Here is a 69,755-nt window from a genome sequence, read left to right on the forward strand (position 1 = left end):
TAACCTCATCGAAACTCAATTTGAGAAAAAAATCAAGATTTTTCGTTCAGATTAGGGAGGAGAGTATGTAAACTCGAACCTCACAAGTTTTTTTCAAGAAAAAGGCATTATTCACCAACGTTCTTGACCCTATACACAGGAACAAAATAGTGTGGTGGAACGTAAGACTAGATATGTTGTTGAAACTGCCTTAGCTCTTCTTGATACATCAAATGTTCCAAAAACATTTTGGGTTGAAGCAATCCAAACGTCCATTTATCTTATAAATAGACAATCATCGTTTTTTATCAAACAAAATTGCCCTTATTTTGTCCTTTTTAAAAAATTTCCCGACTATTCGCACCTTAAAGTATTTGGTTGTGTATGCTTCATTCTTCTTTCAGACCATGAACGCCATAAATTATCCTCAAAAGCTGTTAAATGTACTTTTTTGAGGTACAATGATATCCAAAAAGGGTATTTGTGTTATGATTCATCATGTCGCTTATTAAGAATATCTCGACATGTTATCTTCTTTGAAAATTCTTTTACTTATACTAGTAAAGACTCACAATTGTCTACTATATCCTTTTTAAAAGAACTCACGACTCATGATTCTGCTTGCCATAACAACCTAGGCGTTGGTCCATCGCCAAACTTGTCTTCTGTCACAACAGGTACTACTTATGACTTAGATCCTTTTTTTGATAATGATATTACTTCGATGAGCACTAATTCTTTACCTCACCAAGATGACTGTCATAATGTTTCTTTAAATAGTAATAATCAACCTCCATCTCCTCAAAATATCATTGACCCTATTAGACCCTCATCTCGTCATGCTCCTCCTCCAAGCCGATATGGATATTCTACAGGCGAATATGGTCGATCATATGCCTTACTAACAACCTTGAATTCTATAGTTGTGCCAAATACTTATATACAGGCTAGTGGTTAGAAGTGTTGGAAAAATGCAATGAATGAAGAACTAGCAGCCCTTGAGGAGAATGATACATGGGATATGGTGGATAGACCAACAAACACAACAATTATTGGAAGTAGATGGGTGTACTCAGTCAAGATAAAAGCTGATGGATCCCTAGATTGATATAAGGCAAGGTTGGTAGCTCAAGGGTACAAGCAGCAGTATGGAATCGACAACGAAGAAAACTTTGCTCCAGTATCCAAGATGACGACAGTACGTATATTGCTTGTTTTAGCATCAATAATAAGTTAGAAGTTACACCAACTAGATGTCAAGAATGCATTCCTACATGGAGATTTGCAAGAAGTGATCTACATAAATCCACCACCAGGTTACAAACATTCTAGTCCAAATCAGGTATGTCGTCTTAAGAAATCTCTTTATGGATTAAAGCAGGCTCCTCGCTCATGGTTTGAAAAATTCCGAACTACAATCCTTGGTGCTGGTTTTTCTCAGAGTAGCTCAGATTATTAATTATTCCTACGTCAGTCTGGCTCAGGTATTACTATTATTCTTATTTATGTAGATGACATGATTATTATAGGGAACGATGAGGTTGGAATCTCTCATTTGAAAAACCTATTACACTTCTCGTTCAAGATGAAAGACCTTGGAAAGCTAACATATTTTTTAGGTTTGGAGGTAAGTTATGGTGTAGAAGGCATAAAATTGAGTCAGCAAAAATATGCAGAAGATCTTGTTAAGTTAGTTAATCTAACTAATCATAAAAAGGTTCATACTCCAATGAAAGTGAATACTAAATACAAAAAATAGGAAGGAGAGCTTTTTGGAGATCAAATTCTATATAGACGCCTAATTGGATCACTTATATACCTTACTATGATTCATCCTGATATCTCTTATGCAGTACAGGTGTTAAGCCAGTTTGTTACGAAGCCCTACAAGATTCACTACTCAGCTTTGCTCAGGGTTATTCGATATATAAAAGGCACAGTGAATCGAAGCCTTTTATTTCCATCATCTTCATCGCTGGACATAGTGGGATACGCTAATGCGGATTGGGAAGGATGCCCTGATTCAAGATGATCCACAATAGGCTGGTGCATGATACTTGGATCGTGTATGATCTCTTGGAAGTGCAAGAAATAATCTCGAACATCAAAGTCATCTACAGAAGCAGAGTATAGAAGTATGTCAGATGCGTGCTCTGAAATTATTTGGCTACGGAAGCTATTATCAGAACTTGGCATCAAAATGGAAGGATCAACCATAATGTATGGAGACAACACCAGTGCAATCAGAATAGCAACCAACCCCGTGCATCATTAAAATACCAAGCACATAGACGTAGATTGTCACTACATCAGAGAACTAGTTGAAGATCGGAGCATTAATCTTAGATATATATCCTCTAAAGATCAATTGGCTGATTTGTTCACTAAGGCCATGTCAAGAAGTTGACACAGTTATCTTTTGTCGAAACTCATGTTTTGTGATACAGAACATAAGTTTGAGGGAGGGTATTGATGTTACCTTATTTAAATGCTACCTTGTTTGGATGCTACCTTATTTAGTGTCACAAAATCAAATAATGATTATCACAAAATCATAAATCTGATCCCCTTAAATCTGCAATTCTTAAATCAGGGATCTCCCCTGTTATTAGGCTAGTAATTAGGAAACAATTAGGACTCCTTTATCTATATAAATACAGTGTAGGTTCATTGTTATGTACATAATAAGATTGAATAATTCTTTCATCTATATTGTTCCAGTTTCCTTCCTCCTTTTAACTGATCTCAATTATTATGCTAATTAATTACCATAAAATACTTTTAATATTGTATGATATCATTCGCTTTGAACCAAATTGACATTTTTTTCAAGAGACCTTAAATATCCGATATTTTATAAATAATTTTATTTCTTTTTTACTTTTCACGTGGGACATTGTTCTCTCAAACAGTCATTATACCACTCCCTTTCATCTTTTTTAATATATCGTTTAATGTTTTGGCACAATCATATATTAAGATAATTATTTGACAATCAACATTAATCATTGGAGGTAGAATATTTGTCTAAATTACAATTATGCTTTTCTTAAATTACAATTTGATTTAATGATATAGTTACATAAAAATTGGAGAGACGTTATAGTTTTATATCCTTATATAATTAATTTTAAGTGGTCCAATCCTAATTAGAAATTGAATAAAAATAATATATAAGCCATGCATGCAAGTTACAACTCACAAGTATTATGTATGTATAGTCTTTATCATTTCATTATGTACTTAATTAATGAATTGATTAATTCCAAAATTTTATTGTTCCTTTCTCTTTAATGAAAAAAAATATCTAAGAAGAAAGAATAAAATGAAGATGACCTGGAATTTGTATATTATAGTCTAAGGTCAGTCGGCATATATAAAAACAAAAGTAAATCCAATATATTTTTGATAAGTTAGATAACATGGGAGTATATATTGTGTAGGAGTATAAAATAAATTAATGTATATATATATATATATATGTTCATTGATTTCTTCATATATATTTTTATGTTATTTTAAAATCTTTTAATGAAAATTTTGACTCTACTATTAACCTAATCGTCATAGATCAAACTAATTTTTAATGGATCAAAAAGTTGGATGAATTCTTTTTAATGGATAAAAAAAAAATTAAAAATGATGTGGACCTCTAATATGCTGCTACGTGGCAAAGCTGTTTTTTAAAAATCGGTTGTTAAAAGTAATGGCATGGATGGGCCAGTTTTGTTACGGCGATGGCATGAATGAGCCCAACTTTTAACAGATGGCATAAATGAGCCATTTCTGATAGTTCAGTGGCATATTTGAGCCTTTTCCCTTGATAATATTATATTCACAAAAGTTCATCGCGATCAATTCCAAACACTAGGACGTGAAAAGATGTTATAAAAGAGCATGCAACTTAAGAACCATACACCATACAAGAAAAAAAGGCACAACATCAAAGACATGGCTTTATAAAGAAACAAGAAAGAAATTGCTACAAAAACAACTACAACATAGATAGCATATATCCTATACTACAAAGCACTAATATTATACAAGGCAGTAAGCATAAATGACCAAATCGTCGAAGAACACAGATAATGACGAAATCGATTAAGCTAGCTCAACGACAACGAAACTCAGATGTTCCAAACAAACTCCAATGAAGCTCCTTCGGAAATAACTAATAATTTCACAGTCGCAACCAAAAACGGAGGAAACCAGCCACCTATATCCATATCTGAAAAATGTGGGAATTAATGAGTATTTATATGACTATGTTTATAAATGACTCAAAATTATAAAAATGGCTTTGTTTTTTAGGGAGGAGAAGAATGTTGCCTCAGTTGATTAAAATGAACAAAGAAGTTGATGGAATGAGCGTGATAATGGAGGAAATGGAGGAGAGAATTAGTAATACCCCACAAATTCCTATCTAAGTTCCTAACCATTCGTCATATGTTTAAAGTATCCAAAGCGATTATTTTAACCCGTAAATAAGTGTCATGACCATTCACCTTTATTTTCAATGCGATTATGGTCATAAGAAGCACTTAGAGCAAAGTTGAGTTGAAACATTTGAATTGATTGAATTTTAGTATTGGTTCCTATAAGAGTCAACTTTAAATGAGTGTAACTTCTAGAATACATATAGTTTTGTAGGTCATGACCCACTAAATGAAAGATCTTCGAATCTTCTTTCCAATGCATCTGATTTTACCTTAATTTGATATCAGAGTAAAAAGTTATGCTTATTTTACTTGGGAGTGTCTGTCTGCCAAAAAGTGATGACTAAGTTGACGAGTCGTCAACTAGGTGAAGACTAAATTGACAAGATGTCAACTAAAGTCATCAACCTTAATCAGAAAATGGCAAAATCCAACTAGAGATTGACGACTAGGTTGACGAGTTATCAACAATTGTCAACTGAGAAATTCCAGCAAGATTGTCCTATTTCTTTAGGATATTTTGGTCTTTTACTCACCTCAAACTCTATCCCTACTACTTAAATAACCCTATAAAGATTATGTACTCATCATTTATCAATTTTTCAACGCTCATTCTCCTTCCCACTCTCAAAAGAAAGAAGTTAGGGTTTTTTCTCAAAATTCTACTTTCAATGATCCAAATTCATGTTTCTTTCAAGAAATTTAGGTATTTGGGGTTTGAACAAGGATAACCTTTCATCCTTGTACCCAAAAACCTTGATTTTATAATTAAATTTATATGATTTCAATAAGGATTCATACTTAGTTTTCACGTTTTTGAAATGATGATATTATATTAACATGTGATTTAAAGTTCAGTTTGCACAAGAATTTACCTTTACTAATGTTTTCACTTATATGATTGTTATTATGACATGAATTTCTATGAAATGGTGAATATATATGATTTTCAGCTTGATTTAGTCAGTTTACAAAGAAGAGTATATGAATTTATCATGTTTCTCCTAGTTTACAAGAAGTTCAAATTTACAAATTTAGATTACTTCACTATGATTCAAATTTCAGTTTTGATCTTATGATCTGAGACATGATACGAAATTCACACAGGTATTCACGTGTATGATTTATTAACAAAATCATGATTGGTTGTCAAATTTATAAACCCATATGCTTATTTTAAGGTGAATTTCATCAGTATGAGCATATAATATATATATATTGGGAGTTGTATTTAGCACCAAGAGAGAAGTGTGGGTTCAACACATCCTATTTTTCATAAATTGCATGCCATCATAGGTTTAGAGGCCTCGCTAGAGAGCGTCCCCCTTGCCAATATATGCTCAGTTTAGTGATCACTCCAGTTTAGTTCATGTTCTATTTCGATGGCAAGGGTAGAACAATCCTCCTCAACGTGGGTCAAATGTTGGACTCCATGCTAGATCACATGATTTATTTCAATTATGAGAATCTCCCAGAGAAAAAGAGTATTTTAGAAGTTAAGTGTAAAGACTCACATTTTGTTCAGAGATTGTTCTATGAGTTATTCCATCTTGAGAGTTCAGCTTTCAGTTTTACCTATGATAAAGATGAGTCCTTTTACACTTAGCGTGCATGATTTGAAAGAATATCCAACTTCAGTTTTACTTATTCCATAGGAGTAAAGATTTAAGAAACTAAGTGTAGTGACTCACCTAGTTTATCAGATTACGCTTTGTTATTCATATTTTATGATATTTTGGCTTTCAGTTTATTTTAGTCTCTTGGTGAGTCTTTCGAAAATAGTCTTTATACTTCTCTGGAGGTAGTGATATGGATTGCGTATATTTTACCCTCTCCAGAACCCACTGTGTGGGATTACACTGGGTTTGTTGGTGTTGTTGTTGTCTTGGTGAGTCTACTTGCACTTAGCATGCATGTTTTAAGATTATGCATTAATTCAATTTTACTTATTTCATTCATCCTCACTTAGTACATTTCAGAAGTACTGACTATATATACGTCTGCTTGGCGACATTGTTTCATAATACATAGGTCATTATCATGGTCAGGCAGTTAGCAGTTTCCAGTCAGCATATGATGAGTTCTCCTTATTTGAGAAGTCAAGTCAGTACATTCTGAAATTCATATTTTATTCAGTTGTACTGATTAGGGATAGATGGGGGCCATGCCCTCGCTACGTAGAGTCAGTATTAGTAGAGACTTCATTGACAATCAATCAGAGTTGATGTATTCAGTTTCAGCGTTTCTTTGTATATCTAGTGATGTAAACATTCTTAAACAGTTTTGTATCGAACAAGTTCAACGAAAGACATCTCTTCCGCTTATTATTTATAGTTTTATGTAATTTATTTAGTTGCTCATGAGTTATGCCAGAATCATGAGTTAGCTTGTGATCACTAGTGGTTTTAAACACTGTGAGACATCCAGGGGCCAGTCTCAGAGCGTTATAGAATTCTATTGTAATTATGTGTTTGCGCGTGAATTCGGAGTGTTGTGATGTATCCGAATATTTAGAGAGAGAAAATAAAAAATGATATTTTTATAATTATTATATAGGATTGAGATTTTAAGTAATAATGATAAGTTAAGGTGTGAAATTAAATAATTTGTCCATTTTTGTCTTCTGCAAAGTTACATAAGAAGTCCACTGTAAAATAGGTCATGAGCCAAATTTTCCAACATAATACCACACCTTAACTTACCATTATTACCAAAAATCCCAATCACTTAAAGTAATTACAAAAATTTCAGATTTTAATTTATATTGCAATACATTGTCACACCCCTTTTTCGTACTCCAAAAGATTCTATTTTAAGTTTCGAAAGGGTTTTATTATAAAAGTGACAAAAGATGAAAATTGTTTTGAAAAGGATTTATTAGTTTCAAAACTCAGAGTCGCCACTTGACATAAATCGGGTGTGCCAAGTCACTCGTGGATATCTTTTTTCAAAACGGTTTTGACTCTATAAAACTGATCCGCGAATAGAGATTCTGACTAAGGAATTCTGTTGACCGAGGGGAAGATGTTAGGCACTCCTCGATCCTGTGGTTCGACCACGGTCTCTTGGTAGAGTATATCGGCTAATTTGAACACTACAAATGTATAAACCACACCAAACACAAATAAAACAATCAAACAAACAAACAAATCCAAAACAATGTCCAGTCCAATTATTACAACCCAAAATGAAAAAAAGGTAGTTGAAAAGTAAACCTACGCTAACCTACACTAATCCTAAACTACACTCCAATGCATGATCCACTGTCCCGGGCCTTTATCGCGAACATCCTCCGAGTATAAAATACACGGGGCATTCCCCGGCCAATAAACACAAGTACCTCGGGGAGTTCCCCGACTGAATAGTACATTTTAATCCAAATGCGATAAACTAGCAAACATTCAACCAATATTCCATTTTCAAACATTCAACGAAAACAATTATTCATAAGAATTTTGCCTACCCGAACTTATATTCGCCTATTCGTTTCAACGGAGCATGATAATATCGCGTTTCATATCAATAGTGAATCAAAATTAAATCAAATCTATCATTTTTGTCAATTTTTAATTCTCACCCCCCAAATCCCTTTTTAACACTAAATTTCAACAATCCAAAATCATTATTTGAACAATCCACAACCATTTCTTCAACGCAATGAAGCAGAACAAATCAATATCACTCAATATTCAATCGTATCTCACACCAACCAAAAATATATGATAACATGAAGAAGAGATAGAATTGCACCTTTCGATGACAAACTTTCGTTGATAATAATATTTAAGAAAACCTGAATTTGGAACACCGAATAAGATAACCTCAACAGCGATGAATCCCAGACTTGGTATTTGAGAAATTAAAACCCGAACTACTCACAATAATCCAATTGGGACGAACAGACATCAACTTCCAAATCAATACGAGTAACCGAAGAGTCCGAAATAGAAAATGCGATAAAATCTAAATTCTAACCAAATTTCGTATGACACGATTCCAATGGGTCGATTCGACGAGGAAGTCATAGCTGATTCTTTTTATTTCTGAATTTGGAGACTAGTTCAATTAAAAACGAACTAAAACAAACTAGTTCCGACGAAAAAGTTCACCAGACAACAGTCAAAAATGACAACAAATTCAGTGCCAGTCAGATTTTCGCTCAATCTATATCTCGCCTCTTTGTTTTCTCCAATCTCCCTCAATTTTTGATCTCCCTTCACTCTCTCTCAATCTCTCTTCATTTTTCTCCGCTCTTCGGTCGATTTCAGCTTACCATCTCCTTTCTTCATCTCTCTCTGATCTCACATGTCCGGTGTATGTAGAAGACTTCTAAGGGTGGTTTGTAGTTAATGTTGTTGATGTATTACTGGTGGTGGTTAGGCGGTGTAAGTATGATTGTGCAGATCAGACCATAAAAATGGTGGTGAAGGTGTGTATGTCATGAGTATGAGAATGGAGGAGTGTGTATTTCTTGTTAGTATTTTTTGGTATTCGGGTCCGTATTGTGTATGTGTGAATTTGTTAGCGAAATGGTGAGGATATGATGGAGTCCCTCCAACTGTGTGGTCCTCTTCTACCACTGTATTGTATTTGTGTGTATATACTATAAAAATGGGAAAATAGTGAGAGCATCCCCTTTTCCCCTTTTAGAATTTTTTTTTTTATATTTTTTATTTGGTTTTTCTTTTTCTTTATTTATTATCCTATGTGGAAGCAATAATTGGTGGCTTGTCGGAATAAGTGTGTGGCATGTGGAAAAGTTAGTGTGGCATGTGGAAAGATGAGGGTGGCGTGTGAAAAAATGAGTAGGGTGTGTGTCTTTTGCATGTATCCAATGAAAAATGGAAAGTGAGGTGTTGAGGTGGCATAGTGAGGTGGCAAAGATGCTATGTATTTAATTATTTTCAATTCTTTTTTTAGGAGAAATTATCAATTAAACAAAAGTATGGTAAAGTGAATAAAATAAAAATAAAATAAAAATAAAAATAAAATGATTAAAATATTTTTGGAAAAGGATAAAATTACGTGTCTACATCATGCCCCCTTTGGATGTAAACACATGGAAAGCAGTAGACAATGAGACAGAATTTTGTCCTAACCTTTATTCAAAAGCACGGAGCACGAGGAAGGAGGGAAACCAGGTCTTGACTTAGGACATCCTACCTACCCAAGTTTTGAGGGAATCGAGTAACAATTATCTCAAAGGATTGGAAGGATATGGACTATGCCGAGTTAGAGACTCGAGTGAGGTCCCATCGAGGTTCCGATCCGCGGCTCTGTTATTACATCAAAAATAAAAATTACAAGTTAAAAACATAAATTAAATTACAAAATCCTATCTACGCAGCTTTTGTTGGACTCTTGACTTAAGTTTCATCACCCTATTCTTCAGGCGGGCTCTTGATTTGAAATTTCTTCAACTTGTTGCTTGATTTTCAATTTCATCACCCTGTTCTCCAGGCGGGATCCTGACTTTCTATTTTCGATCTGTTGACTTTTATTTTCCTCACTTTGTTACTTGACTTTCAACTTCTTCACCTTGTTGCTTGACTTTAAATTTCTTCACCTTGTTGCTTGACTTTCCATTTATTCGCCTTGTGCTTCGGATGGGCTCCTGAAATCACATCAAAACTAGAAAGAAAATTGTCCCAAACAAAATTATTGTAAAGAGAAAATCGTTTGCCAAAAAAGTAAAGTTCCAAAACAGATATTAATTTTTTTTTTGCCCCAGTTTACCATCAGAAGACTTTTGAGAAAGTCAGATCATACCTATGTGCATGTTGCAATAATGAATCAAGACTCTGACCAAGAAATACATCTCTTGAGAGTAAAATTAAATGACCAAGATTAGGAAGTGCGTCTCCTAAAAATTAAAGTAAGGAATTTTGACTTAAAAATGTGTCTTCTAGAGATAGAAGTTTAAATTAAAAAGTGTGTCACCTGACAAATGAAAACTAACAAGGAAGTGCGTCTCATAAGGATTGTGCAATTACTCGACTAGAAAGTACATTTTTTAGAAATCAAGGAAAATGACTCGACTAAAAGGTACGTCTTATAGGAATCAAAGGGGATGACTGAACTAAAGGTACGTCTTATAGGAATCAAAGGGAATGACTCAACTAAAGGGTACGTCTTATAGGAATCAAAGGGGATGCCTCGACTAAAAGGTACGTCTTCTAGGAATCAAGGGGAATGATTCGACTAAAAGGTACGTCTTCTAGGGGTCAAAGGGTATGACTCGACTAAAAGGTATGTCTTATAGGAATCAAGTAAATGACTCAACTAAAAGGTATGTCTTATAGGAATCAAGGTGGATGACTCAACTAAAAGGTACGTCTTATAGGAATCAAAGGAGCTAACTCGACTAAAAGGTACGTCTTCTAGGAGTGAAGGTTCAATTTAAGAAGAGTATCACCTAGCAAATGATCAAAACTTCAAATCCCTGGACAAGTGTGTCTCCGAGCTATATAGGATGATAAATTTTACCATGATTTTACTATCAAACCTGTGCAGCAACATTGCTTCCTGCATTTGTAAAAGTGAGGCATTGCAGCCCTTGATGTTTATGCTCTAAAGTTCTTGCTTTGAAGGTAGTATGTTTCCTGTTTCATCAAAGAAAACTTATGAGTTTGAAACATGTTGGCTGATTTGTGGCTTTAGCTTTCGCTGAGATAGCCCTTTCCCTCATCACATTAATCTTGCTTCCAACCATTACATATATCATTGACTTGATGCATCATTGACCCAAACTCAAATTATTAAAAATGACTTTGAAACAAACACAATATCTTTGCTTTGCCATGCTCTTCAGATAAATCCTTTGAACTTTGGTATTTCCATGAGCTCCCACACTTGTCTGTTGACAAAACTTCTGCATGCCCTTTTTTCGGCTCACAATCATGTCTCTTTCATATGCTAGCTTTGTCTTGCTTTGTGTAATTAAAGAAGCTGGTAGCTAGTTTTGGAATCTTTTCACTTGTTTCCACATGGACTTGACTCAAATACTAGAGAAAAAATGACAATGACTTTATTTGGATAACTGACTCAATAAAATAAAAATAAAAAAGAAAGAAAAGACAATGAATGTCCCCATTTGAAAAAAAGAAATGAAAAATTTATCTAGAAATGACAGTCAACTCTAATGATTATGCCATGCATTTTGGATTAAGCTGCCTGATCTTTCCATTAAAACTTTCTACCAATTGTTGTTGAGTTAACTGGGCTTGCAACTAAGTTGTTTCCTTATGTCAATTGCCTTTAAGACCTCATTCGGCTAGCAACACCTTGAAGGGTTTTTGCCAACAAGCCTCTCTCATTTTTTTCTCTCTTGATTTCTTATGCTAAGGAAGACAAGTAGTTCCCAAATGCATCATCACATTAATTGCATGTTTAGCCTTAACATTCTCAAAGATTGACCCGAAGGTCTTTCTTTGGTTGTAACTTAGCTTTTCGATATGGTTAGAAAAAAGGATGGCATGAGGCTCAAACGACACTTGAAGTGGGGTGGAACTTACAACTTTTGGAATCGACTCAAAGAATGAGGATCAACTCATTCCCCAGTTCCTTTTGACTGGGCAATTCTAAATAGTTTATTTGGTTGGACCGAGCCTAAAGTAGGGCAGCCTATGTATCTCACCCCCGAGAGAGGAGAATCAGGTCATGTGTAGTTCTGACAATTTGTTCTTTTGCTTGATTTTGATTTTTTTTTCTTTCTTTTCTTTTTTTTATTGACTTTTTTCCTTTGAAACTTTTCTAACTCTATTTTTGACATTCTTTTCCTTTCTTTCTTTTGACACATTTTTCTCTTTTTCCTTTTTTTCTTGAAAATGTTTCTGACTCTATTGTTTTGCTCAACACTTATCTTTTGAGCTTTGCTGAGTCTATCTTGATTCCAAAAGAGGGGCAGGAAAGAAAATAGGACTAAAGCTCAATGGGGTAAACAAAGGATGACACGATGTTTGGATAGCAGAATGAAATGTCTTCGTCATGTCAATCCTTGAAAATGCAAGCAACACATCATGTAATATGAAAGTGAAAGATAAAGATCATTTGACACTTTAACAACAATAATTTTAACTGAGACTGTGCATCGCTACTTCTTCTGCAAACTCCATCTTCGTTGTACATTCCCCATGCTTATGTGGAACTAATTTTTCTATTCCTTTTGATGTAGGATCACACATCCACTATTTGACCTATTTGAGACATGTCTTTCAAATACTGACCAAGTTATTCTCACGATTCTCAAGATAATACCCTTAATTTTTAAAGAAGGCTTCAATTTGATCTCCAAATGTCCCAGCACTCTATCTATTTTCTCATATGCTCTCTTTTCCTAACTTTAACTCTCTGATTCAATGCTTTATGATTAAGCTAGATTTTAAGATCTGACTGAAAATTCCACAGGCATGTTATATAATTAGAATCAACATAAAATGTATTGTATAAAGAAAACAAACAAACAACACATATTTGAAACATAAAAGGAAAGGGACACTTCATTTAGTTGAAACAAAAGATAAAAGGGTTTGAACATAAACGACAAAGGGACAAAACAAGATAGATCCCGAACTACAGCCCTGAAATAATTTGAAAATGGAAAAGAAAACAAAATAAACTACCAGACCTCTCCCTAGTAGGGAGAGAGGTGACTTCTCAATTGCTCAGACTGACATATTAGATACTGATTTGCATATCAGCATGACTAGAGCTTCCACCACTGTCAGACATATTTCCTTCAACAAATAAGTTCTGAATCCCCATGATTAACTCATTGCCTCCCACATATTGTGCAGTACCACGTGCTGGTGAAGAACTTTGTGGGATGGTCGAAGGGCCAATGTTTTGCACCACAATCAATTTATCGTGAATTATCTTTTCTATTTCTCTTTTCAAAGTACGACAATCTTTAGTACTATGACCCTGAACATCAGAATGATATGCACACCGTACATTAGGATCAGAATTTTTTAAATGTAGATCAGGTGTATACCCAAGGAGAGGAGTAATCATGCCCCTCTATCTCCATCTCTGGAACAAACTAGCATAGGACTCCCCAATAGGAGTGAAATTATCCTTTTCCTTCCTCCTCTTTGCGAACTCTGGCCACGGATAAGACTTAGATTTAGAGGTTCCTTGGTAAATTCATGGGGGTCGAGGACGATGTTGAGGGACAGGTGCATGTCATTGTGAATAAGAAGACGAAAATTGACTTTGCAATTTTGGTGAAAGACTCAAGGTATTTGCAGGGTCAAAAGTGGGAAACGGAGGTGGAGGTAGCCCACTGGCCCAAGCTTGGTAAATTTCCATCACTTGTTGTCTCAGTCTCAAATTCTCTTCCTTTAAACTCTCAATTTCCTAACTCTTTGTATCATCCATGATGCCACTCTCTATATCCTTGTTGGACACAACTAACCCTTCCTTGGATTTGGTGTGATATGGAGGACCATCCAGGAAGCCACAAACAAACCACCTTAAACTAACTGAACAAGAGTCAACAAATAAGTTAGAGTTCAACATTTTTTCAAAACCTCTCCCTTTTTTCTTTCTTTTTTTCTCTTGAAAAGATCACCGAACCCAAGAAGGGTGTCTACGTATCTCACTCCCGAGAGAAGAGAATCAGGTGTGCCTAGTTCGTGAAGTCTTGCCAAAATGTCCAATTAAACTCTTTTTCTTTCTTTGTCCTTTTCTTAAAACTTTAAAAAAGAAAAGAAAATAATAAAATGTCAAAAGAATTGACGAAAACCTTTTTGAATTTTTCAGCTTTAACATCCCTATAAAAAATGACATTTGTGATCACCAAAGAAAATCTTTTTGGGTTTTCAATTTTACACTTCATACGAAAATAAAACTTGAACCTAGAAAAGAAAAATCTTTTTGTAGTTTTGTTTTAAAGATGTATATGAAACACCTACTTTAAATGAAGCGTGAAGAAAAATATTTTTTTGACTATTTTGAAAAGAGATCTCCGAACCAACAATAGGCTGCCTACGTATCTCACTCCTGAGAGAGGAGAATCAGGGGTTCGTAGTTTGTCCAGATTGGACAATTAAGGATTAATTAACAAACTACACCAAACTTGAGAGACACGACCAAAGACTAACGATGAAAAATGTCAATAAAATCTTTTTTGGAGTTTTCAACTTGACACTTCAAATAAAAATGACACAAACAATTATGAAAGAAAAAATCTTTTTGGTATTTTCAATACATGAAATGTTCAAATTTCTACCATTTTTTGCATTTTCTTTTATAAAAACTGCTAAAAAATCTTTTTTGAAAATTTCAAATTATGAATGCATGCTAAAGGAGACAAAGTGAGAAATTTTTTTGATCTTTTGGTTTTTGAACAAAAGAGTGCCCTACTTGATCGAATCAGCCAGTCTCTTCCGTTCCGCACAAGCTGGGGCGTCATTTCATTCTCGTAACGGGAATGAGTGCACCGCAAGACCAGAAAAGTTGCTCCCTCGCCTCGCAGCGGCGGCATCTGTCTTTTAAGTTAAATCATTCATTAAGAATTTCATCTTTGGACCAAAAATGAGTGACCTGTGCTTAGACGCTTCGTAAAACCGCACCGATCTATGAGAGGAGCTGATCTTCCCCAATCGGAGAGAAGAGGAGTGACCTAACCACTTAGGAAGCATGCTAAAGGAGACAAAGTGAGAAATTTTTTTGATCTTTTGGTTTTTGAACAAAAGAGTGCAGAAAATAAAGAAATCTTTTTGAATTTTTGAATTGTGAAAAACAAAAGCCATAAAAAACTCTAAAACTACAAAACTCTTTTTTTTTTTTCCTTTTCGACTCAAAAGAAATCTTTTTGAATTTTTGAATTGTGAAAAACAAAAGCCATAAAGAACTCTAAAACTACGAAACTCTCTTTTTTTTTCCTTTTCGACTCACTTTTCATTTCTCCTTTTTTTCCACTTTACTTCTAATACAAGTTTTCCCCAAATCAGTCTGTCAAATGACCACATTACCCTCAGAAATGCAACATTTAGCACGTAGGGATGCTTTTGAGGTGAGTCTCCTACAAAGGACCAAGTGGGCACCGCTAGATCTTCAATATTACGCACATAAGCATGACCTAAAGGCTGACCTACGTTGGGGTTCACTAACAAGGCTGTTCGGGGGAGCGTATGATTGATACTGGCTGCTTTGCTTTCCACCTAATCCATAACACCGATGGCTCCCCCCCTAAAATAAGGGTGACTCAACTAGAGGTCGTATACAACACGTGTACTACGGACTTGTTGTAGAAAGAATGAATCGGGTTATGCAGATGATGCCAGATATAAAGCAGTAACACATAAGATAAAACTGTAAACAAAGAGCACGTAAAAACTCAACAATGATAAACAATAACACAAAACAATACAAACAAAATGTCTATACACCTATAGTGCCAAACTAAATCGATACAGCTCCATAAAATAAGCTTGAATTCTGAAAATTCCCCAGCAGAGTTGCCAGAGCTGTCACACCCCTTTTTCATACTCCAAAAGATTCAATTTTAAGTTTCGAAAGGGCTTTATTATTAAAGTGACAAAGATGAAAATTGTTTTGAAAAGGATTTATTAGTTTCAAAACTCAGAGTAGCCACTTGGCATAAATCAGGTGTGCCAAGTCACCCATGGATATCCTTTTTCAAAATGGTTTTGACTCTATAAAACTGATCCACGAACAGAGATTCTAGCTAAGAATTCTGTTGACCGAGGGGAAGGTGTTAGGCATCCCTCGATTCCGTGGTTCGATCACGGTCGCTTGGTGGAGTATATCTACTAATTTGAATACTATGAATGTATAAACCACACCAAACACAAATAAAACGATCAATCAAACAAACAAATCCAAAACAATGTCCAGTCCAATTATTACGACCCAAAATGAAATAAATGTACTTGAAAAGAAAACCTACGCTAACCTACACTAATCCTAAACTACGCTCCAATACTTGATTCACTGTCCCAAGCCTTAATCGCGAACATCCTCCGAGTACAAAATACACGGGGCATTCCCCGGCCAATAAATACAAGTACCTCGGGGCATTCCCCAATCGAATAGTACATTTTAATCCAAACGCGATAAACTACGAAACATTCAACCAATATTTCATTTTCAAACATTCAACGAAAATAATTATTTATAAGAATTTTGCCTACCCGAACTTATATTCGCCTATTCGTTTCAACGTTGCATGATAATATCGCGTTTCATATCAACAGTAAATCAAAATTAAACCGAATCTATCCTTTTTTTCAATTTTTAATTCTCACCCCCCAAATCCCTTTTTAACACAAAATTTCAACAATCCAAAATCACTATTTCAACAATCCACAACCATTTCTTCAACGTAATGAAACATAACAAATCAATATCACTCAATATTCAACCGTATCTCACACCAATCAAACATATATGACAAGATGAAGAAGAGATAGAATTGGACGTTTCGATGACGAACTTTCGTTGATAGTAATATTTTAGAAAACCCAAATTTGGAACCCCGAATAGCATAATCTCAACCGCGATGAATCCCAGACTTGGTATTTGAGAAATTGAAACCTGAACTACTCACAATAACCCAATTGGGACGAACAGACATCAACTTCCAAATCAATACAAGCAACCAGAGAGTCCGAAACAAAAAACACGATAAAATCCAAACTCTAACCAAATTTCGTAAGACACGATTCCAATGGGTCAATTCGATGAGGAAATGGTTTCTGATTCTTTTTCTTTTGGAATTTGGAGACTAGTTCAATCGAACACGAACTAAAATAAACCAGTTCCGGCGAAAAAGTTCACCAGACAACAGTCAGAAATGACAAAAAATTCAGTGCCAGTCAGATTTTTGCTCAAGCTCTATCTTGCCTCTCTGTTTTCTCCAATCTCCCTCAATTTTCGATCTCCCTTCATTTTCCTCCGCTCTTCGGTCAGTTTCAGCTCACCATCTCCTTTCTCCGTCTCTCTCCGGTCTCACGTGTTCGGTGTATGTAGAAGAGTTCTAGGGGTGGTTTGCAGTTGATGTTGTTGATGTATTGCTGGTGGTGGTTAGGCGGTGTAAGTATGGTTTTGCAGATCAGACCATAAAAATAGTGGTGGAGGCTGGTGGTGGTTAGGCGGTGTAAGTATGGTTTTGCAGATCAGACCATAAAAATAGTGGTGGAGGTGTGTATGTCGTGAGTATGAGAATAGAGGAATGTGTGTTTCTGGTCAGTATTTTTTGGTATCTGGGTCCATATTGTGTATGTGTGAATTTGTTAGTGAAATGGAGAGGATATGATGGAGTCCCTCCAATTGTGTGGTCCTCCTCTACCACTGTATTGTATTTGTGTGTATATACTATAAAAATGGAAAAATAGTGAGTGCATCCCCTTTTCCCCTTTTAGAATTTTTCTTTTATATTTTTTATTTGATTTTTCTTTTTCTTTATTTATTATCCTATGTGGAAGCATATAATTGGTGGCTTGTGGAAATAAGTGTGTGGCATGTGAAAAAGTTAGTGTGGCATATGGAAAGATGAGGGTGGCATGTGGAAAAATGAGTAGGGCGTGTGCCTTTTGCATGTATCCAATGAAAAATGGAAAGTGAGGTGTTGAGGTGGCATAGTGAGGTGGTAAAGATGCTATGTATTTAATTATTTTCAATTCTTTTTTTTTTGGGGGGGGAGAAATTATCAATTAAACAAAAGTATGGTAAGGTGAATAAAATAAAAATTAAAATTAAAAAAAAATGTTTAAAATATTTTTGGGAAAGGACAAAATTATGTGTCTACATACATTACCTAGGATCGCGATACATCACTTAGGGACGTAATACATCACGAGACTGGCGAAGTAATGTATCACGACCCTAAGTAATGTATTTGACCAATTTCAAATTCGATTTTTATATGTAATTTTTTGAAAAGTGTGGAGGATAAGGTATAATCAAGTACTAAACAGTTGAATTTATAAATAGTTGCCCAAAAATGAAACCAGAGCATTTAAATTAGCACATCCAATTATAATTATTAATTAAAAAAAGTATAATATGTTTTCAGATTTCAAAATTCAATTTTTTTCCTCTTCTATTCATGACTTATCTACATTACTTAAGGGAAGAATTTAAATTATATATGTGTGTGTATATATATATATATGTATGTATATATATATATATATATATATCTTATACAACGATTGGTGATATAAATATCTTACTGTAAATCCTAATACAATATTACTTTTGTTCTTGCACCGTTACTTGACCCCAACCACTCTGTGCATTGATATCCAATAATGATGTCAAACGCAAAATCTTGATTTATAGCTTATTCTATATTGTATACTCTACGAGAAGAAATTCTTGGATGAAGAAACCTACTATTCCCATATTACAACAACGTCTCGCGGAATTTGAACTACTACCTAATTCAAGAAGATATGTGTGCAGTCAAGGAATTAGCATAAAAAATCTTGTATATTGGTCTCTGAATAGAAAACTTGACCATCATGTGCGCGAGACTTCTACATTCATATACTTTAGTGCGAATTTAGATGAGTTGAAGGAGTTTCCAGTACAATTGTCTGGCAATGAATATGAGCACTTGTTTCATTTGTGTGCTTTGAAAGGCTGTCTGTGTGCTTATGGTGGCAATACTAATTTTAACGAACTCAACATTTGGAAAATAAAACAAGACGGTTGGCAATGGTGTATGAGAATTCGCAATATACCAGATTATACTTGCGAGCGATTTCTCCACAATTATGATCTTTTGTGCACTACAGAGAATGGTCAACTTATATTTCGTGGACCCGAACAGCACAGCTTTTTCAACTACTGCCCCAATCAACAACAATTTGTTAGGACAACTTACATATCAAATCATCTCCGGTATATATTTCAACCTGCAGATCCTACATGTTTGGATAGCTTATATTTTCCTATATCTAGTGTCAAGCGCAAGAGAAAGCAACGCAATACTCCATCAGAACAAAGGCCATACATTTGAGAAGTCATTCATATGCATTGATGTGTTAATCCTGTTGGTGTCAAGTTAATGGAGAGCATGGCGAAGCGATCAATGGAGCTGGAATCAGAGGGAATTGATTGTTGTTGCATTCCTTTATACAGTTTCTATGGAAAATTGTATGAACTGAATTAAGGTGCATTTGGATATTTATAGAGGACCTCACTTTCTTGCAGCTTACTCTACTCTTTTTTGGGGTTTATGTATTCAATGTTTTTTCCTCCCTTTGTGTCTATTTATTTAGAGTTTAATACTCTCATCATATATAAGGATCAACGTGTTACTCATATCTAAAACAAATTGCAGCAGAATTCACCCTCAGTTTCACAGGTGATGATGAACTATACAGAGGTGGAGAAGCCAAAAACTAACCCAAAATTGCTGCAGCCACTGCAAGTTGATTGCTCATCTGATATACAAACATGAACTCTTCCACAACAGACTACTGATGGTGAGTTTATCTATACGCGGTTGAAGGTTCTGGGGAGAGATTAGTCGTGCCAAAATTACGATGTTTACCATCAGCAACGTTTGTTAGCTGAAAGCCGTAACTAGGAAGTTGGTTTATTAGAAGAGTTTCCAGTTGGCAGGCGATGCTCTTGCCAGGGACTAGGAAATATAGGAAGGAGGCATTTTCCATTCCCTCCTTCAAGCGATGAGCACGGACTCGGCCCTCAAGATCGTCAGTCTGTACATAATAGAGAACGAAGATGTTAATACATGACGTGTACTCACAATAACCTAAAGGAAGATTAGTGTTTGCACTGATTCAAGATAATCAAGTAGTAAAACAATTTGACAATAAAATGAGGCTCAATTCTGCAAGAGATGCAAAATGTGCAGGGTTCTTCCAACTTGTTAAGCATCTCAATACAATTAGATATTATTACATAAAAGAATTGATTAGACAAAATATGGTTGGCACTTTAAGACTCAAACTGGAAGAAGGAAAATATTGTACCTGTCCAACATAGAACTTTTTGTCAGGTCTAACCACTATATAGACACTTGAAGCACCAATTGTTGACGGAGCTGGCTGTTCCCTGGCAGCAATAAGAACACAATTCACTGTTGCCACTTCTGATGGATTTTTCACTTTATATAGCTCGAGCAACTTCTTCTGGCAAATAAGACGGATAGCATCTTCAAGTTTCTTGCTTGAAATTCCCATTTGCTGCATTAGCTTTGTGCTAGAATCCAAAGCTATTTCTCTTGTACCATTTAATTGCTCAGAGCTTTTATCTGTGCTATTGAGGCCAATATCTGAACAACGAGGTCTCATTAAGCCTTTCTTCTTTGGTATCTGATTCCCATACGCTGAATTATACAATTCTTCTGCTCTTTGGATTAATATTTCTGGAATTCCTTCTCTCTGAGCTGTTTCAAATGCTAGACTCTCTTTACAGACCCCATCAATGAGTTTCCAAGTTGGTATTGGTTGACCATCGACATACTCAGCTCCCATTGCTTTATACACAGTCCTCTTGATTTTCAGGGGTAAATCAAAAATTCCATGCAAATGCGTTGATACAATTCCCAAACAGCCAATTGTATCCAAGGTTTCTATGACACTTCCAGCAATACATGTCCCTTTTGCCGTTTCTGTTCCTCGACATATTTCATCTATAAGTACAAGGCTGCTTGAAGTGGCACCAGTAATCAGGGAGCGAATTTCAGACATTTCAATCTGAGGCATGTTCCATGGAACTCGACTATGTCAGCAAGGAAAAGTGAAAACTGACGAATAGGAACACCAACACCAAGAGACAAGATTATACATAAATAAATGAAATAGCATCACTCTCACAAGGAAAATATGCTATAAGTGGAACTAACATCATTATGACCTTCAGATTAATCCAAGAGACAGAGGAAAAGGAAGAAGACTCCAAAATAAGAACCAATAAGATAACCGAAAGAGAAAGATTACTTTTCCAACCGTAATAAACTACAGCAGAACTGCTATGTATAAAGACCTTTTTGTCAAGACGGGCACAAAGTTCTTGTTACACATCCACTATACTCAATCCACTCTTTGGGATGGAGAGGATAAGATCAGTTGGGCCTAAATCACTCACAGAATTGTGCATCCCTCTAGATTATGGATTGCAATCAAATATAAGTAGTCTTAACAAGCAAAAATCGTCAACAGCAAACAAATGCATGCAAAAGTGAAACGCTTATATGCTACAATCGCAGCAAGCATCATGATACATAAGGTCTTGGTTTATTTGCAGATAAATTACTATGTTTCTAGCAAATAGGACAAGAAGAAAACAATATATGTTATAAATTCAAGAATATAGAACATATTACCTGAAATGAACTTTTTCCATCAGCAGGACTATCATATGATTTCATATGCAGCATAATCGAGTCAAAATGAGGAATGACAGCTGATTCAGCTGGAACCATGAACCCACAGATTCCTAACAATGCAGCTGCACACAACGATCGCAACAAGCTTGATTTACCCCCACCATTTGGTCCTGTCAAAAGAAACAATGACTGCATATCTACTGTATTCTGTACACCAGTTCCTCGTGCTGCATCAAACCAATAAGGTGATAGACCAATTATCTTCATTCCAACAGTTCCATTAAGTGCCTCTGTGTGCTGCATTTAATGGAATGTAACTGGATCACAGGAATAACAAATAAAAATATGAAGACTTTCCCTATGAAATGAGACCAGGATAAGGTTTGTATTCCATGCCATATTTTTTTGGTTATGTAGTCTTCCACAAAAAAATACAGCAGAGCACTAATGCACCAGTCATCACAACCAAATTGAAAATGTACTCTCCCTCAAATAGTTGAGAAGGTTTTCAAAGTCATCTGATGGATAGGTGCGAAGGTTTTCAAAGTCATCTGATGGATAGGTGCGAGGTACTAAGTTTATACCAAGCTGTTGAGGTAGAAGTATTTTAAAAAAGTCAAAGAAGTAAAGAGTCTGAATAGTACCTGACAATTGGTAAATTGTGTGATTGTTGGGAAAACCCAATTTCTTCTTCTACCTTCACTGATAAGAAACCAAGATTACGATTATGAGCTCGAATCGGGGGAAAGGTAAACAGGAAAAGGGAAATAGTAATGTGAAGCTCTGAGCACATTCAAATACAACTCTTCAAAATGAAAAGGCTTTAGCTATTGCACATTGATGAGAAAATTTTATGAAATATCGATATAAAGAACGAATAGAAGATAACAGAACACCTAAACAGAATTTAAGAAAGAACAGAACACCTAAACAGAATTTAAAAAAGCCCCACTTGAATCTTACGTTCACTTTATATGCACTGAAATTTTTTTTACAAATCCATGAAATACACCGTATTGGGGAGAGATTGACGAAGATGTCTCCCACCGTATTGGGGCAGGATGGGTGAAGTGGAGGCTCGCCTCGGGAGTGTTGTGTGATAAGAAGGTGCCGTCCAACTGTATGAAGCGGAGTGTTGGCCAGTCAAGAACTCTTACATTCAAAAACTAAAGGTGGCGGAAATGCGGTTGTTGCGTTGGATCAGTGGGCTTACTAGGGGTGATAGGGTTAGGAATGAGACCAAGGAGAAGGTGGGAGTGGCTTCGGTAAAGGACAAGATGCGGGAAGTTAGGCTGAGATAGTTCAGGCATGTGATGAGGAGGGGCACGGATGCCCCAGTTCGTAGGTGTGAGAGGCTAGCTTTGGATGGTTTCAGGTGGGGCAGGGGTAGGCTAAAGAAATATTAGAAAGAGATGATTAGACGCGACATGGAGCAGTTACAGCTTACTGAGGACATGACTCTAGATAGGAAGGTAAAAGGTAAGGAGGACGCGAATTAGGTTAGAAGGCTAGTGCATGTGGGTGAGTCATAGCCAATAGTTAGGAGAGCTTTGGGGTAACCGGGCTGGTAGCCTTAGGGCTATGTCCATAGGTTGGAGCCGCTAGTAGAAGGGTATGGGGGTGGTGGGTGCCTTTGTTCCGTTAGTGTAGGGTATTACTTTGTAGGTGTCTTATTTCTGTTGTTATTCCATCCTGTTTCATGTTTTATTACAACTTTATTTACTATTCTTTATCTTGAGTCGGGGGTCTATCGGAAACAACCTCTCTACTTATCCGGAGGTAGTGATATGGACTGCGTACATTTTACCCTACCCAAACCCCAATATGTGGAAATACAGTGGATTTGTTGTTGTTGTAAATCCATGAAATACATCCAGCTAGTACCACATAGTTGCCCAAAGCTTCCATTAGTTGCAGCCTGCAGCTACAGTCATGTAAGTTGAAAAAATCAAATGTGACTTATTAGGTTTACTTTTATCTTCTTTGTCCAAGTTGAGGATAAATGGACCTTAAGTCTAACTCAACCCCAAAAACTTGCTAATGACGGGAGTCTCCCAAGGCCTTACACCATTCCCAAAACCAACATAGGACTTAAACACCCCTGCACACCTAGGGACTGGACAATTGAAGCGTGGATAACATAACACAATGCCCAACAATGACAACTTCTCCCACTTCCCCTGATTATTCACTAGCACATCAGCTTAACAGAATTCAGAACTACATGGTACAAGCCCATTCTATCTGTTAGAATATGAGTAGGAATAGGAATAGCATATATAATCCTACTTGGAAAGGGATTGCAATTTAGTGTCCTATTAGGAAAAGGATTGAAATATAGTGTCTATAAATAGGGTCTTAATGTAATAATATCGATATAACAATTTCAATAATATTTTCTCCATTAATTCTCACATGGTATCAGAGCAAGGTTCGTGAGGAAAATATCATTTCGACGTCACAGCCTGGTGACAGAAGTTGTTGTCCAACCAAATATATTTTACGGCAGTGTATTTCAAAACAAACCAACACCACCATCATGATCGAAATTTCTCGGCGAATAAACCCCAATCAAACTCGCCAACAATAGGCCTCTCACGTGCATTAGTCCACGCGCCGGCGCGTGCAGTATTTTTCAGCGACTTTTCCAGCAGTCTTTTTTCCAATAGCCTCGCTTCTTCATTCTGAGGCTACTCATATGATTATTTTCTGATTCCGAGCAACTCCCGAACATCAGATCTTATATCCGGTGAGTTTTCTTTTCCCAGGCCAAATTCTGGTAGTATTTTTTTTTCATGATTAAATCTGAATCTTATTGAGAGGTCAAAAACTCAAATGTCACAATTTATGAAGAATCGAAGACACACCAATCTTTGAGGAATCTACGGTTACTTCTCCATCTCCAGCTACAGTGCCACCACTTTTGACTTATTACCGCCGCCCACGTCCAGTATCAGTCTCAGATGATTCATGTCCGCGTCTGACGCTTCCCCTGCTGCGGACTTGTCTCTTTCTAGTCAATCAGTTGCACTTCAAAAAGGTATAAGATCCACTCATAATGCTAACCCACATTACACTTTCTTGAGTTATCATCGTTTGTCATCACCCCATTATGCTTTTGTATCATCTTTGTCCTCTATTTCCATTCCTAAGACTACAGGTGAAGCACTTTCCCATTCAAGACGGAAATGGGCTATAATTGATGAGATGTTTATTTTACATACGAGTGGTACTTGGGAGCTTGTTTCCCTTCCTGCAGGTAAATCTACTGTTGGGTGTCATTGGGTTTATACAATCAAAGTTGGTCCAGATGGTTAGGTTGATCGGTTGAAGGCTCGCCTTGTAGCCAAAGGATATACACAGATATTTGGGCTTGATTATAGTAACACTTTCTCTCCCGTGGCTAAAATAGCATCAGTCCCATCTTTTTCTCTCTATGGCTGCCATTCGTCATCGGCCTCTTTATCAGTTAGACATTAAGAACACTTTTCTGCATGGTAATCTTGAGGAAGAACTTAGAAGGAGTCTAGTAGCCTTGTATGTCGATTGCGCAAGTCACTCTATGGTTTGAAACAATCTCCTCGAGCCTGATTCGGAAAGTTTAGCACAGTTATTCAGGAGTTTGGCATGATTCGTAGTGGAACTGATCATTTAGTGTTTTATCGCTATTTTGAACCAAATCTGTGCATTTATTTGGTGGTTTATGCTGACGATATCGTTATCACCGGCAATGATTAAGACGGTATCACTAACTTGAAGCAACATCACTTTCAGCATTTCCAGACTAAAGACCTTGGCAGATTAAAATACTCTCTAGGTATTGAGGTTGCTCAGTCCAGCTCAGGTATTGTTATTTCTCAACACAAGTATGCTTTAGACATTCTTGAGGAAACAGGAAAGATGGGATGTCGACCCCATTGACACTTCCTATGGATCCAAATGCTAAACTTCTGTCAGGACAGGGGGAGCCACTCAGTGATCCTGGAAGGTATAGGCGGTTGGTTCTGGAAGGTATAGGCGGTTGGTTGGAAAGTTGAATCATCTCACAGTGACTACACCTGACATCGACATCTCTTTTCCCGTGAGTGTTGTAAGTCAGTTTATGACTTCTCCTGTGATAGTCATTGGGATGCAGTTGTTCGGATTTTGCGATATATAAAGTCATCTCCAGGCAAAGGACTACTCTTCGAGGATCGAGGCCATGAGCATATCATTGAATATACGGATGCTAATTGGGCAGGATCACCCTCTGATAGACGTTCTACATCTAGATATTGTGTTTTAGTAGGAGGTAATTTGGTGTCCTGAAAGAGTGAGAAACAGCGTGTGGTTGGTCGATCTAGTGCCGAAGCAGAATATCGAGCAATGGCTGCAGCAACTTGCAAGCTGGTTTGGATCAAGCAATTGCTGAGAAAATTAAAATTTGGAGAAACTAGTAAGATGGAACTTGTATGTGATAATTAGGCAGCCCTTCATATTGCATCTAATCCAGTGTTCCATGAGAGGACCAAGCACATAGAGATTGATTGTCACTTCGACAGAGAAAAGATACTCTCGGGAGATATTGTTACAAAATTTGTGAAGTCAAGTGATCAACTTGCAGATATCTTCACCATGTCCCTCACCAGTCCTCGTATTAATTATATTTGTAACAAGCTTGGTACATATGACTTGTATGCACCAGCTTGAGTAGGAGTGTTAGAATATGAGTAGGAATAGGAACAGCATATATAATCCTACTTGAAAAGGGATTGCAATGTAGTGTCCTATTAGGAAAAGAATTGGAATATAGTGTTTATAAATAGGGTCTCAATGTAATAATGTTGATATAACAATTTCAATAATATTTTCTCCATTAATTCTCACACTATCCATATCATGCAATCGGCTAAATAACTTTGATGTCACTAAATTCTTTAATGGCTTATCGCAGTCACAATGATTCTTTCTCTAGAAGTAAGGATTAAGTTGTTCATTAGTGAACGCCATACTAAATGAACCTCCCAGATCATACAGATTCATGATCTAGTTGCAAATACATAAGCAGGGACTGGAAAAAATTAAATGTAAAAAGATAACTACACTCTTAGGCAGTTTGAGTCAACAAAACTAGAAATTGCAGAAGTGCCATCCACCCCTCCGAGGCAGGAAAAAAGAAGCAATCCCTTAGGGAAGGTTAAAAAAACTGCTTTTTCAGATAACAGTAGGTTTGTTTCACTAACCTCACATGAGAAAATAATGCCTTTGCTATCACAATCAAGACGGATGCCAAGATAAGGATATTGATCTTAGATTGTAATTCAGAAGAAAGTCCCCTTAGCAATTCCAAGACCCTTGACTTTGCCTTAGAACTTGCCTCATGATACCTACGAAAGAGATCCAAACAATTATTACCAACGGAAGTATTTTCTTGTAAGAATCACAAATTGCCTTCAACATAAACTAAGGAACCTCAATATTGCATCTTCCACCCTCATTGTAGTGAACCATTCTTCTCCAACCTTCTTCCCCTTCGAATCTAGAGCAGGTCTGAGATGCTTAATTTGTTCTTCTCCAGCGGTTCCAGCCCAAACAGTTGGAATAAATCGCTTTCCCTTAAACCATACAGCTCCATGCTCTCGAGCATACAAAATCTCCCCCTTAGCTCCTCCAAGTGGGGACATGGTGGCCCTTATTCTTGAAATAATAGGCAGGAAATCTTCTGTTATCTAGAAACAGAATGGAACCAATTAAATATTTGAGAGTTTGGTTGTTAAGTTCATTAAATTCAGTACCCTTGTGTCCCTTTCCTCTTTTCTTTTTTAACCCCTTTTTAAATTTTGGCTGCCAGTCTTGGAACTGACTTACACAATTGCTTCTATAAATTTCAGGTCGATCTTCTATGGTTCAAGATTTATTTGCCTGGAGCAATTAAAGCTACTACTCTGAAAATTTTATTTTTGTAGATGACTTGTTTCGGACTCAGAATTTCAATCTGGTTAGTCAACCAGGAAAAGCATTATACATAATTACATAGCAAAAGCAACGAATATTTAAGCTATCAAGAAGAATACTAAAGCAACACACAGATGCACAACTTGTAAATCATTAGAATTATTGAAGATAAATAAAAGAGACTCACAGCTAACGATAAAGCATCTGCAGCCCTTTCTACTTCTGTATATGCTTCTTCTAAATGTATCCTCTTGACACGGCCTTTCCACAACGACTCGATATCTTCAAAAAAATCATTTGGGATGATAGCATACGAACTTATCTTTTGATCACCTTCACCATGTACAGATATTATTTCACTGATTCTACAAGAAATCTCTCCACATTCATTTACCTGAAGTAACCAAGGAATTAATCTTAATCAGATCAACAAGCAAAGCACCATTTACAAGAATTGGCAAAAACAAAATCAAAGTCAAATTAGTCAATAGATGAGCAGCTATGAGAGCAGACGGGACATGGACCAAACCAAAAAAGGCAAAAGTTAAAATCAGTATCAACTCTACGAGAGCAGAAAGAATTACAGAGAAAGTAAAGAGGCATATGCATGTGTCGTACCACCAGAAAGCTAAATTATTATCAACAAAGTTTACAGTTCTAGTATATTGAATGATTATTGCACATCTCTTATTGTTGTTAGTCCATGTATAAATTATAAAAGAGAATGTACATCCAAAGAAGTATCACAATTTAGGATTTCCTCAATTCTTTTGATGATCTTCATACCTAAACTTTATATCGAGCACCTAGAGTTGTAATAAAGTTGGCATAAAAGGTTCTCGCCGGGTATAAAAAGTGGTCATGCCTTTACAATGTTAGAAGAAATTTTAAAACTTAATGCAGGAGTCATTCAATTGACAAGAAACATTCTTGCTAGACAGTTAGAGTAGCTCCATACTTTCATCTTTGAACTAAGCCCATAAAATGCAAAAGAATTTCTAAAAAGGAAAAAGTAAAAGAAAAAGCTGAATGAGATTATCGCTCTTTATGCACCATTCAATAATAAACTGTACAGGAATTCTTCATGATTGGAAATGAAATAAACAATCCAACATCACTTACTAGTGTGTCAAAATCTACTTTTAACCCAGTTGCCAACCAAGTAGGATCCATCAGCAACTCTAAAATAGCACGAAGCTCTAAATTTTGATACATCTGTAGTATCTCTTCGACCATACTCTTTATTTTGCAGAACTCTATGTGGTTTGCCTCCCTCAACTCAAGCAGCTTGACCAGCTGTAAACAGATAACAAAAAAACGCACCAGTAGTGTTTAAAAACTGAAGCACAGAAAACTAAGAATGTTTGGTGTTAGAATATGAATAAGAATAATACACAATTCAATAATATTTTCTCTTATATTTCTCACATGATATCAGAGCCAAGCTCATCCCAAATCTTTGTTCACCGATGTTGGGCCCCATATTCTATTGTCCACGCTCCAGTCAACGAGGCCTGGGCATGTGAGGAAGTGTTAAGTATCCCACATCGAAAAAGGGATGGGTAATCAGTCTCCTTATACACTTGGACAATCCTCTCCTCATGAGCTAACTTTTGAGGTTGAGTTGGGCCCAAGATAATATAGGCTTAACTCACATTTTCTCACATAGTATCAGAGACAGGTTTGGTGAGAAAATTACTGGGAAGAAAACTCAAATAGACAGCCTGGAACTTCAATTTCTGGGGATTGTCAAGTCCAATTTGAGCCCTTGTCTATTTTATAAGTGTTGTGTGCAAAAACCAACACCACCACGAGGTGAGAAACACCCAGCCGAGCAAACCCCAGTGATCGAACCTCATCTCCGGCGACCCACGTGCCGTCACGTGCCGCCAGAATTTTTAGATCTACGCCTCACGTGCTGCACGCACCGGCGCGTGCAATATATTCCGGCCAGATTTATTTTTCAGTCAGGTCGCCCCTTCATTCCAAGGCTTTACTAATAGCTATTTCTTGATTCCGGCAATCAAATACATTTTTTTCCCGGTGCCTAGCCTATTTTTTTTACTGACTTTGTTGCTCAATTTAATCGTATGATTAAATCTAAACCCTTAATGAGGAGATCAGAAAAACAAACATCACAGTCCATGAAGAATTGCGAGGGGGAGGTCGATTTGGAAGATCTTGACCTAGGTGTAGTTATTGTAAAAGGCTTGGGCATACTCGTGATGTGTGCTATTCTCGACCTAAGTGTAGTTATTGTAATAAGCTTGGACATACTAGTGGAATATGCTATTCTTTGCATGGTCTACCACCTAAAAATATTCATGTTACTCAGTCTAACACCGCAAGTGATCAACAGGTGTAAATATCTGACAAGGAATACCATGAGTATCTTCAGTATCAAGCAAGTAAGCATACATCTCTATCAATAGTCTCAACTGCACAATCTCCTACCTTTGGATCATGGATTGTGAACTCAGGTGCTTCTGATCATATTTCTGGCAACTCGTCACTACTGACTGATATTATTTATTCACAGTCTCTTCCAGCTATTACTTTAGCCAATGGGATCTGAACAAAACCAGAAGGAGTTGGACAAGACAAACCCTTATCTTCTGTCACTCTAGACTCTTTTCTTTATATCCCTAGTTGTCTTTTTAATCTTGCATTTGTTAGTCGTTTGACACGTGCCCTTAATTGTAGTATAAATTTTTTTTATGATTCTTTTCTGATGCAGGACCGCAGTACGGGACAGACGATTGGCACAGGACATGAATCACAAGGCCTTTACTATCTTACCTCTTCAACTTCCTTCACATCATGCTCTGTTACAGACCCTCCAAACCTTATTGACAAACATTTAGGACATCCGAGTCTATCTAAATTACAGAAGATGGTGCCTAGCTTATCTAGTGTATCCACATCAGATTGTGAGTCGTGTCAACTTGGGAAACACACCCATGCTTCATTTTCACGTAGTATTAAGAGTCATTCAGAGTCTATTTTCTCATTAGTTCATTCTGACATTTGGGGTCCTAGTAGAGTCAGTTCACCCTTAGGATTTCGTTACTTTGTTAGTTTCATTGATGATTTCTCACGATGCACTTGGGTTTTCCTAATGAAAGATCATTTTGAGTTATTTTTTATATTCAAAAGTTTTTGTGCTGAAATACAAAATCAATTTGGTGTCTCTATTCGCACTTTTTGTAGTGATAATGCCTTAGAATACGTATCCTCCCAGTTTCAGGAGTTTATGAATCACCAAGGAATTATTCACCAGACATCATGTCCATACACCCCTCAGCAAAACCGTATAGCAAAAAGGAAAAATAAGCATCTCATTGAGACTGCTCGCACTCTTCTCATTGAATCCCATGTTTCGCTGCGTTTTTGGGGCGATGCAGTCCTCGCATCTTGCTATGCCATCTTCTTCGATTCAGAATCAGGTTCCCCATTCCATACTATTTCCTCAGTGACATCTCTACTCTATCCCCCCTTATGTTTTTGGGAGCACGCATTTTGTTCATAACTTAGCCCCAAGGAAAGATAAATTAGCCTCTCATGCTCTCAAATGTGTCTTCCATGGTTACTCTCGAGTTCAAAAAGGGTATCATTCTATTCACCTGATTTGGGTCGCTACCTTATGTCTGCCGATTTCACATTCTTCGATTCTCAACCTTACTATACATCTTCTGATCGCGTTGATATATCTGCAGTCTTACCCATACCTCCCGTCTTACCCACACCAACCTTTGAGAAATCTACGGTTACTTCTACATCTTCAGCTGCGGTGCCACCACTTTTGACTTATTATCGCCGGCCGCGTCCATCATTAGTTCCAGATGATTCATGTCTTGTGCCTGAAGCTTCCCCTACTGCGGACTTGTCTCCTCCTAGCCAATCAGTTACACTTCAAAAAGGTATAAGATCCACTCATAATGCTAACCCATATTACACTTTCTTGAGTTATCATCGTCTATCATCACCTCATTATGCTTTTGTATCATCTTTGTCCTCTATTTCCATCCCTAAGACTACAGGTGAAGCACTTTCCCATCCAGGTTGGAAACAGGCTATGATTGATGAGATGTCTTCTTTACATACGAGTGGTACTTGGGAGCTTGTTTCCCTTCCTGCAAGTAAATCTACCGTTGGTTGTTGTTGGGTTTATGCAGTCAAAGTTGGTCCAGATGGTCAGGTTGATCAGCTTGAGGCTCGCCGTGCTGCCAAAGGATATCCACAAATATTTGGGCTTGATTATAATGACACTCTCTCCCTTGGCTAAAATAATATTTGTCCGTCTTTTTCTATCTATGGTTGTCGTTCGTCATTAGCCCCTTTATCAGTTGGACATTAAAAATGTTTTTCTGCATGGTGATCTTGAGGAGGAAGTCTATAAGGAACAACCACCTGGTTTTGTTGCTTAGGAGGAGTCTGGTAGCCTTGTATGTCAATTGCGCAGGTCACTCTATGGTTTGAAACAGTCCCCTCATGCCTGGTTCGAGAAGTTTAGTACAGTAATTCAGGAGTTTGACATGATTCATAGTAAAGTCTGATCATTCAGTATTTTATCGCCATTATCGCCATTCTGAACCAAATTTGTGTATTTATTTAGTTGTTTATGTTGACGATATTGTTATCACTGGCAATGATTAAGATGGTATCACTAATTTGAAACATCTCTTTCAACATTTCCGGACCAAAGATCTTAGCAGACTGAAATACTTTCTAGGTATTGAGATTTCTCAGTCCAAATCAGGTATTGTTATTTCTCAACGCAAGTATGCCTTAGACATTCTTGAGGAGACAGGAATGATAGGATGTAGACCCATTGACACTCCTATGGATCCAAATGCTAAACTTCTACCAAGACAGGGGGAGCCACTCAGTGATCCTGGAAGGTATACGCGGTTGGTTGACAAATTGAATTATCTCACAGTAACTAGACCTGACATCTCTTTTCCTGTGAGCGTTGTAAGTCAGTTTATGACCTCTCCATGTGATAGTCATTGGGACGCAATTGTTCGTACTTTGCGATATATAAAGTCATCTCCAGGCAAAGGACTACACTTCGAAGATCGAGGCCATAAGCATATTATTGGATATGCAGATGTTGATTGGGCAAGATCACCCTCTGATAGACTTTCCACATCCGGATATTGTGTTTTAGTAGGAGGTAATTTGAATTCCTGGAAGAGTAAGAAACAGAGTGTAGTTGCTCGATCTAGTGCGGAAGCAGAATATCGAGCAATGGCTGCAGCAACTTGTGAACTAGTTTGGATCAAACAGTTGCTAAGAGAACTAAATTTGGAGTAACTAGTAAGATGGAACTAGTATGTGATAACCAAGCAGCCCTTCATATTGCATCTAATCCAGTGTTCCATGAGAGAACTAAGCACATAAAGATCGATTGTCACTATGTCAGAGAAAAGATACTCTCCGAAGATATTGTTACAAAATTTGTGAAGTCAAGAGATGAACTGGCAAATATTTTCACCAAGTCACTCACTAGTCCTCGTATTGATTACATTTGTAACAAGCTACGTACATATGACTTATATGCACTAGCTTGAGGGGGAGTGTTAGAATATGAGCAGGAATAGGAATAATATACGAAATCCTACTTGAAAAAAGATAGTAATGTAGTATCTATAAATAGGATCTCAATGTAATAATTTAGATACACAATTCAATAATATTTTCTCTTATATTTCTCACATTTGGGAAGGGATAGCAGCTTAAGGAAGAGAAAAGTTCTTTCATACTCTACTGAAACTTTTAAAAAAAAGGTTTGAAACTAAAAACACAGCATAATACCAGAACCAATGTTTTAATAGTATGAATAGTAGATAGAAGTATCAATGCTGCTAATCTGATAACAAGTTCAGAATAGTAGACAGAACTGATGGACTTGACATATCACCAAAAGTCATGGTTCATAGAAGAAATTCATTGCAATCATCTGTTTTATGTATTTTTCTTTTTTATGAAGTAAGGTCTTATCATTAAAAAGGCATCATGAAGAAGCATAAGGTCCAAAAATTACAAAAGAGTGATGGCTCTTAGCAGAGAGCTAACAGTCATTACAAAAGAGTGGGGACAGTTTTATGTCATTACAAGAGTAATGTCTTCTACTCCAGAGATAAAAATTCGACAAGACAAACCAATCTTATCTGAAACTCAAAGATGAACATACGACAGGAACCATGTGATGAGTGCAGACAAAATAATGTCGGTACACAAAAGGCCTCCGAAACACCAACATTAAGCTCTAACTAGCTACAAATTCATTCACTTTTGAACTGCGAAAAGAGAATCATGTCATTAAATTCTCACAGCCTCAGTTATAGGCATCACCACTAAAATGTAGGCTCGTATTTCACACAAGAAATACTACTAAAATTGAACCCAACTATACTTAGTTAAGAAGAAAAAACTGATACAGGTTATGAACAGAACTCCATTGAGAAGTGTGCATATCTGTTACATAGATAGATTTTGCAGTGAGAATAAATTAAACAACGAAGTGCAACCTTTGCAGATGAAATACAAGTAAAATCAGGAATTGAACATGTGACCCTCATCATAAGTCTGCATGCCTCTGCAAAAGCAAATGACACATTAGTAAATAAAAATTTGTTATGTTGTTATCAGCACTGAAGATAAGAAATAAGGAATGCTAATGATATTATCCATATATGACTCTTCAAGAAATTGCTTGACACAAACAAGTCTCTCTCTGCCCTCCCTCTGTCATCATGGCAAAAGAAAACAATAGCAACTACGCCTCAATCCGATAACTAATTGAGCTCAGCTCTGTGAATCCTTCAACTTAGCTCAATGTGAAGAATTTCATTCCGATACTTAACAGTTTTGTATTTTACAAATTAGGATTTCTATGTTACTAGAGATTCACTTCACTTTCTCCTAACAAAGCTCTTGACACACACTAAAAAGATGGAAAACACCAGACCTAAAGTAAGTTTGCCAACACGATTAAGCCCTAATGACCTAGTTAGACATTTCCCAAATTAGGACAAGTAGTCATTGGTCAACCTCTGTGACTTCATGTTAAAGTCCAAACCTTTGTTCTTTAGGAAAACTCTAGCTCAATCAAACCTCAAAGCTTACAACTTGATCTTAACTTCACTAGCAAACTGTGACACTGTGGAGTTTCTGATTTTAGCATTAGATTTTTATCAAGTCAATAGAAAATAGCAAGAGAAAAACATGCTCCACGTGTTTGCTTAAAATATAAATAAGAGAATAATTACAGCAAAGACATTCTAGAGAAGGACCGGATATAAGAACAAGAAATAAAGGTAGGAAAAAAAACAGATTATGGCAAAAATAGTCTACACAAAGTAGTACTACACACGGCCTATCCGAAACAACAAACACCACCAAAGCTCCGTGACCAAGACACTACACGCAAAGCAGTATGACAACTAACATGGAAAACAAGATAAAGCGCACCTCCCTACTAGTGCAGACACATTCCTACCTACTACCCATCTACCTTAATTCGCGTCCTCCACGCCTTCATATCTAGGTTCATGTCCTCGGCAAACTGTAACTGCTCCATGTCACATCGAATCACCGCCCTCCAATATTTTTTCGGTCTACCTCAACCACGCCTAAAACCATCCATAGGTTAACCTCTCACACCTCCGCACAAGTGTCTCCGGGCACCTCCTCATCAAATGCACGAACCATCTCAACCTCGTTTCCCGCATATTGTCTTCCACCGAAGTCACTCCCACTTTGTCTCGGATAACCTCATTTTTAATTCTATCTCTCATTGTAAATCCATACCTCCATCGCAACATACCCCATCTCCGCCACCTTCAACCTTTGGATGTGAAAGTTCTTGACTAGCCAACACTCCGCCTAATACAACATATCTGGTCGAACCATTACTCTGTAGAACTTCACTTTAAGTTTAGGAGGAACCTTGTCACATAAAACTCTGGATGCGAGTCTCCATTTCATCCACCCTGCACTAATACGGTGAGTGACATCCTCGTCAATCTCACTATTTCCCTTGATCATTGACCCAAGATACTTGAAACTATCCTTCTTTTGAAGGGCTAGAGTATTGAGCTTTATCACCACATCAGCCCCATTCGTCCCCTTACTGAACTTAAACTCTAAATATTTCGTCTCTCCAAACCTCCAACTTAGCATTAACTCTCTTCTATGGGTCTTGTCAATCAAAAGTACGCCATCCGCAAATAACATGCACCAAGACACCTCACTTTAAATTTGTTGCGTCAGTACACCCATCGCCAAGGATAATTAAAATGGACTAAGAGTCGACTCCTGATGTAACTCCATTTGTAAGTGAAAGTGCTCCGAGTCACCTCCCACAGTTCTCTCTCGAGTCTTAGCTCCATCGTATATATCCTTAATCAACCTAGTGTATGCTATCAGAACACCTCTAGCAACCAAGCATCTCCATAGAACCTTTCTAGGAACGCTATCGTAAGCCTTCTCTAGATCAATGAACACCATGTGTCGGTCCTTATTCCTCTCTATACTACTCAACCAATCTCCTTACAAGATGAATGCCCTCTATCTTCGAAACAACTGGCAAGAATCCAAACTGATTCTCAAAAATATTCATGTACCTCCTAACCTCAAATCCACAACCTTTTCCCAAACCTTCATAGCGTGACTTAATAACTTGATACCCCTATAGCAGTTACAATTTTGAATTTCAGCAAAATATGATCTTCAATAACGTTTTTACATATTAGGGAAAACTTTTTTTTAAATTAACTTTTGGTGCACTCCACATGGCCCTAATTAACATAAATTATTGGACTTCTTAGGGAGAACCATATCTTTTTGTAGGTTCTCCACTTTCAGCATGCCACTTGGTCCATTTGTTACAGTGACTTTCCGCCTATCAATGGAATAATTCTTTATAAAAGAAATGATTTTTCACAATCCCAAAGGTTTACTAGATTAGAAGTTTGCTATAATTTGTGCTATTCGCACGTGAAAACTGAAAGAGAGAGAGAAAGAAAGACAAAGAGAGAGGCAAAGACACACACACAGAGAGAGAGAGAGAGAGAGAAGCTGAAAAGGTATAATTATTAGGGATTCAACTCACGATGACAATGATAAAAACACAAATTTAATTACAACTCTCTTTTCAGAGAATATGCTTGCAGAACCCATCCCATTATTGGGGTCCGCCTATGCAAGAGAAAAGAAGATCATTTTTTAACAATAACATTTTGTATATTAATCATCAACTCGAGGCTGGTATCCCAAAATTTACATTGTATCCTATATCCCCAAAGTGGGAATAGCAGCCAAAAGAGAAAAAAAGAACAAGAAAACTATTCCCAGATCCTCCTTATCTTACAAGGATCCTAGTATGTCTACAATAGCCACCTGATCATCTATACTCAGAAGTACACCAATAGCAAAAGGTGATAATGCAGTTCATTTTAATCTTGTGTAATGGGCTACTCTTTTTCTCATAACATCTGGAATTCCTTTCCTTCCATATGGTCCACCTAATGACTGCTGGGACAATTCTCCATCTGCTCTTATCAATGCTACCACTACCCTCCAAATTCCAGCTTAGTAGAGCCTGTTCTGTTCTTTCAGGAACAGTCCAGCTTATGCCTCTAAAACTAGTAAAAAGGTTCCAACCACTTTACAGTGTAGAAAAGAAAAGAAGATCATTATTCTTTGAGTGAGTTAGGAAATATGAATTATTGATCAAATACCTGAATCATCTACAGCATTGCAATCATATAGACCTAAATAATGTCGGAGAGAAAGCATAGGGTGGGGACCATACAAAAACTAGTCCTAATGACCTACACTCGGAGTTTCCTGGTAGTCTGCGAAGAGAGATGAGATGAAATGAAATGAAGGGACAGATTGAAGGCCATAAGTTTAAGACGGAACAGAGGGCAGTGGTCATAGTCATTGCTTGTGTAATATTTGCATAGGTTGTGGCAGTGATGGGAAAGGATGATACAGACAAAAACAGATAGAGAGAAGGAAGAAATTCAAAAATGAGTGGTAGGGAGCACGAAAGGAAGCATTAACAGAAAACAATAAGGAGATCATCTATGCAATGTCTCACATCTTTTCATGAACCCGTTTTTGTTGAACAAAATAACAAATCTATTTTTTTAAAAAGAAATATCTCAATATTATGTTAAGTAAAAGCTTACTAGGTGATATCGGCTCACCAAACTAACTATGTAGCCTAAATATAATGCTCAGAAGTTAAACGAGCTGAACAGAAAGAAAGCACAAACTTGAGTCAACCCAGCTAAAGCACCAATCAAGCTGCCTTAGCTCGGATACAACTCGAAATGTGATGCCTCATAATTGGCTGGTCTATTAGCCAGGAGGAGGTGATTTATCAATTGAATCGTGGTGTACAGTTCCGCCAAGCAGACCACTGCCAGTAATGCAGTCGAGCAAAATCTCAGCTGATTTCAGCCCTAGATGTGATAGAGCTCGTAAAAGCCCATTAATAACCAGAAAGATGAAATTTACCAATTGAATCATGGAGCAGATCTCCATCGAAGAGAAGAAAAGAGTAACCAGTTAAGTGCATTGGAAGGAATTAAACAACCGGTAGAAATTTAATACAAAGATAAAAGGAGGAAGACTAGTCGAAGAGACTGCGATGTTTCCCTACTAGCACTCATGTAGGTCCTGTTGAAGGAACGAAATACGAGAACTTTCGAGGGGATAAAGAATAACAATACACATTAAGGAACAGACTCTCATCTCTAGTTACCGCTTGGTGCACACATGAGGTTTCAGTTTGTACAGAAGATTCGGCGTCGTTCATAGAGAATCATATTTAATGTAGATTCTCTATTTTTTGGTATACTACTTGTATAGGGGAGATTTTCCCATTATTAATAAAACTATTTACAACAACAACAACAACAAACCCAGTGTATTCCCACCTAGTGGGGTCTGGGGGGGTAAGATGTACGCAGTCCATACCTCTACCTCTAAAGAAGTAGAAAGGCTGTTTCCGATAAAACTATTTACTGAATCGAAAATAAAAAGAAGAATCCAAATAATGAAACTTAACTCACTATGATAAGACAAAAAAAACAAAGTTAAAGCTGTAAATATGAGATTAAAACTAATCAAATCTATGATGTAGTAAATAGTAACATGATTGTCGCCATGAACAAGTGAGGGATGCACAAATATTTACACAAGACATTTCTCACCTTGAATGTTTGAAGAAATCTCATAGGACGGTGGATTTAAAAGAAGCTCCCTAATATACCTGATAGAAATAATAACACAGACACCACAAATACCAGAACAACATCAAATGTAAAAAGAAGAAAAAAATTAATACAAGAGAGACAAAAAGACAAATGTTACAAAAGAAACAAGTGAACTATCAGGAGATTAAATAATCAACGCAAACTTCAAAGTAGCATGAAACACAATTAAATTATTCTGAATGTCATAACTGCTGAAAGAAGAAGAAGTTATCGACGTGAAAACTTTTTTCTAAGAAAACAATAAATGGGAAATAAAGTGAAAAATGAGGCCTAAGTGAAATTAGTGTCATGTCTTACATTAAGCTACAAAATCAGAAGGAATGCCCTGTTTCCGTCTGTGCTTCTTAGGGGTTAACCACATTGATAGTTTGGATAGAATCTACTTAACCGACACAATGTTTATCTAATGACCACATGATTTTGGGGTGTAACAAATACAAGAACTATTGTATTCCTTTGAAGTATTTTCATAACCACATTACAAATAGAAAAACTCTTTTGGAGCAATTCAAAAAATAAAATGTAGTGCCTATCCTATACCAACGTGTGCAGACTATAAAATTGGCTTATATCGAAGGAGTAAGCTACTCATCAATCATTTAGCACGTAACTTCAAAAGTTTCTCAATGGATATGAGTGACTCGTAACTATTACCATGGAGCAAGGAGAAAGAGTTAGAAGTGTGGCAACAGAAGGCTACACAAAACTAGGCAAAGAGTTAAGTGGTACGACACGAGGCAGTCTCTAGAATATACAGGAGATCACATCCATGTAAAATTTAATAATAATCATTACATTATGGCAAATTAAAAAAAAAAACATATTCCACATGTGGACCTCTATACTAAAGAGATAGAGAGTAGAAGATGGGAAAAGAATCGTATGTTATTGATTGAATGAATTGTGTTTACAGAATCTGTACAAGACTATATATAAGACCTATATCAACAAGGATAGACTTAAAGTTACAACAACTATAAGAACTCTACAACAAATAGGAGTCTAGTAATTATCCGTTATTACGCCCCCGCAAGTTGGTGGTGTCAACTACACCCAACTTGGAAAAATGCTTGACAAAAGAAACTCTTGGAAGTGGTTTGGTCAGTATATCTGCCACTTGATCAGCCGAGTGAAGGTGTTGAACTGCTATATCCTTGTTTTGAACTTGTTCACGAACAAAATGAAAATCAATAGCAATATGCTTCATCCGACTATGGAACACCGGGCTGGCACAAATGTAGGTGGTGCTAACATTGTCACAAAATATCCGAGGAATGTCTGAGATAGAAACCGAAGCTCATGAAGTAAACTTGTTAGCCAATTGGTCTCAGAAACAGTAGCAGCAACAGCCCGATATTCTGTTTCTGTGGAGGAACGGGAGACAGATCTTTGCTTTTTAGAGGACCATGATATCGGAGAGCTATCAAGGTAACCAACATAACCTGTGGTAGAGGTTTGATCAAGAGGATCTCCAGCCTAGTCAGAATCTGAGTAAGCTAGAAGACGATGATCATGTTCTTTGGCAATCCGGAGACCAAATGAGGATGTTTCGTGTAGATACCGAAGCAGATGTTTCATGGCGTCCAATGAGATATGAAGGGCTGGTGCATGGACTGGGAGAGTTTACTGACAGCAAATGCTATGTCCGGACGTGTAAAAGAAAGGTAATGAAGTTTACCGATGATCCGCCTATAAAAAGAGCCATCAACTTGAGAATCTTCCATGGACTCTGGGAAAGTTACAGTTGAAGTCATTGGTGTTGGAACACCTTTGCAATTTTGCATATTAACTTCCTATAAAAGGTCTATAATGTACTTCTGTTGAGACAACAAAAGACCATCAGGATAAGACAACACTTCAACACCAAGGAAATAATGAAGTGGCCCAAGATCCTTCAGTGAGAATCGGGTTGCAAGATTATCAATAATGCTTTGAACACCATGAATCTGATTACCAGTAACAATTATGTCATCAACATACACTAGGACATAAACAATAAACTCAAAATTCTACAGGATGAACAATGAAGAATCAGATTGGGACTTAATAAACCCCAAAGTAACCAAATAATTTTTGAGTTCAGTGTACCAGGCCCTGAGGGCCCTATTTGAGTCCATAAATAGCTTTTTGCAGCTTGCAAACATGCGTCGGATGGGCAGAAGATTCGAAACCAGGTGGCTGGCGCATATAGACTTCCTAATCAAGACGACCTTGCAGGAAGGCATTATTGATATCAAGTTGACGAATGGGCCAGCTTTGTTGTGTTGCAATCGCAAGAACTATTCGAACAGTTGCTGGCTTTACCACAGGGCTGAAAGTGCATTGGAAGTCAAGGCCAGGTCGTTGTATGAATCCTTTGGCAACCAGCAAGCTTTGAACCTGTCAACAGAACCATCGGGATGATATTTAACCCAAAAAAGCCACTTACAATCCACCACATTTTTCGAAGGATCACATGGTACCAGCTCCCATGTACGGTTCCAGACTAAGGCATCAAATTCATTTTTCATAGCTTCACGCCAATGTGGGACTTGTTGAGCTTGCTTAAAGGTTCTAGGTAGGGAGTTGAACAACAGTGTGGAATTGCTTAGGCTTAAGGCTATTGGACTTAGATCGAGTAATCATGTTATGAGTGGGCGTTGATGTAGAGCTAGGGGCAACAAGAGAAGGTTGTGGGGCCACAGGAGATGGGACAAGTGACGAGGAAAATGGTTGTATCACAGGGTTCTGGGTCAAAGGACTAGTAGACTTATTTCGATGCTGGTAAGTGATTATTGTGGATTGCGGCTGCATATTTAAATGGGGAGAAGAATGAACTGGTGAGGCCGAACATTTGGTTGAGGTGAATTGCGGCCGGAAACAGAATGTTGTATGGTGAGGGAAGGGGGAAGTGGAGATACTGGAGAAGAAGTAGAAGATAAGGGAGAAATTGAATTACCTGAGACGGTGGTTCCTGTTGGAATTGAATTACCTGAGACGATGGTTCCTGTTGGAGCAGAGGAGATGGGTGAGTGCGTCTCCACGGGCTGCTGCACAATGTGAGCGGGAAGCTCATAAGAATCATGTGGTTATTGAGTATTATCCTGCAGCTGCTATTCAGTTGAACAAATCTCCCAAGACACATTTTTATTTTCTGTGTTTGTCAAATGAGAAAAAAATATTTTTGAACGGAAACTGGTTTTCTAAAAATAAAACGTCACGAGATAAATATATTTTGAAAGTTAAAAGGATCAAAACATTGGTGGCAGTAATGTTTATTCGAAAATCCTAAATAAATACATAGTGTGGAACGAGGCTCGAGTTTGTTTTTGGCATAGGGTTTGAGCCATGGATAACACAAGCAACCAAATACTTTAACAGAGTCATACTTGGGCATAGTTTGAAATAAAATTTCAAAGGGGCTCTTATGCTGAAGATTCGGTGTAATTAGCCTATTTATAAGATAAACCGCTTGTTGACAAGCAAAACTTCAAAAATGTGAGGGTAAAGACGCTTGGTGCAACAAGGTTCTAGCAGTTTCAATAACATACCGGTGTAGTCTTTCGACTAAAGCAACTCTCTGTGGAGTATATGGGGGTGACACTAAGTGCTCTATGCCATATGCTTTGAGATACGACTGTAGACTCTGAAATTCGCCACCACCATCAGTGTAAAAAGATTGAATTTTGGTATTGAATTTGCGTTCAAGCAATGGATGCAGATTTTGGAAAACTTCCAAAGTTTCATTTTTTGATTTTAAAGTGAACAAACCACATGTATTTTGAAAATTGATCAACAAATAACACATAATATCTTTTCTTATCAATTGACAAAACTGGAGATGGACCCCATAAATCGCTATAAAGGATTTGCAAGGGCTTATTGCTTCGCAATAAATTTTCTGAAAAAGTCAACCAGTGCATTTTATTTGAATAACAAGAATTACAAATGGAGCTAGCTTTAGGATCTGAGGAAGGGAAAACTTATTCAACATAGTATCTAAAATGCGTCGATTAGGATGGCCTAGACGCCGATGCCACAGGTGAATTGGAACAGCCACATTGCATTTAGGAGAAAGACGTGTACAGCCCGGTGGCCACTCATACAGCCCATCTTTATTCTGCCACCGAACTAGAGACGCCCCCGTACTCAGATCCTTCACAAGATAATGGAAAGGAAAAAATTCAATAGAGGAATGATTATCACGACAAAACTTAGAAACAGAAATAAGATTATTTTTAATGACAGGGGAGCATTAAGGTATTGAGAAGTTTGAAATGATGATTTGATGCACTTATGTTAGCGTTACCGGTATGGGATATTGGAATGGTGTTACCATTGCCCATAGTTATCTCTTCGGTGTCGTGGTAGTTAAGTACAGTGGCTAGGCTTTGAGTATCAGATGCAATATGATGAGTGGCTCCACTATCGACGATCCAAGGAGACTATTGAGAAGGGAAACGACCAGCAAAGTTTGCTCGGGCTTGCAGATGGTTATGTGACTGCGATCTGCAGACTTTAGCGGAATGACCTACGCGATCACATAGTTGGCAGCGAAGGTTTTTGTCAGAGGGCTGCTGCTGCTGGTTATTTCTTCGTGGGCGTCGTGCTTGCCATTGTTGATTGTTGGCAGGAGGGTGCCATTGCTGATTGTTGGCAGGAGGGTTCACACCTGGACGGCGGTTGCTGGAGTAACTATTCTTGCCCTGGCGAGAAGGAGTTGAGCTAGTCTTTTGTGCTACAGCAGCAGTAATGGGAGTTGATAGCGGCTTCTTGTCTGCCTCACGTTTGAGGAAAAGCTCATAATCTGGAAGCTTTTCGTAAAGCTCTTCATATGAAATAGGAGAATCGCGAGCACGAATGGCAGCAGAGAGTTCTCAAAATTCAGATCCGAGTCCACTGAGGATTTTCACAATGAGTTCCGGGTTTGATACCGGTGCACCAGCAATTGCAAGTTCATCACAAAGTGATCGAACTTGATGAAGATAATCTGTGACTGGACGACAATCCTTAGTGAGGCGGGCCAATCAATCTCGCAAGCTGAAAATTCTTGTTCGAGATCCTGGTGATACCAAGAAAGGAACTCAGGGTTATCAACGTCTTGATTGTTCTGAGAGATGGTGCAAGTGGGTGGAGGGATGGAGCCATCGAGATGCCCATAAAGATTGTGACCACGCATAAGCATTGAAACTTGAGTTTTCCACAAGGAGAAATTGTGACTGCCCATTAATTTAATGGGCAGTTGGGTAACTGGATTGAATTGAACAATAGTGATGGCATTGTTGATTCCATCGACATTGGTCACAGAAATCTTAGAGGCCATTTGTGTGAGTAAGCAGAGAAAGAAAAAAAAAGGAGAGGATCAACTCGCAAGAGTTTAGATAGGCTTTGATACCATAAAGAGATAGAGAGTAGAAGATGGGAAAAGAATCGTATGTTATTGATTGAATGAATTATGTTTACAGAATCTGTACAAGACTATATATAAGACCTATATCAACAAGGATAGACTTAAAGTTACAACAACTATAAGAACTCTACAACAAATAGGAGTCTAGTAATTATCCGTTATTATATACAACAATAAAAGGCAAGTGCCAGCTCGGATAAACAAATTTGAGTTCTTAAGGAGCTACAGGTTCTCAATGTCTGGAAATAAAATAGTCATTCTATAATGCTGCTGTAAAGAACAGCGATCCCAACACTTCTGCTGCTGATAATAGAAATGGCAGTTGGATGGAGCAAAAACTATAGCAGCACAGGTACAAAAAAAAATTACTGGTGCTTTACAGGAGCTGGGGTTATAGAAAGAAACAGAAAGTACTCCCTGCAGTAAGGGCGGGCAATTCTTTGCTGTAAAACAATGCTCACTTACAGAACTGGCAGACCACTGCAATGTGGAGGAAGCAACACCTTTAACAAACATGGAATTCCTTCCGTTGGAATAGCACCTGAAGGTAATAAACCCCGGAAACAGATGCTTCAGCTTGGGGTGACATCACCACATAATGACAGAATGTAACTGAACTAAACACAGTTTGATCGTTACCAATTTGCGTGGCAGTTCCAAGGTGCAAAGGACGTGGCCTATTTTCTGAAACAACAGTCACATTTCTGAATGGGATGTCATCATCGAGGCCATAAAGCTCTTTTACCTGAAATTTCATTGATTTGCATGTGTAATTTAATAACTGTAGGTAATAGGAAGTGTCACAAACAATGAAACAATGTGAAGCCAAACCTTGAACAGAAGTTCATCGATAGGATTGCCATCCAGCCATTCCTGCTGTCTAGCATTACATTCTCCCCACAGAAGTCCACCTTCACCAAACTCCCCCCAACGCGAAGTTCCTGTGAGGAGACTCTCCAGCTAAATGAAGGACTGAACAACATTTACATATATAAATAGAGTAAATTCAGAACAAAAGTGTTGCCTTCAAATCTAAAATTACATGCAACTGCCTAAACATCATTGAAGACTCAAAACACAATATTTAATTAAATAAACATACCAACCTCCTCCCACACCTTCCCTCCTTTTTGGAACTGAATACCAAAATAAATTAGCTGAGTCAACGGAAGACCTAAAGTAGCACAGAAGTTGAACATGTACAGGAAGCGGTCCACAACAAACTCTTCAAGGTTTCGTTTCTACAGAATCATATCCTATAGGTTTTCAACATTTAAGTAAAGGCTAACTTGCCTTGCCTCCTTGACTAATATGAAGATCCAAATCAATAATAACCACTCGGGATGCCAAAAGCCCAAAATTGCAGAAAAATATTATTAAAAGTAATCTTATGCTATTGGGAATTCTCCAAATTTTCCTTTTTACAAGAAAAAAGATATGGAAAATTTGAAGAATTTCCCATAATATAAAAACTGCTTCTCCAGGGAGTTTATTTTCCCTGAACCCATTCTCCAATGCCAGAACATACAGAAAATGATAAATCGAGCTTTTTCATGCTTTCAACTCATCCATGGTACAATGTAATGAACTAATGTGGTCCTCCATACAAGTTATCTCTTATCAAAATCTCTATTTTATCTAGTTGATATATCTCTAGCTGATAACCCACCCACGCACCCCACCCCTGCAGTAATCCCATCATACTAGTCAGTTTCAAACTAAAGAATATTGTAATTTATTAAGGAAGGTAACATTTATGTATATTGATATAAAATTGACTCCACACAAAACTGGGAGTAACCCTGACTTACAAAAGTGAGCACACAGATGGTACTCCTATTCCTTTGTCAACTCACAAGGAATCTAAGACATCAAAAATAGAAACATAAGCTTCTAGATACATCCCTTTAAACCAAAAGTCAAAAAGAGCTAGACATTACATTTTCAATTTAAGTTCACCTACATTATATCCAAACAGAAATATGTAGTTATAACTAGAGAGCCAGAGTATGTGGGTATTAGGTTCCTTCACCGAGCTACTTTACTCCCTATGTAAAAACAGTAAAACAGAATGACCTATCTGCAAACCTGAAGAATTATTCTTCAATGAATTATGCAAAAACAAATGGTGGCATCGACAAGTACGCAGCTTGGTAACTACAGCTTCTTCAGTTAGGCCATCCTCCACAGAGTAAGTCTTCATAGTCTCATAAACAGAGACAATGCAATACCCCTTCACTGAACGGGATATTCCTGTATCCACCAAATAAGAACTCTTACTTTGTGATTGCAAGTGAAATTTCCTTATCTTCTATAAGTAACAAAGATGAGATGCTAATGAACCAAAAAATCATTACTATTTAAGCAGTCAAGGGAGCAGTCACTAGTCCGTAGAAATGCTGAGGACTTCTAGCTAAGGAAATCTCTGAATTATAAAATCCTGGAATGAAAAGGGTCCAAATGGATCGAAACAGATAGTGATGATTCATATAGTCGACCCAAATAAGCTTGGAATAGAGTGGTCAAGCAGTAATGACAGAGGTCAAAGCTGGAAAGTGTACTTGCTGGGACGAAAACATTGACAAACACTAGGCCAACATTATGAATACTGACAAAAGTAAGACGTCAGGCTTGGACGTAAACAACTTACAATTAGAAAACCTATGACTCTTTGCTGGCAAAATCATTTAGGTAACACGCATTAATTCCATTTATGGGCAGCAATTATTTAGCTTTAAAACTGCATAGTAAGAGAAATCAATTTATGCAATAATAATTTGCTCTGCCATACCAACAACAGGCATTGGTTCTGGAAAATCAAGATCCTGATCATCTCCAACAAGGCCAAAAACATAGGGACTGCCTGGATGTGCATGCCTGAAAGATTGAGAACAAGTGAAATGTACGTCGCCACAGGTTAGGATTGTTCAGTATCCTTTTTAAAGGTATAGAAATGTCAGTGATGTAGGTCTTATGAATATTTAAGAAATGCTAGCATGCTAAAAAGCTTAACTCTCATTTCTTACAGCTAATAGTTTTGCATCTGAGCAGACATTAGTTAGTAGATTCAACTGTATATGGAAAAATTGCAAGAGATACAAAAATTAAAACTGAATAATCGCATCCAAAATTGAAATTGTACTTAATCTCGAGCTATTCATAAGTAATTACCCTGATATAAATCGGCTTTTACGAGAACGAGCTTGAGTTGGACCCTGAACTTCCTCCACGACACACTACAAATGCAAACATGTCACAGCTGTACAAATTACTAAATCTGTTTTGTGCATAGCTAAAAGGAAGTGAGGGACAGAGGCACTTGAAGTTATATGTGGAAAAAAGATAAAGAGGGATGAAGTAGGAAGATGTCAAGTCATCTGGTCGAAAGAACATCAAAAGAAATTACCGCTCCAAGACATTAATCAGTTCATAACTTCACTAACAAAAGATGTCATTGTAATTCTTAAAGATAAAAAGCCAACTCTTACAAGCTCATTAACTTACCAATATAAATTAACACTTCACCTCTCATGTATTAAAATATATAAGAACTTATCCAAGAAAAAGGATTATGAAAGTTCCGACTGATTGGGACTGACACTAACCACAGAGAAACCATTACGTGTGAGGTCATCCAACGTCTGTCTTAGATTCTGCAAAAAGAACAAAAAATGATAGTTACAAGACAAAGAGAGACGTTCAGAGAGTAAGAAGACGGAATTAGAGTAAATAAATAACATAAATTTATTTTAAAAACAAATAAAGGAACATCGGAGGAACTCAGCATACTCTATTGGCAGTTTCTCAGGTATTATTGTGCAGGAAGACCGAAGATGACAGAATTAAACTGCACATATTTTATTTTATGCTAATATTGAAGTGGAACCAGTTCAAGGACATAAGGCAGTCAAAGGTATTCCCGGTCAATGAGCTTCAAAAAGAAGGAACCAGTTAGACTTGAAAGTAATCAAAAAAGTAAAGGGCAAGGAAGCAAAGTGAGAAAATCAAATGATCGCCCTTTCATTGGCATATTAACAGTTTACACATCTAAGAACTTCTTCACCCTTTTAAGGAGGTAAAGAAAACGAATCCAACCTTGAGCTCCGCTTCTACATGGTCAAAAACAATGTATTTTTAATGGCACAAATCTGGTTTGCAAGTGAAATCAGCTCTGAACCTTACATTAGCATGGAGGTCCATTCATCCAAAATATGTAATCTATGTAATGCATAAACCTTTTAAACGGAAAACTTAACAACTTCCCATTCCTGATGGTTAAAAACCAGTGGTTTCCAATTTCTTGGTGTTACATGTCTTAAATATGTATGACTTCACAAAGGAGAAAATAGGGGGAAAAAAAATGATTTCCAATTTCTTGGTGTTACATGTCTTAAATATGTATGACTTCACAAAGGAGAAAATAGAAAAAAAAAAAAATATATATATATATATATAAATGAAAACAGTACCACAACTGGACAACCAGCTTTTGGTATACTATCTGAGCGCAGGCCACCAAATGGATTTAAACCAGCATATTCCACAAGAATACAAGCATCAAATCCAATTGCTTCATAAAAATCACCCACCTGGAAAGTCGAAGAAGATCAAGAAGCACTCGTAATTGATTTTAATCACAGCAATCCTCTATGGTTGAGGAACTGATACGTGACTTTCAAGCACATTTTAAAGAAGAGTAAATGGAAGCGATAAAATCATACTCTACAGAGCAAAACTTCACGTGGAAATTTTGATTTGAACTGCAACATCTCCGAGTTAAGTGTTCCCTCTTTAAGACTGCAAATTTACAAAGGTAGACTTCGGTTAAAACTTAAGTAATATGATACAAATGAGAGACAGACAAAGGACATAAGCATTTGATGAATTTACAAAGGTAGCCTTTGATAAAAACTTAAGTAATATGAGACCAAGTAATAGACAGACAAAGACACAAAGACATAAGCATATGTTATATTATGTATATATGTATACTTTTACATGTCAGTGTGTAGACCTGACAGTTAGTAGTCTGTACGGATTATGTTTGCCCCTTGGTAAGGTCGAACTTGAACCGTTCCCAAGAAGCAATAGATATGTACAAATTGTTTTTTGGACGAATTTTTCAGCAGACTGGATTCTTTTTGCTTTTTAGTTCAGCGTGGTTTCCTAAACCATGTAAGAAATCAAATAATACTATTATGGCTTCGAAAAGATATTATTTTGATTTCCGTCATGGATTAGGGAACTATGCTGAAAAAGAACATCATTATGCATTTTTGTGCAATTTAGCCTGCCAATCATTATTGGCACATGTTTATTAATATATTTATGCCCATGTGAGTGTAGGCAGAAAAATTCAGCATAACAATATTGAAATACTTGAATTTGGAATTTGCACTTTGAGTTCGCAACTCGACAACTCACTTTTGACAGGATTATATCTATACGAGGATATTTAGACCGAGAATGTGCAAACAACACAATATCAGCAGGGAATCAGTTAAGGAAGCTTATGAGAGTTGGTGCTTATGGAGAGTTGACAAAGATATAAAAAAGATCTGGAACATGGTGCTCGCTTGTATATTTTGGTGTGTCTGGTTAGGAAGGAACAGGAGATGTTTTGATGCGAGTCAACTCTGGTAGGTCTTTTGAAGGCAAGATGCAGCCGATCTGTTTAGCTGGTCCAGTTTGGTCCCTGTTGATGATGCAGAAAATCTTTTGATTTATTAATTCACTGGTTCTGGCTTAGACAGTTTTTGTACAGCCAGGCAGTCATTTTTTGTAAGCCCAAATGCCATATCTTGTAATTCTTGCATCTCCATGATGCCTTTATTAATACCACTTACTTTATCAAAAAAAAAAAAAAGACAAGCAGATCTCAAAAAAAAATCTAAAACTCTTCCCAGCAGGGCTTCAGATCCTATGTATAGAGGAACAAACTAAGAATACAACTTTATGGAGGAAAACAAAGAATTTCTCCAAGAACCCTTCTCTTTTTCTTCCTTCGAAATGGTAAGGATTTGAGAGGCTCCCAGAACCCTTGATTAAACTCTTCTCTAAGTTAGAAGAAAACTAGTTCAAAAACTTCCTGAAGGAAGGATCAAAAGACAACATGAAAGAACTAACCTTCCATTTCTCAAACTCGGATCCACACCCAGCACGTTACAATATGTAAGCCTCTTAGCCAGTAGAACAGAAGAAGGCTTTCTCAAGAATTCCATTCTCTACAACATAAAATCATGGTGGCATAACATTATACAATACTTTCTTGTTTATACTGTTAAAAAAAAAAAAAAGAATCACATATTACATCCCACAATTATAAATCAACCAACTCATGAAGAGAATGTACACAACCTCCTTCCACCACATAATATTAACATAATCTTTTTCCTCTGGAACACTTTTTGGTTGTTTGAGTTTTTTTGCCGCTGTGGAAAACAACTTCCGCTCCTTCAAGCAACGTATCTGCTCCCGGCACCTGACACTAAGCAGGAGAACAAAAATTTATTTAAATCCAGAAGTTTGTCATCAGTAGTTGATATGAGAGTTATATAAAATAATGAAATCAAAAGAAGTAACATATGAAGCCTGAAGTTATCTTATCACAAAGCTTAGAATGATAAACAGGAACTCCCTTAGTCACAAATATCTTAAGTGCGTCCAACTTGCAACAAGCTGCAGACAAGCACAATGTATGCCATCAATCATAAGTCACTGATTATTCCTCTATTTAAGGATTTTCAGCTAACTATCAAATACACTAGAAAATCTCTGATCCTCTTTATACCTTAAAACCTTCTGCTTCTATTTATTCAGTCCTCAAAACTTTATCTTTCCGTAAACCATTTAAATAACAATCACATTTACATTTTCTATATGTAATTCAGACTCAACCGATATAAAGACCCAGATGCAGTTTCAAGAAAGCTCTACAACTTGTCCTAAGTAAGACAGAGGCAGGCTTTAATAGTGGATCAATCCCAAAATAGATAGTATCAGAAATCATAACTACCAGGTTTGCTATCCAAATGAAAGTTTCAAACTTTATAGCCACGGAAGAGAAAGCTCCTAATTCCATGGCTGAAAGAGCAAATTTTCAGCGGACAAACTAGTAACTTGGAGTGCAAGGGATTAATTAATCTAACACATGCTGATTTACAGTGGAGGAAATCAGTTATATAAGAAGATAGAGCTGTTAGCTTCTCATATATTCATCTATTTATTTATCTTATTTTGTCATGCATCATGAACCCCAAAAAGAGTAATTCAAATCTCTATTTGCGCAGTGCCTCAAGGAGAACCTGAATCTGGTAGTGCGCTAAAGTAGCACAATAACAAGCAAACAGAGCATCCACAAAGAAATGGTGCACATGGAAGGAATAGAGCATTGGTGAGCGACTACTCGAGGAGTGATACCTGTCTTACATTCCCTTTTTTAAGTCAATAAATGTTATGAATTCACCCTTATACAAAAGTAAGGCATCAAGTATGGAGTCATGTCACCTACTACTGCTTTAATAGCCTTGTCAAATAAGAGAGCTAAGGGTTTCTGGAGAAAAAAATTGACTTGTAAATGAACTTTTATTCAATTTAAAGAGAGGAGCTTTGAGTTCTTAGTATGAGCTGGCTCGTTTACAGTTAAGTGAAAATTGAGATTTGATAGGACCACCAAGCTAGGATTAGAAATAGTTTTATGAGTGTCCTACTCCTGCCTGACCTTTTGTAAAATGGATCACCTATTCAAGCACAACTCATTTAGGTTAGCACGCGGATTAACATGAACAATCCATCTTGTGCCTCCTACATCACTTGTGTCTCTATGGGAGCTCATGTGTTAAACTAGTTCATTCGAATGAATAGAACAGATGGTCTAGATACACAGCTTTTTCTAGTACTTTCATAATTGTGCCTCGCAATACACCTGCACTTTTTTTTAATTTAGAAAGTAATAAATTTTATTAATGTTTGTGCAAGAAAGATACCGCACACAACACCATATTATTGTAGTGAATTTTCTCAAAAACAACAACATACCCAGTATGGTCCCACATAGTGGGGACGACGGGGGAGGATAGAGTGTACGCAGACCTTATCATTACCTCAAAGTTGAGGTAGAGAGGATATTTCCAATAGACCCCCGCTCAAGAAAGAAACAACCTAGAAAAGGACATAATGGAAGTACACGAGCCAATAAATAGTAACAAAAACAACTACTAGTATCAAAACAGGCACCAAAGCTCCCGCTATGCGCAGGGTCCGAGGAAGGGCCCCACCACAAGGGTGTATTGTACGCAGCCTTACCTTATATTTCTGCAAGAGGCTGTTTCCAAGATTTAAAACTCGTAACCTCCGGGTCACACGGCAGCAACTTTAGCGGCTACTCCAACTTTACTAGTGTCAACACAGGCACTAAAGCTCCCGCTATGTGCGGGGTCTGGAGAGGATCCCCACCACAAACGTGTAGTGTATGCAGTCTTACCTTTGCATTTTTGGCAAAGACTATTTCCAACGCTCACGTTACAGCAACTTTACTAGTGTCAAAACAGTACTACAAAAAAAAAAAAAAAAAAAAAACACTACAATAAACTAGGCAAAACAAGATAACACATTCTTGACCTCTGAGCTTCCAGACACACCCCATCCCCCACCCCCACCCCAACTAACCCAGCAAGTAGTGAACTTTCTCCACACCCCAAAATTCTATACACTAAAAAGCACTCAACTTTAGCATGATAATGGGGGGGGGGGGGGGGGGGGGGGGTAGGGAAGTACTTACAGTGTATGTGGAGTGGAAGAGAAGTAGAAGCGACGGCGAAGTGGAGGACGGAAGAAAAGGGATAGTGAACGCCAACGGGGAACTGAAACGACGACGTTTTTCGCCGTAACCCAATACATTGCACACTCCACACTGAAACTGTGTTTTCTTCTTATTGTTCCCGCCACAGAGGAAAGGTACTCACTCCCCTTTGTGAAGAAGGAGAAAGGTGGAAACTGAAGCAGTGCTAGAACTCAGAAAGTGGGACCTACTTTGTTTTCCTTTTTATTTTTTCAAAAAAAAAAATTGGCAATTAATCCCAAATTTCAAAATAATTGAATTGTATGAAGGATAAAACGTTTACAAAAAAAATTCAACATGTCTTGAAAAAAGAACAATTTATTTATTTAAATATTAAAAAATTATTCAACTATTCACTTATTTTGAAATAGAGGAAGTATATATATTTAATTAAAAAAAGTTACACTAAATATCTTTATAATGCTTCCTTCGTTTTCTGACGATTGTTTAATTTCAATTTTCACATGAAATGTTTAAATTCCAAGATTAAAATATATTTTAGTATGTTCATGGCGCGGAACCATCTATATTAAAGAGTGGTCAGATGAACACTCTTTGTTAGAAAATTATATTGTATATATAGACTAAATGTTAGTTATTCTAATTATGTATTTAATTTTGCACACCCCTTAATGTAACTGTGAAGAAAATTTATACACTTTTGTCAAATTGCAGGTTCGCTACTGAATGTATTCAACATATTTTAAATTTAACCTTAATATTCAGAAGTTTATTTTCTTTCTTAACTTATGTGTCGAGCAAAAAACTAGACCTTTACTTTCTTAATGTATGTGACAAGTTAAAACTAGACAAATAAATTGAAATGAAAAATATTAATTAGTTGTATGGATACCAATTTGATGCACTAATAATTGGTACATCTTGTTAAGTAACATGAGAAAATTGAAGATTAGGTGTCTTTTAAGTCTTGAATGAAGGATTAGTGACATTGACCAACAGATAGTGTCAAACATTATTAGAAAACTTGATCAAGTTAATTGTGAACTTGATTAATATTTTCAAAACTTTCTAATCTTTTCAAAAATACAAATCAACTTAACCCACACCCTCTTCAATCCAAATCAACCACTTTCTCCTCTCTCTCGACAGCTTCTCTCAACTCTCTCCCAACCAACAGTTCTGCAAAATTTCTCCCTTCAACCCCCGACGATAAATAGTTGGGCTTCGAGTTCCCCTCTTCAATTCAATCAACTTGTCTCTCATCCCTCTCTCGACAACTTCTCTCAACTCTCTCCCAACCAACTGTTCTGCAAATTTCTTATTTTAATCCTCGGCGACTTCAACATCCAACTATAAATAGTTGGGATTACAGTTTCTTTTCGACTTCAATCGACGTGACAGCCTTGCTCTCCGGCCACAACAGTTTCGAATTCTTCATCGGTCCTTTTCTTCTTTCACAGGTAAAAATTTATTGCCTTTTTAGTTTTGAAGAAAACAAGGAACTTGAGTCAACTTCTCTTATAGTATTGTTCAAAAATTTCAATATTTGTTGTACTAATTTGAAATGCGGTCTGAATTAAATCCTAATTTCTGGTATTTCTTTTCTTCTCTTCTCTTTTCGAAGTGAATTGTGATATTTTGTTGTTTGTTACATTTTTTTGAATTTTGATTTTTATTGTTTGTGTTTATAAAAATAAAAGGACAATTTGGTTTGATTTGTTCTGTTCTTGTTCTTAGTAAAAATGGTGAAATTGCTATTTTTTGTTTAACAAAATTGTGCTATTGTTTCCTCCGACAGATTACCCATCTGGTGCAACATATGAACCATCTGATGCAACAGATTCATCATATGATACAATAGATCAACTATTTAATGAGCTAGAAGAACCATCATATTATAATTCTGATGCAACAGATTAATAATCTGATATAACAGCTTTACCATATGTTGCAACAGATTAAGATTCAAATAAAAAATCTGATGCAACTAATTAACCACCTGGTACAATGGAAGAACCATCAAATTAATAATTTGATGCAACAGATGAACCTCCTTTTGGATAAAATCCTACCAACTCTTCCTATAGGAAAAGTCCAAGACTTGATTTTTCGAACTGATCATTCATCTGCCGCGATAAACGACCTTATGTTGGAAGAAATCTAAATAATATTGACCGTTGATAACTGTTCCAACAGATCACTCATGTGTTGCAACAGATGTATGACCTGTTGCACAGACCATTCATCTTTCTCAATAGATAAGTGATATATTTTGTATCATCGTAATAGATTACTCAGTCGTTGCTACAGATTATTTAACTGTTCCAACAGATCACTCATATATTGCAACAAATGATGTCACAATAGTTGTGTGATCTGTTGAACAGACTATTCATTTGTCTTAAAAGATGAGTGGTATGTTTTGTATTGTTACAACAGATTACTCATCCGCTACAATAGTTTGGTTATATGCTGCAACAGATATACTACATGGTGCAACAGATCGGTGATCTGTTGCAACTGTTATTTTATGGTTTTGCTTGTTTGATTTACTGTTATCCTTTTTAAACGATGCATTAATCAACAATAATATATTATTTTATGTTAATATTAATTTTAGATAATATGGCTCCCAAAAGAATAAAAATCGAATCAAGTCCAAGTAAAGGAACAAGTGAAGCAGCTAGGCTACATCCAACACTCTATGAGCTTGCTTTACAAGCTTATCTCAATCGAGAGCAGAATATGATGAGCACGGGAAGGAGGAATGTTTCAAAAAAGATGATGCAGATGCTAATAGCCCTTCTACCGAAGAGCTGGTCAAAGCCTTCAACATTGATCATTATTCTGTGAGAATGCAGTGCGATGGTGCCGCAGATTTAACGGGTGATTTCGTGGTTAAGTCAGTCATGGGAAAATATTTCGATGCCTTCAGAAAAATACTTCGAAAACAAAAATTGGATGCTTATTTTAGGGACAGCTGCTTTGGGAAATATCTTGATTTGCTGGAGGACAACAATGCTCGTTTCCAAATAAAAATGGTATATGAACTTCTCAAGCATAGGTTTATGTATGAAAACAAAGATAAGATGGATGAGGAGTGGATAAATTACTGTGACATGCCTTTTTGTTTTTGTTGGAAGGAGTTTGTCATAGTTACTGGACTAAAATGTTATCCTCCTTCTCAAGTTATACCTATTTTAACCCCAAAAAAGCACCTCGCACACCCAAAAAAGGCAAAGGCAAGTCGTGTGATCGTGATGACCTGGTTTCCATTATTGGTCCAAGCTTCAAAAACAAAAATTTGATAGAAGCGTTGAAAGGTAAAGGACTTTCAAAGAAGCACAAGCAGTCATTGTGCTTGGTTTAGTTTGTACATAATATTCTTTGAGCGAGAGACGTTAACAACAACATAAGCCTCGGTTTAATAAAGCTCTTCGAGGATCTTGAGGCGCTTAACAGCTATCCATGGGGGTATAAAAGCTTCAAAATGACTGTCAAATATTTGTTGACTTCGTTAGCGCCAAAGACAGTCAACTTATATGGCTTCCCATGGGCTTTCATGGTAAATATTTCTTTCTTCTATTATGATATCATTCATTTTTTTTGCTCAATAATGGTTTTGATTTATTGACGTTATTTTATAGGCTTGGGTGTTTGAAGCCATTCCTTATTTAAGACAACAAATGAATTACCAGGAAGGAGTTTTCTGTCCAAGAATCTTGAGATGGTTGTCGGCCAAAACTCATAAAAATGCAAAATTTTTTGATCTCTTCAACCTCCCGAAGGATGCAGTAAGTATAATTATAATTAATTTTTTCTTTTAATTAATGTTTTTTTGAATGATCTAATCATCATTCTAATATATGTAATGATTTATATTAGAATGTGCATCTGTCGCTAGTTTCGACCAATCGAGAGTTGAAGATGCTATTTTTTCTTACTTTATGGTCTGTGCAAACTTTATCGGACCCTAAGGTCATCGACAGAATAAAAATAGAATTGTTTGGAGCAACAACCATTACAAGAAAAACAATTTTAGAGGGTGGGCTTGTTGTTGTTGATGGAGTTGTTGGTGGTGGTAGTGGTGCTGTTGTTGGTGCTAATGATGCCCCTCTTACAGTATTTAAAGTAAACCATTATGAGTATGATCATACTGGTTATACAGATTTTGCCTCTCCTAGCGAATGTTCTGCATGTAAATGTCAAAACTGCAGGGCGAAACATGATGTAGTGATTAATGTTATTAATGCATTAACTACTTTTGTAAAAGGAATTGACATCTAAGAGAAGTCTTATTCTATCAAAAAGAATTTTATTTCCATCCGCTCTATTAGAGATTAGGGCTAAGAGGAGAAGGAGAGTGATTTCCAGGGCATTATCAGGCATCCAAAAAAATAAAATTGCAACTCCTCTGTCTGCGTGTTTACATTGAGCAATGTACAATGTCCAAAGGAGAGCAGGACGAGTTGAAAAAGCTGAATATATTATATGTCTTCCAACTGACAAAACAAGCAGACACATATCTGTTTCAACAGATGACACATCTGCTGAAAATTATCAAACAGATATATACATCTGTTGCAATAGTTGACTAACCTGTTGCACCAGATACTTTATCTGGTGCAACATATTTCTCATCTGTTTTAGCAAATCAAACAGCTCTTCGTACAACTTTTATTTGTACCAACAGATGACCTATCTGCTACAACAAATGATTCATATATTATAACGGATGGTTCATCCATTGGAAATTATCACACAGGGTCTTCTTCATATAGAAATTTATCCCAACAGTTGATTCATTATTGCAACAGAAATATAATATATTTAGGACAATTTAAAACGGGAGGAAGACCTGTTTAATTTGCTAGAAGAGAGAGTTATCCTTTTCCGTTTTGTTATATTTCGGGGATTAGCATTGACCAATTCTGGCTTTCCAGGTGGATATAGAAGAAGCTACTGCTAAACAACATTGATAATATGCTACTCTTTTTATGGAAATACGAAGAACAGAAAGCGCAGAAATCGTACGCAAGCGATAATGAAGATTCCCGACGAGCAAAATCGAATTCCATAGGATCGGATGAAGAATAACTTGTCCATACTGAGTAAATCTTTATAGCTTGAGCCTGTCAAAGCAATCCTTGGTAGTATACTTAAATTATTGTTGATGTATTTGTTGAGATTTGTACCCATAACAATTTTTTTACATTTCATTTATTCGTTGACTTATTTCAGCTAATTTATGAAGGCTTTGATTTATTTTATTTTGTCTACGAATTTTATTTATTCCTTAGATTTGAACTTATTAATTGAAAAGGAATACTAGATTCAAATATTGCAACAAATAATGTATCTGTTGCAACAGACGACACCTCTATTAGAAAATTCGAACAGATTTAGACATACGTTGCAACAGGTAGGTGATCTGTTGGAATTTATCAAACAGGTTTTCCCAATGTTGCAACAGATGGACTTTAGATAAAAACATCAAGATAATGCAACAGATGACACATCTATTAGAAAAAAAATAGATTTAGATATATGTTGTAACAGATGGACTTTATCTGTTGCAATAGATGACACATCTATTGGAATAATCAAACAGATTTATACATATATTGCAATAGGTAGGTTATCTATTAGAATTTATCAAATATGTCTTCCTACTGTTGCAACAAATGGACTTTAAATAAAAATATCGAGATAATGCAATAGATGACCAATCTATTACAACAGATAAACTATATGTCAGAACAGGTAGGATAACTATTACAACGGATGGAGAATCTGTTGCATTATAAAAATTCAAATTTTGTTGGACATAAAAAAATTGCCACTACGTTTAAAAAGGTTAAAGTGAATTAAAATAAAAAAGGCGCAACCCATCGACGGTGTTCAGTTCAAACACCTAAAATAAAATAGGCATCAATTAGACATGTTCATTTTAAAGACGTAAAATAAAATAGGTATCAAATGTGTTAGTGTCAGTCCTGGCACATTTCGCTGACTTGCCGTCACTTGGCCCCCAACGGTCATTTTTTTTCCCCCATTGTCTTATATATTCATCTTCCTCCTAAAATTTAACCCTAAATTCCCAAATCTTCTTCTTCATAGTCATCTTCTTTTATCTATCCAAATTCTTCAATTTATTACTTTTATTTTTTCCAACTGACCTTGACAATGTCGAGTGCATCTTCTACTATTTTTTGTGATAAAGATTTTCGATATTGTAAGTGCGGTCATGAAGCTCTGTTAAAGACTTCTTAGACTCAACAAAATTCTGGTCGTAGTTTTTTTACTTATAAGATTTCAAAGGTAATATTTTTTTTATTTAATTAATTGATTAATTATTGACTTGTAATGTTTTGTAATTGTGTTCTTTTTTTTTTATAGAAATTGGGTGGATACGATTACTTTGATTGGTATGAAGAACGAAACCCTTCACAAGCAAATCGTGTAATCTGAGGTTTGTTGAACAAAGTCAAGGCTTCTGAAGAGAAACAAAATCAAGCAAGAAGATACTACATTGTTGTCGTTATTACTACTGGTTTGTTGTTGTTGGGCACATAAATATTGAAGTCTAATTGCTGAAATTTTCATGGTGGTGTGTGTATTTGCTACTGGTTTGTTGTCGACGAGCACATGGATATTCAAGCGTAACTGTTGGAAAATATCAAAAAGATTTAGGCATATGTTGTAAAATTTAGGTCATCTGTGGAAATTATCAAACAGGTCTTCCCACTATTGCAACAGATTAGACTTTGATTATTAGATTATTCATAGAAATTATCAAACAGGTCTTCTCACTGTTGCAACAGACTAGACTTAGATTATTAGATTATTAGATTATTCAAACATGTCTTCCCACTGTTGCAACAGATTGACAATCTAATCTATTGCATTATAAAAAAACTTAACTTTCATCAGAAAAAAATTATTGCCACTACATGTACATGTAATAAAGTGAAGGGTGACTTGAAATTAAAAATTTCTAATTCACAGGCTCTTCTATATACACAGGCTTCAAGCGTCCAGTTAGTACCTCATAAGACCAGACCTCTTGCAGGTTTGCCACAGTGTTGTCGCACAGAAAAGTCATTAGCTCAGCCATTTTTGTTCCGGTCAGGAAACATTCGATGTGTGCAAGAGCGTGCGAGCCTCTCACTTTAGCGGCATCATCTTTTGGAAGGATCATTCCCCTATTTCGACCTTTAAAATCCCATGATTTATTTATCAACACTTCCTTTGACAAATGATTTATCAGTTTACTCTCCCTCAACAAGATGGGCAACGGCACCATCAGTGGCTCCACGAGGAAAAAAAGATTGAAATCATCGATGAGAGGTACGTTGGAGTCATAACCATTGATCTTTCCCTGCTCTAGTAGTATTTCAACAGCCCGATAATGCGTGCCGTTCACGCTAATGACTGCAAGAATCCTTTTTGCCTCAATCCAGCTCTTGCCATGTGGATTTGGCATGTCCCCTCTAACATATCTTAACGTTTCTTCTTCATCCAAGACCAACGTAGGAACTAGGAAATCAAGTCCCTCGCCAAGGGCTGACGCCTCTTCATTGAGTTGATCGTACCTATCCTTGAGCTTCTTGCAGAAGTCGAGGTCCATTATCCTATCGGCAGCGTCATAAGCTTTCCAGTACGTTAATTGCTTTTTTCTCATGAGGCAGAGAATTATGTGATATGAGAATAATAGCCACCTAAGCTTTCGCCAACATCATTCAAAGTTACTATGTGAAGAATCAAGATTTGATCGCATAGAAGACACGGGAATATACTTGGAGGGGACGTTTTGAGCCTACCATTGATCAAACCCGAGTGTGGAAGATTGCTTGGAGATTTGAAGACTTAAGGACTCTCGAGTTTGGACCACCTTTGTTGGTTCACGATTTTGGTTCCCTTTATTAAGGGCATTTTGGTCACTTATCTTTGTCCAAGTGACATTCCATGACCATCCCTCCTCATTAAGGGCATTGGAGTCATTTTGTGTTCATTTTGTAATAGATTATAAATAGGCTCCTTTTAGTCTTATTTTCATTAGTTTATGAAAGATAAAATATCGAAATACTTAAAATTCTCTCTCTTGAGAGTAGATCAACTTAGTGTAGTTATAGTATAGGGCTTGGAAAAGCTAACATTATTCTTTACTTAGAAATGGTGGATCTTGAGGTGCGTTGGTTCCTTTGGCGGTCACCGTAAGAGTGTGGTTTTGATTATTACATTCTTTAGGGGTTTTTGAATTTAATACACTCTTTAGTTCTTAATCTTGTAATAATCTTGGTCTCACTATCTATCCTTTACTTTTGTTGTTGTTATCTAGTGTAGTGGACTATTTTGGGTCATTTATTGAATCCAAGCTTGTGTTATTATTGTTGATATTATTCATCACGTTTTATAGCTGTTTTGGTGTTGAAATACACCCTTGTATCTTGTATTCTTGTTGTTGGTAGCGAATCCGAGTGTGGTCTCCATCTTGGTCCTCGAATCCTTAAGATTAGTGGATTGATTTGAAGTGTGATTTTATGTTTCCATTGTCATTCTTGTATCATTTGGTATCAAAGCATGGCTTGATTTTGTTCCCACAAGATCAATCTTGGGTTTGCTTGCTTGAAAATTCAAAAAAAAAAATTGAAATCTGAAAATTCCAGAAAAAGAACAATCAGTCCATTTTGTGTTCTTGGCCAAAAATTGTGTTTTTTGTTGTGTCTTGGCCGAGATTTTTACTTGTCTTTGTTGTCTCTAAGTGTTAGTTTTGTTCCTCTCTAACACATTGAGTCTACATCTTGATTTGAGTTTGTATTTTGATTTTGTTGTGAACATAAGCTTGGCCCATTGTTGTTGAACATTGTTGTGGTAGACATTATTGTTGAGAAACTTGATTGGCCGTGTGTTTGGTTGTAGTTGTTGAAAGGAGTGTTGTTGTTGTTCTTGGTGAATGTTGTTGTTGTTCTTAAAGTTCTTCACAACCTTCATCTCTTGTTTAAACCAAAGACACAACACTAAAGAGACTTGGCCATTTGTTGTTGTGGATTGGAGTTGGCCATTGGAATTATTGTTGTTCTTGAAGATTGTTGTTATTGTCCTTGGTGTGGTTGTTGTGGTTCTTTAAGTTCTTCACATTCCTTCATAAAGTGAATGATAGATCCTAAAAGGTGAAGGAAAGAGGTGTAAGTAATTGTTAGTTTTGAAAAATTCCCAACCACCAAAAGACTTTACATCACTTATAAACCACTTTCCCATGAAACAAGGGTCACTTTCCCATGAAACAAGGGTCCATGTTTTAAGGAAAAGTACTACAAAAGTCAAGTCTTGAAATTTGAAACTTGAAAAAAGGCTCCAAGACTTAGTCTTCCCTCCTTAAAACAAATTTCACCAATCCAAATTAAAATTGGTCAAGACTTGGGCTTTGGAAAATAAAAATTGTAGAAACCGCAACCAATACGTGGCTGCTGCGTCATCAAGTTACTGTTCACGCATCAAATTTTGACTCAAATTTTAGATTATTAGTTTCACTTTATTGTTTCCTTAGTTTCCTGTCTTGATTCTAGAATTAATTAACAACTAGTAATCACCTACTTAGTTGTAGATTAATTGCTAAATCCGTTCCTTTCGTGTTTTCGTTATTTGTGTGCTTTTCTCGTTCTTAACTCGTAGTAACTTCTTTGTTTCAAGTTCGTAAGTAAATTTTGTTTTTGTGTCTTGAGTCGATCAAATAAGAATCTATTCCGGCCGCCAAGTAGAATTGACATCCTATTGACTACCGGAGTATAAGAAACTTTCAATATTCGTCGCTCCAATTGTGAGAATCACAAAGGTAAAAGTATACGAGTGTTAGTAAGAAGCTTTTATTATTAATCTTATTTGTTTATTGTGTAGGTACAAAGGTGATATAAGGAAAACATGTCTTCGATAGCTAGGGATTATTATGACTACAACATGAAAGACTATGATTGTAGCGAGGGTTTTATGGCTACGAAGTTGAGGGAAATTGCGGAGGCTATGAAAATTGCCATAAACAAAACTTAGGCAGATTTGAAAGTTACTATTTTGAGGGAGAAAGTGAGGTGAATGAAGTGCCTATTGCTTATGGTAACTTTGGAGATGATGTAGGACCTCGTGATGGATCTTATGATGATGTTGGGGCATGTGAGGAGTCTTACACTTCTTACTTTGACCCTAGATTTTGTGTTAGGTATAACTCTTTCGTTCGCAAAGCTTATGAGAGCTATGATGAACGTACACGTGAGGAGTATGAAGATCCATATTCTCCACCTTGTAGTACTTCTTATCAAAGTCGATATAGTGTAAATGGTTATACTAGCTATAGTGAAGGTTGTCCAACGAGAAGAAAAGGGTATGTATCTCCAAAACCGAGGGGTACTCGTATGCTTTATGATGTTGATCTGAGAAGGAGTGTACACTCCAGAAAGGTGACCATCTGTGGGATACCGGACTGCCTCGTTATGTTAAATGATAGGTACTATAGAAACTACATCGTTCCATCCATGGTTGACTACTTGGGGTTGTTTTGTGAGCCTTTACTTGTTCCATACTTCTTGGATGGGTTCAAGGTTACCGAGAGGGTAAAAGTTATCTTCTCCCAATATGAATACCATGAGAAAGTATGGTGCGATATTCTTCCCTTGGCCTACGGTTATGTATACTTAGGTGCTGATTGGTTTGCATGACATCAAGTTCCTAACGTGCAAAATTGGCCTAATGTTGTAAGAGACCAATGGGGGAATCGCCTCATGACTTACTTGCTGCCCAAGCCACAAAGAGTGCCTACCTATTCCAATCCAAATTATTATGAAAGATAAAAGATTGAGAGAAGTAAGGGAGTGCAAGTTGGTAATTCGAGAGTGGAAAAATGAGAGGTTGTGTGGAGCAAAGTGAGGGAATTACCGCCAAACCGTGCACACATTGGTTGTCCTTCTATTTCTAAGGACATTTGTGTAGGTACCAACATGGCAAGCGAAGGCGAACAATGCCAAAAGGAAGCTACTATCCAAGCTTGTAGAGAACCTTCACACCATGACAAAGAAGAATGTACTCAAGGACTTCAAGGTAAAATAGCTAACTCTTACACTTTTGTGCATGTGAATAATAATTGTATGGCTAGTAGCCCATTGAGAGTGAGTTGTAGCTTGCCTATATGTGAGTCTATTATTTCTTTACCACTTGATGATGATGTACATATTGTGAGTGTGGATATACTAGTTGATCCTATTGATAACTGAATTGGCTCTTCTTGTAAGATTGATTTATGTCCACCTAGTATTGAAACCATTGTGTCGAATGAAAGTACATTATCTTGTGAAATTTGTGTTGATCAACTTATGTGTGAAAATTGCCCACCACTTGAGTATGTGTATGATGTGATTAATGAACCTCAAGTGTGATGATGTAGAAAATGTTGATCGAAGAAATAGAAGTGAACCCATGAGCTTACCCTTTGACTCTAATATTTGCTTGGATCATAGGGATAATCATGTGCTTAAGACATCTTTAAAACTTGATAATGAACTTTTAGAGAGTGAACTTACTTGTTCCAAATCTGCCTGTGGGATAGATCATGCTCTCTTTAGGTATAATTTCTTGTTTGAAGATGACATAAACACTCCTAATGAACCTAGTGGTGAAAATGATGGTATAGCTTGCTTTGGAAGCTATAGCCGATATGCTAACCCACTATGGTGTGACAACATTCCTCCTAAAGATGGGAATCTCTTTTTGCAATATAAGAGTACTCTTAAGGGTAAGGAATGTGTAGTCCTTGAAAACCCGAGGGCAAAGGTGTAGGCTGACCTTGCCTAACTGCTCTTCTTATGGCTGTTGCTCCAGCCAATTACTTCTTTATTAACTCCACCGTTGGGTATGCAATAGTATTTATATGACCTAGAGTAATAGAAGAAGTCATCACTGACTCCTCCTCAGTAGGCACGATCCATGGATGCATAACCTATAAAAAAGAAAAAAAAGACAAATGCATTTAAATCATATAATATAATAATTTTCACGGTTGGGCTACATTTAAAAAAAAAAGACCCATCTGTAAGTCGCAACATATGAACGATATGTTATCAGATTAAACATCTGTTGCATAATTTGCAGTAGATGGCTAATCTTTTAGGAGTCGGGTTTAGAGCACCAAAGCCATAGATGGGTAATCTGATGCAAGATATACCCCAACGTAACTGATGTCCCATCTGGTGCAGCAGATATAACATCCCATGCACCAGATATAACATCAGTTCAATATCTTTCTTATCTTTGAGTAGAATTATTTTACTTGAAGAAGACGTACTGCATCATCCGAAGGGTTAAAGAGATCAGCCTCCTTAATATTGGTTTTGCTCTTTGCAGCCAACCACCTAAACATCCTTGGATGAGAAACCTCATCCGGATAATCCATTAACTGCTTTCGGATGGGAGGAATGACTTCAAATGCCCAAGCCTAAAAAGTGTATACAGGAAGTAAGCAAAAAAAAAATCATAATAACTATATTCAATATAAATTAATGGATGAGTAGTGATTAATTTTACCATGAAAGCCCAAGGAAAGCCGTATAATGTGGTCGTTCCTGAGGATAGCTTTGTCAGTAAATATTGGACAGTCAAGTAGAAGTTGTCATATCCCCAAGGATAATTGTTGAATTTATCAAAATCCTCAGCACGCGCCAACAAATCAACTTCTATGACCTTGTTGACGTCTCTTGCCAATATAACCGAATGGTCAAACCAAACTAAGCACAATTTCTCCTTGTACTGCTCTGGTATGGTTTTATCCTTGAGATCTGTCAACAAATTCGATGCTTTGTAGCCACGTTGAGCAATGTCAAACAACCCATCTATTTTTCCCTAGCATTTTCTTGCCTTGGATCTTTTGCGGGGTGGTGGTCCTTCTGGACGATGGCATCTCAGGCCCATCACTATGGTAAACACTTGCAAGCCAAAACAAACAGGCATGCCACAGTGGTTGGTCCAGATTTCATCCATCTTCTTTTTGCCCCCTCCTCCGGATCTTTATCATCCCCCGTGTACTTGATCCTACTCTTGAGAAGACCATACACCATTGTCATAGGAAAATGGATAAGGGCAGAGGGTTCCTCAGGCAGCTCAAGAAAGCATCCAAAGCAGATCTTCTTAAAAAGTCCGCCTATGTTTTCATTCTTCATAATTTTCATAAAATGTTCAAATTTTTTCCCCATCTGACATTTAAGTACAATTTGACTAGTTAGTTGCTTTCCTTTTGGTTAATTTATCGGCATCGCAACTTCAAACCTGTCAATAGTAAAAGTTTTGACAGGATCATGCTAGGATGTCGATATTAACTCACGCCCCAACGGTGATCCATTATCATCATATTGATGATCATCCTCTTTCTCTTTCTGACTCTTCAATTCCTCCTCTTTCTCACTTTTATTTTCTTCATCACCATCTACGGACCCTTGTCCACCTCCCTCAACTTTGTTTTCACATGTCTCCTCAGCTTTACTTTTCCCTGACTAAGATTATTCAGGAAGCTACTCCGAATCCCTCTATACTATAGCCTTTTTTTTAGTGGTCAGACGTTGATCCACTTTCACGTTCTTTTTTTTAGGAGACATGTTTTCCTACGGACAAAGAAAAACAAAAATTACATTACAGTTGATATATGCATAGATTTTAAAAAATACATTACAAACACCACGAATACCGACACACCAACAACCACCACCACAAACACCACCAACAAATGCCAACAAATAACAAACACCACGAATACCGACACCACCACAAACACCACCAACCAATGTCACCACCGGTGCCACCACGACGACCACAAACACCACCACCACCACCAATACCATCCAACTATACCATGACAGTCAACGGAACACTGCGATGGAAACTAGGAATTTCTCGAGTTCTTCCTACGATTTTACCATCAAAACTCAAAATTGTAAATCCGATCTCGAAGATAATACAACTAAAAAGTTTTATTTTTCATCATTAACTTAAAATCGATTATTTTTTAGAGAAAAAAAACAAATATAGAGCTCTTCTCGAACTCCGTTGCCTACAAAGACAAAGAAAATGACTGATACAAGCAAGAATGATGTCGAAAATAACATCTATGTGGTCGAAAATGAGAAGAAAAATGATCTGTTGTGAAGGGTTGAGCAAATTTGTTGAGTAGTTGTTGTTTGTACTGTATTGTTGAGTGAGAATGAGAGAAAAAGAGCCACACCTCGAGATTTGAAATGATGAAACGTTTTGTATGGGTTGATTTGTAATTTGGAAAAGAATGACAAGTAGTTTTGAAAATGTTAATTTGGTCTGAAATGATCTTAATTATTTTTAAAATCATAAAATATATGCTTAATTTTTAAAATCATATAGAAATAATTGAAGTTGTAGTTGACCAAGTACTCTAGGAGGTGACCCTGTGAAAACTCACCCCTGGTCCTAGATTAATCAATTTAGAAATCTAACATATGAACTCAAGTGAAATTGTAAAAAACAAATGTTCAATATGTTGCGTCAGATTTCTCATCTATTGTAAATTATCAATCAGATTAGGTAACAACAGATTATGAATCTAATGTAAATTATCAAACAGATTAAGTCATCTGTTGCGACAAATTACCCATCTGTTGTAAATTATCAAATTGATTATCATATGTCGCAACAGATTACGCATATATTGTAAATTATCAAATAGACCCTGCCATCTATTGTGGCTGACCCTATGAGAACTCATCCCTAGTCCTAGATTAATCGATAGTTTACCCTATGAGAACTCACCACTAGTCCCAGATTATTCAATCAAGGTATTAGTAACCTATTCCTAGATCAATCAATTAAGCTATTAGTCTAACATATGAGGTAGTAAGAATCGGTTCGGCTCAGAGTGATCGATCGCCGACTCTGGTTGGGAGGAATGCAATATCGTTTCTTCATGCAATTGACAAAAGACTCAATTGAAGTTGTAGTTGACCCTATGAGAACTCACATTTAATTAAGGTATTAGTCTAACATATGAACTCAATTGAATTATATATAACAAATGTTCAACCTGTTGCAACAGATGTATTTTTTGTTGGATCAAACAGATTATATAATCTGTTACAACATATTACACATATGTTGTAAACTATCATAGAGATTAAGCCATTTGTTGCGACAAATCACGAATTTGTTGTAAACTATCAAATAGATTAAGTCATCTGTTGCAATAGATTACCCATATGTTGTAAATTATCAAATGAATTGAGTCATATATTGCAATAGATTACCCATCTATTGTAAATTATCAAATAGGTATTGTCATCTATTGTAGTTGACATTATGAGAACTCACCCCTAGTCCTAGATCAATCAATTAAGATATTAGTTTAACATATGAGGTAGTAAGAATCGGTTCAGCTCATAGTGATCGATCGCCGACTCTGGTCGGGAGAAACACAGTATCATTTCATCATGCAATTGACAAAAGACTCAATTGAAGTTGTAGTTGACCCTATGAGAACTCATATTCAATTAAGGTATTAATCTAACATACGAACTCAATTGAATTATCTATAAACAAATGTTCAACCTATTACAGCATATGTCTTTTCTGTTGGATCAAACAGACTATGTAATCTGTTACAACATATTACACATCTGTTATAAACTATCATACAGATTAAGCCATTTGTTATGATAGAACACGAATCTGTTGTAAATTATCAAATAGATTAAGTCATTTGTTGCAACAGATTACCCATATGTTGTAAATTATCAAATAGATTGAGTCATATGTTACAATAGATTACCCATCTATTGTAAATTATTAAATAGGCGCTATCATCTATTGTAGTTGACATTATGAGAACTCACCCCTAGTCCTAGATCAATCAATTAAGATATTAGTATAATATATGAGGTAGGATAAATTGGTTCAGCTTAGAGTGATCAATCGCCGACTCTGGTCGAGAGGAACGCAGTACCATTTCATCATGCAATTGATAAAAGACTTAATTAAAGTTGTAGTTGACCCTATGAGAACTCACATTCAATTAAGGTATTAGTCTAACATATGAACTCAATTGAATTATATATAAACAAATGTTCAACCTATTGCAACAGATATCTTTTCTGTTGGATCAAATAGATTATGTAATCTGTTGCAACATATTACACATCTGTTGTGAACTATCATATATATTAAGCCATTTATTGCGACAGATCATGAATCTGTTGTAAACTATCAAATAGACTAAGTTATCTGTTGCAACAGATTACCCATCTATGATAAATTATCAAATGGATTGAGTCATATGTTGCAATAGATTATCCATCTGTTGTAAATTATCAAATAGGTATTGTCATCTATTATAGTTGACATTATGAGAACTCACCCCTAGTCCTAGATCAATCAATTAAGGTATTAGTCTAACATATGAGGTAGTAACAATCGGTTCGGCTTAGAGTGATCGATCGCCGACTCTGGTCGGGAGGAACGCAGTACCGTCTCATCATGCAATTGACAAAAGACTCAATTGAAGTTGTAGTTGACCCTAATTGAATATAGGGTCAACTACAAC

General features: G+C 36.6%; 1 protein-coding gene across 2 annotated transcripts; it reads right to left on the reverse strand.

The window, feature by feature from the left end:
- Positions 1-19,689: 19,689 nt before the first annotated feature.
- LOC107864578 (DNA mismatch repair protein MSH1, mitochondrial) lies at positions 19,690-53,429 on the reverse strand. 2 transcript variants are annotated; one of them, XM_047409009.1, is made up of 22 exons: positions 53,141-53,429; positions 50,719-50,848; positions 50,488-50,585; positions 49,083-49,158; positions 48,831-48,950; positions 47,967-48,014; positions 47,533-47,597; positions 47,153-47,238; positions 46,450-46,614; positions 45,193-45,302; positions 45,001-45,106; positions 44,827-44,902; positions 38,910-38,968; positions 34,212-34,279; positions 28,801-28,974; positions 27,866-28,072; positions 27,196-27,452; positions 26,967-27,110; positions 22,389-22,446; positions 21,742-22,041; positions 20,387-21,112; positions 19,690-20,113 (listed from the first exon to the last, which is right to left on the reverse strand). In XM_047409009.1, the coding sequence occupies exons 1-22, from the start codon at positions 53,257-53,259 to the stop codon at positions 19,883-19,885; spliced, it is 3,423 nt and encodes a 1,140-aa protein (XP_047264965.1). In that variant the 5' UTR covers positions 53,260-53,429; the 3' UTR covers positions 19,690-19,882. The 2 variants fall into 2 exon arrangements, with proteins under 2 accessions (XP_047264965.1, XP_047264966.1); XM_047409010.1 differs by lacking the exons at positions 48,831-48,950; positions 49,083-49,158; positions 50,488-50,585; positions 50,719-50,848; positions 53,141-53,429 and adding an exon at positions 48,151-48,246.
- Between the last annotated feature and the right edge of the window lie 16,326 nt (positions 53,430-69,755).

Source organism: Capsicum annuum, chromosome 3 (assembly GCF_002878395.1).
Source record: "Capsicum annuum cultivar UCD-10X-F1 chromosome 3, UCD10Xv1.1, whole genome shotgun sequence".
NCBI classification, from domain to species: Eukaryota; Viridiplantae; Streptophyta; class Magnoliopsida; order Solanales; family Solanaceae; genus Capsicum; species Capsicum annuum.

Coding starts and splice junctions, on each gene's coding strand:
- LOC107864578 (XM_047409009.1), bottom strand. CDS start 53,259: ATGTATTGGGTTACGGCGAAAAACGTCGTCGTTTCAGTTCCCCGTTGG. Junction 50,849..53,140: donor TCTTCCACTCCACATACACT/GTAAGTACTTCC, acceptor TCTCCTGCTTAG/TGTCAGGTGCCGGGAGCAGA. Junction 28,073..28,800: donor AAGTAGATTTTGACACACTA/GTAAGTGATGTT, acceptor TGGTTACTTCAG/GTAAATGAATGTGGAGAGAT.